General features: G+C 43.1%; 2 protein-coding genes across 2 annotated transcripts in view; both read right to left on the bottom strand.

Moving 5' to 3' along the window:
• Window positions 1-439: 439 nt before the first annotated feature.
• Window positions 440-48,070, bottom strand: UHRF2 (ubiquitin like with PHD and ring finger domains 2). The gene is made up of 16 exons (XM_040988875.1): window positions 47,609-48,070; window positions 41,114-41,344; window positions 36,649-36,908; window positions 24,320-24,538; window positions 21,470-21,579; window positions 18,497-18,683; window positions 15,862-15,985; window positions 15,543-15,650; window positions 14,082-14,186; window positions 10,148-10,254; window positions 6,922-7,084; window positions 6,086-6,226; window positions 3,839-3,935; window positions 3,378-3,535; window positions 1,662-1,760; window positions 440-1,451 (listed from the first exon to the last, which is right to left on the bottom strand). Exons 1-16 carry the CDS (start codon window positions 47,759-47,761, stop codon window positions 1,305-1,307), a joined length of 2,409 nt encoding a protein of 802 aa, XP_040844809.1. The 5' UTR covers window positions 47,762-48,070; the 3' UTR covers window positions 440-1,304.
• Window positions 48,071-71,965: 23,895 nt separating this feature from the next.
• Window positions 71,966-72,089, bottom strand: part of TPD52L3 (TPD52 like 3) — a 648-nt gene continuing 524 nt past the window's right edge. The window contains exon 1 of the mRNA XM_040988753.1: window positions 71,966-72,089. This exon is cut by the window's right edge and continues 524 nt beyond it. Coding sequence (XP_040844687.1) covers window positions 71,966-72,089 — 124 coding nt within the window.

Below are 72,089 nucleotides of genomic sequence, written 5' to 3' on the forward strand. Positions count from 1 at the left end.
TATATGTATGTAAAATATCTGAATCTAGCAGAGAACAGGCTGAGCTATTCACATTAAATTTTTTTTTAATTTTATTTTTTGCAAAGAAAATGCCAGCACCCTAGAGAACAGAACAGCGTTTGAAAACTTTCTTCTCACTTCTGTGATATAAGAAGCAGAATTCATGATGTTAAAAGCAAATATAAGGCAAAGGTGGAAAAAGCAAGTCATTAGGATCTTAATTCAGAAAATGTCCCATTTGGTTGGGCAATATTTTTTCCCCCCGGAAATCAATGACAATGAACTCTGTCCTTGGTATTTACGATTTCCTTTTAGTTCTCATCCCCAAAAATAAGTAATGTCTGTTTCAGCAAAGATGCACAATGAACATATCTGGAAATAATCTTAAAAACACTGGGAAAGTCGCACAAATGTAAAAAAGTAAAGCAAAACGGACAGCTTTTCTGGTCATAAAATATTTATTAAGGTATACTTTAGGGAATATAGTGAATATAAAATTTAGGATCACAATATGAAGCAATTTCAGTCCTCTTAAAAGCACAGCCCTCGATACTCTGTGGATGTAAAAGCACTGGTGAGACTCACTAAAAACAGCTGGACAAATGCGGAAGTGGCTCTTGATGGACATTCACAACTACAGCGTCTGGATACCTCTTGTAAGTGCAAAACCACACCACACGACACTAATGCAGCAACAATGCATTCATATTGTTCTCATTAGTCATTAGTAGTCAACTCGCATAAAACACCAGAAAGGAAAGCACAATGGAGCACAGGTTGAAAAAGTGAACCTGGCCTTGCAAAACACACACCATGATGGAAGAAGGACAGGACAGGAAGTAGGCGTACTACAGAAGCTGCGTTCAGTCCGAGCATCTCACGTGTCACCGTCTCTTCTTTAAAATCAAATTACAAGAATAACCAGGCACAATTAATACTGGGGAGGCAGTGTGTAGCTAAAATTTCATTGGACTAGTTGATGATTTTTTTTTTTTAAGATTCCCCCACACGTCTGTTCTGTCCTGAGGTAGTTGCAAAATAAATCGTCACTTGGATATCAACTAGAGCGGAGGCTTTTGATATTCTACTCATGAACATGAGGTGTTACTGACGGGAACTACCTTTTGATATTTCAAAGACAGTTGAGAAATGGGCCTCTTACTACACAAGATGATGGCTATGTGGGAAAGAGGATTAGCTGCTTCAGAACAGGAGATGGTCCAGGACCGCTCCCACCCTCCACACCCACTCTAGACCGTGTGTGTTCCGCACGCCGGCGGGGACGGCGCGATGGAAGGGACGCATCACCGTCCTTTGCTGTAGCCAGGGAAGAAGAGGTCGAGCAGGGTTTGTAGAATGTCATTTTGAACCATGATGTAATTCGGGCCGAGATCACGCCGGCAAGCAGGGCAGGAGAAAACCTGCGCCTTAAAGGAGCGCTGCAAGCAGGCCTAAGACAAAACACAGGAAACAAGGACACAGACTCAAGGTCAATGACTATTACTATTCAATGAAAAATACACATTTACAATCAAGATGTAAATTCTGTTTAAGTAGCAGCATCGTCTAGGGATTCTGCTCCCTGTTCCATGCTGAAACAGGCCTGGGAGCTGGTCTACCTTCTGGTCTGAGCAGGGAAGGTGGGCGGGACTGCTACTTACTTTACAAACGTTGTGGAAGCACTCGGTTGTCACAGGCTGGTACACTAGCTCCTGGCAGCAGACACACATAAAACACTGCTCTAATTTTTTCAGAAAATTCTAGAATAGCGCCAAAGAGGAAGGAAAAATGGTTAGCAGTTGATCACACACCAATGAAATTCTTCATGATCAGGAAAAAAAAAACAGGAACTCAGTCACATTTTAATATGTCTTTCTAATAACAAAATCAAGGAGTGATTCTAGTGACAGTTTTTAGGCTAACACACACATAACACTTTCTAAAGAGCAAAAATTCCTTTTCTGAATTTTCCATACATGGAAACCTCGTTTTACTAAGGCAACCCCAACATACTGCACACCCAGGGAAAGGAAAGGATGAATCCAACAGAAACCCAAAGACTGGTAAACTCTGCCATCAACATTATATTGGGAAGCTTCTTTCTTAATAATGATGAGGTGCACACCAATGAGCAACACAAAATCTCGAACAGGTCCCTTACGTCTAGTGAGCACACGGAAGGATTCAATCACCCCATTTCAGGCAGAAGAAGTTCTAATTCTCTGTACCAGTGAAACAAAAGGGAACTGAAAGGAAGAAATGACTGAGAGAGGAAAAGATGGAAGGGCAGGAGCACCAGGGCCCACCCACAGCAGCTGCATTCCACAACGCTTAGAGGGAAGGGCAACAGGATGCAAGTATCGTAGACGACAAAGGGCTGCTATAAAACAACAGATTCAAAGTGAGAAGCTAAATTAAAGATGCAAATAAAGCAAGTGAGAAAATCACCTCCAACCTGGGGAATTTGATAAGCTCCATCCATGAAACCTAGTTCCTCCCTACCCTAACCCCATATCCATATGTAAAGTAGTCTTGAGACTCCTATTCAATGCAAGATGTAAGATTTGAGATTAAAATGTGTGACTACCAAAAAAAAAAAATTACTTCCAAAAATATGAATGAGACCAGAGCTGTGGCACAGCAAGTTAGGTTGCTGTTGTTCAGGTCCTTGATGCTCCACTTCTGATTCAGAAGTGCACCTGGGAAACCAGCAAGAAGATGGGCTTGTGCCTAGCCACTCAGGAGGAAGACCAGATGGAGTTCAGGCTGTGGCTTTTGCCTCACCCAGCCCCGGCTGGGAAGCGAATGAGTGAATAAAAGACCTTTTTCACTTGCTGACTTTCCTTCTCTGTCACTCTGCCTTTCAAATAAACAAATTAAAAATCTTTTACAGAAATGTACACGTAAGATTTATATATACAAACACTGTCATATTTTATCCCTGAGTTGAACATACAGGTTTAGAAAGTTGTGTGAAATTGCATGAGAGTTAGGTTCTAGGGACGGGCATCCGGCTGGTTGGTTAAGATGCAACTCTGCCCTCAGTTCTAGCTTCCTGTTAACGTAACCCCTAGCAGGCAGCACCTAACAGATCTGGATTGAATTCCTCGATTTTACCATTTGGGAAGTGAGCCATGGGTGGAAGTTCTGTTTTTCTCTCTGCTTTTCAAATACATAAACAAATTAAGTTTAGAGACAGAACACAGGCCAAAAACCACATAAGAAATCTTTTTTTTTTAAATTTAAGAATATTTAAATATATGACATCTAATTAGTTCTTAGAAACGGGATCAAATTTGGATTGACTTGTGGACATCATACTTCACAATGATGAAATTACTTTTCACCCTATGGTTTTTAAAGAAGTTTTTACATACTGGTCCTTCCACGAGTGATGCCAGCACTTCATCCCACAGTTTCTGATTCTGAGCATCTTCTCTAATCAGACGTTGCTGCTGAGGAGTCAGCTGGAAAGCCTCAACTGCTTCCGTAGAATCACATGCTTTGAACATTTTAGAGGCACTTGGAGACTCATCTGGGTTTATTAAAAAAGACTGATGAATTAGAAGAGGTTCTGTGCAGAACCATGAAACAAGAGCTAAGCCCATCCTTACTTCTACTGTTGAACAGAAAATAACCCACACAGGAGCATGAGGTTTCCGTGGAGAGTAGGATGCTGCGTTTGCTATATTTTAAGTGTCAGAGCCAAAACAACAGCTAACACCCATGCCCCAAATCACCCCACCAAAACCCCTTTGCTCCTTGTTCAATGTGTTCTCTGGCTATCTTCCTTTAATCAAACAGATATCGTCAGGATCTGTGTTGTGCTGTCACCTACCATCTGAAAGGGGCCTTTTTGTGCTTTCATTGGCCTGTTTCTTGGATTGTCCTTTTGTCTTCTTCCCTTCCTTATCTGAAGGGTAACCCGCTGGGTACTGAAACGAGACAATGCAGATTGAAGCATTTAGCACCAGACTGAAGCATCAGAGAAGGGCAGGCACGCTCAGGATCCTGATAAGGAGTGTTAAAAGTCAGAGCGAAGAGAATCTACACTTTCCTTAAACTGAAAGACTTCATGTAAAGAGAAGAATTCAAAGGAACAGAGATTGGTAAGAGTCTAAATTCAGTATAAAACCAGGTAGCTAAAACATTCTATCTTATAATGCAATAAACTTCGTTTCAAATCTATGCCAGGAAAGATAAGTTTTCCTGAGAGTGACTAAGTGGTGTGAAGCTTAAGAGAGGGAGAATTCGGGTATGAAGGTAAGGATCAAATGCAGAGCACAGCCTGCAATTTAATAGCTGGATTACAGTTGACTGAAGTCAGTGTGGAAAAAAATAAGGTTCCAATATCTCCTCTCACAAAATGAGGGGAGGGAGGAGTTTCAGAAGACTAAAGAAACTAAATCATCTGCCGTCTGAAAGTTAACTGTTACAGCACAAATCCTACGTATCACCCTTTACGCATTAACAGCCACTTTTCTTGAGGGGAGTAAGAAAATGCTTCGTGATAACACATATGTTTAAAACTCATTGTTGGGGCGGGCACCGTGGCACAGCTGGTAAAGCCACTACTTGAGACACCCACATCCCACACCGGCACCTGTTCAAGTCCTGCTACTCGGGTTATGATTTCATGGCCTGCTAAGGTGCCTGGGAAGGCAGCTGGCTCTTGGCTTTGGCAGGGCTAAGTTCCAGCTGTTGTGGGCATTTGGGGGTAAACCAGCAAATGGAGGAAATTTTCTCTCTCTTACTCACTCAGTCTTTAAAATAAATCTTTTTTTTTTTTTTTTTAAAGATTTATTTTTATTATTTTTTCATTGGAAAGGCGGATATACAGAGAGGAGAGACAGAGAGGAAGATCTTCCGTCCGATGATTCACTCCCCAAGTGAGCGCGACGGGCCGATACTATGCCGATCCGAAGCCAGGAGCCTCTTCCGGGTCTCCCACGCGGGTGCAGGGTCCCAAAGCTTTGGGCCGTCCTCAACTGCTTTCCCAGGCCACAGGCAGGGAGCTGGAAGGGAAGCGGGGCTGCCGGGATTAGAACCGGCGCCCATATGGGATCCCGGGCGTGCTAGGTGAGGACCTTAACCACTTGCGCCACCGTGCCGGGCCCTTTAAAATAAATCTTAACAAATATTAAACTTCACTGTGTTTCACCCATCACAATAAATAGACTCAAATGCTTCTGCTCAGTTTCAAATGTAACCTCTTTGTAGAACAATGCTCTGATCACTAGAATCATAAGTCATTTGAAAATGGATTTACCAAGGTTTTTTTTAAAATAGTTAAAAAAGAATGATTTTGCTAAGTATTTCACCAGCAATCAATTCTGAATTTAAAAAGAAAACAAAAACAAATACAGACTTGCACTGGAAGACACGCACTTACCTACCTGGGTGGTCAGACACTTGCCCACAGTTCAACCCCTAGACATGCAGTGAGGGCCGTGCCAGGGGAGATCACAAAGCTAGCAGTCCTACGGGAATCATGATGAAGAATGATAGAGGATGAACTCCAGCATGGCCTGAAGTCAGTGTCACGGACACAGCAAGGTATGCAGGCAGGGAGGGGGGGAATGCAACCATCCCAAGTACTGTGCACACAAAATCAACAAGGCCTCTTACGGGCGAACAGGTGAGCATGAGCAAAGGGTAGAAAGCAAAGAACTAAGAGCACGGGTAGGGCATGAAAGCAGCTTTGTGGTGGAAGAGTACAAAGGGGTGAGGAATAGTGAGAAGGGTAGAAAGCAGACCATTCTAACAAGCCACTTCCCCACCCTTCCCCTGCCAGAGGCACATCCCGAGCCCTCGGCAATGGCCATCCTTTCTCTAGGCTTGGCACCTGAATTTTATGAATTTTTCTTTTTCCCTTATACTTAAGATCATTTCCATATCAAATTGGCAACACTTCACTTGACACTGACAAGCCCAAGCTCAACACACGGCCCTAGGAGAGCTCACTAGAATGCTTGCCTTTCCTTCTATATACAATTTTATTCCTCACCCTGACCCATCAGTGGTTGCATCCATTGTTAAGCCACACAGTGCAGTGGTACACATTTTAATGAATATGGAATCTAACCTGTAGACGCAGACATAATCTTCTGGACCGTTCTATCCCTTCTGAGGTCCACGGAGCAGGTTCAACATCATCTCGTCTTAAAAGATAGCGCCAAACCAAGAATCCATGGCTCGATGAAATCTCTGGCCAGTACTTCACCACCTAAGGCACAATATTTCAGGACTAACTTGAAACATTAAGCCCAAATTTATTCATAAAGTCATCATGTTAGTTTAAATAAATTGTCTTGAACTAAGAGCAATTTAAGAAAATAATTGTTTTGCTGTGAGAATACTCGAAAAAGCCAAGAATATTTATTAAAATAGTTTCGATCCTATTTTATTAGTTTCTATAAAACTTGAATATATCAATAAAACAATACTCATTGACAGAATTCTGCACTGTAGGTAGATTAAAATGGTGGCAGTGGACACCCACATTTTATACAAAGAATGCAAATCGGATTTTAACATTACAATGTGTTCTACTTTGAAAATCTATTATGGTCATTAAAATTAAACTTATACAGTGTACTCTGCTTTGAAACTCTTATCACAATCATTACAATTAAATTTATTCTGGAAAGGTATGTAAGATTAGGTCCACAATGGTCAATTTATTTAAAAAATTTTTAACCATAAAAAACATTCTCAGAGAAAAAAAAAATCTTAACCCAAAATATAACCCAGCCCTTAGGAATGTTCAAAATATCATCTGTTACATTCGCAGAAAAAGCAGAAATACCAACAAAGATGGCCTACTGGTTCTTCTAGCCCACCCACAGGAGTTCCCATGAGGCAGCCCTGCCTTGAAAGCCCAGAAGAGCGACCAACAAGATGTCATGCTGGATAGAGCACCTTATAAATGCCATCATATCTGTTGCCTTCTTCGGGAGCATATTTGCTGATCTTCCTCCCTTTAAAACTGCGTATCACTCTGACTGGCTTACCAGCTCTCCAATTCCGAGATTCTGCTCCAATTTTATCATCCAATGGAGCATCACAGTTTAGGGCCAATGCCCTAAAAAACAAAACAAAGTCTTTATACCAAGTAATCCCCCCTCAAGTGCAGAATCGAGTCATTAGCTTAATTAAAAGGTGAATTATGCCTTACCTGATGATTAAGATTCTATGATTCTTTCCATATTATTCCAGATAATAGGATTATGCTTTCCCCCACCAGCAGAGAAGACAAATCAGTTTCCTGATGTCATCCCCAAGCCAGGGGATTGGTTCTCAGAGAGCCTGTAGGGTTCTTCTGAAAGTAATAACATCTGTGCCACGTATAATAGAAAACAACTAGAAATACATGGAATAACGTTCGCTGAATGTTGGAAAACTAAAGCAAGTGATTTTTTTTAATAGTTATTTTGATAAGGGAGTGAGGTAAGTGGCTGGAATAATGTAGAAAGAAATTCAGAAATATAAATGTCATCAAGGTACAAATGACCTTCACGGGCCTCCTTTCCATATTCCAGACAACAGAGGTTTTTAAAGTTTAAATGATACAAGTGCAATATGAGAATATTCTGTAAAGGTCCCCATAAAAGGCAACTTAAAGAAGACTGAAGCAACCCAACGTCTGTGTTCAATCATGGCAATAAAGATTTCTGGCTGTTTGACCTCACTGTGTTTTACTGATGACACAAAGAAAAAGAAGAGGAAGCTGGGGGAAGCCCCTGCCTTAGCCCAAGTGCTTTTTCCTGTGTGTGTGACTAGATAACAGAGCTGCCCTGGGGCACCAAGTCCCACCCAAAACACCTCAACTTGTTTAAACCCTGTGCTTTCTTGGGGGGGGGGAGGACGACAAATTTCCTAACTTGAGTGATAAGAAAAATATTTTCCCAAGGTGAGGTTCCTTTTACGAAAGCTCAAAATAAAAATGTTAACTACAGTCATCTCCTTAAAGTATTTTTGTTTTTTTTTTTAAACAATCTTTATAGCCATGGTCAGAGTTAAAGATTACAAAGTTATCTTTTTAAAAATATATGTACAAAAGGAATATGCATTTAAAAAAAAAACTAAAAGGCAGAAAGCAGAGGACATCCATCAACTCATCAACTTTAGAGCCAGTACTGTATCTCACTGACAGACTCTCTAAGAGACCTCCACGCTTCATCTTAAAGAGGACACATGCTACCTTCCTTTTACTTCACAGAACGCTTTACTGTTCACTGGCCCCTTCAGGCACAATTACTGTCACCACGAATCTGCAGTCATAGCCACACAGGCCACTCAATCATGTGAAGACTCAAAGAGGATGAAACTTGGCCAAAAAAAAAAAAAAAAAAAAAGCAAGAAAATGTTCCCATGAAGTCCATCTCCAGCCCAGCCTCGCAGCTGCCTCCTCGCGCCCTGATAAACGGTGGCCGTACCATCCCGCTGCTGCCTTCAGTTTCTAAAGCGGAAGAGCTAGGAAAGAAACTTCTCAGAAGCAAGAAGACGCTAAACATCTTCTTCACAGAGAGGCAAAAATGACCGGAGCCATACCCCATCCGGGTACACATGCTAGGAGAGAGTATACGCCTATGAATCTGAGCTCATGGGGTCCTTCATTCAGTTTTCATTTCATGTTTGTAAGACAGATACCTCTGCCCCAGAGGTCCTTCCAGCATGAGGCATATTCATAGTTCAATACAGAAAGTCTCTGACTCGATGTCTATGTTAAGTTCATCGCAAACTGTTTCCATACAGCAATTTAACCCCCCCCCCATTATATAAGTATTGCTCATCAGTTCTTTTCTAAATAGAGTTAACAGAAATGGTTAGATTGTTCAAGGCTTGAAGGAATTTATCTACTGTGTATATTGCAAAAGTGGACAGTTAATGAAGTTTCATTCAAGCAAAACAACCTATTATTGATGAGAAATACAATTTTGAGATCTGAAAACTTGAAAAAAAACCCTCTTGCAGCAAATGCAAGACACATTTTCACGGGCCAAACGCGTTATGGCCTTTCTTCATGTTCTCCTGAGACCCTTGCTCCTGAAGAGCTGCTTTCCTGCTATGAGAGGGAGAGTGAGGAAATGGGCTTTCACCAGCAAATCTGACCTGTCTCCTCTGCTGGTTCAGTAAAGTAATCCTACTGTCAGAAATAACACAGAAGACATAAGAACAGAGATTCCTTGGAGCTTGGGATGCAAGAAAATCTTGAAATCATGCTGGCAGAGTCTTGCCTTCATATGATACTCAGAAGTTAAAGGGACACTACACTTAAGCCCAAGTCAGACTCAAAGTGAAAAACACTCGCTTTAACTCAATCCACAAAGTACTCTTATACACCAGATATCAAAATTTTAGCTTTGAGAAATAATCATCAAATTTAAGCATGGCAAATTATAAATCTGAATTTTGGCATCTGATGGTTTGGGTTACCCATTATTAAATGACAGTATTAGCACATATGTATAAATAACGTCTTGAAATTATTGATTTTTTTTATTCCCAAGAGGGCTAGAATATCATTCATAATTTTTACAGAAAAAAGATTACACAGGTGGCTCTTCTGTCATACCTTTAAGGGGATTTAATTACAAAATATAACTTTCATAACTATATAAACATTCCCTTTTAAATCACTTAGAAGACATCTTATTGGAATAAACCCTGAAACTACCTTGAGTGCATATCTGATTAATGACGGTTCATTTGTGTGCAAAAATGTGGCTTCCAAACATAACACTATTGCACATGATTGTGTCACCTCTAAAATGAGGTTTTTAAGAGATAAATCCATGTTGAACAGCACGTGACTTTAGCTTTTATTTATGAAATACTTATTAGACAAGCCACCTCGTCCTCAATTTCATTTAAATTATATAGGCTCTTTTCCTTCAAAGATGTCAACATGTTTTCCAATACATTACCTATGCTATTAGGTAATACTGGAATTAAATTCCATTTTAAAAATCATGGTAGAAGGAAGGTCAGATGCTTGCAACTACATCACCAAGCAATGGAATCCTAATTTTTGATCTTGAATTTCCGGTTTAGGATTCTTCCCTGTATTCTAGGTTACAAAGTACAGTCCTACAATACAATTTTGACACACTATCCAAATTCCAAACAGTCTTTACAGAAGTACCTGTTCATGTTTGTTAATGTTTGATCTGCCGATGGCGCACCAATTCTTTTATTACCAGCAAGATTTTTACCGCCACTTCCAGTGTAAGTGAACTCATCGCCTCGGTCCTGCAGCAGAAGATTTTGTGTGTTCAGATGTATAAACGTGAGTGTAATTCCATCAATTCTTATCTCAGAAGTAAAACATCAACTTATGACATATTCTTACCACACCTACCAAAATCATGTAAAATTTGAATGTAATCTTGTGAGTGCTGTATCTTCAAATTATATCGTGGAACCTAAAAGGTTTACTTATAGTTTCCAATATCTCTAAATCTTAATATTCTCATGCTGTATATGTAATATATAGACTCTTATAGGCCCTTCGGGGCTGGAAACATCAAATTTAATCTAATCATTGATAATTAAGATAAGCTTAATACTAATTACAGATTCTTCCTGGGCAGCATCACTTGCACAAATACTCCACAAATTCCGAACTGTAATCAATATCATACCAAGTCTGCTGCCAAATATACAAATTCTGACATTGACAGTAAACAAATTTTACAATGCAAGCTTACCTTTAAAAAGTTTCTTTTAAAGTCCTAACAGTACAGTAAGCTTCCTACCTTTCACACTATATGGGTTCATCCATATTACTTTCAGGCCACTCAAAATATGCTTGGAAAACAATCTGAAAACTAAAAGGAATATAAAGCACCTACTAAATCTGAAAAGCCCCAAATGCATGCTATGCAAACTAGTTGCACAATTATATCCGTAGTAACAATGAATTGATAGTCTGATTCACTACTAGGTGGGTGTTTGTGTGTATTGCTGGTTCACTCCCCAAATAGCTACAATGGCCAAGGCTGTGCCAGGCCAGAGATAGGAGCTTCCTCCAGGCCTCCCATGTGGCTGCAGAGGCTCAAGCACTTGGGTCCTCCTCCACTGCTTTACCCGGCACATTATCAGGGAGCTGGATCAGAAGTGGAGCAGCCTGTATACAAACTGGCACCCATAGGGGATGCCAGCCTCACAGCAAGCACAGAGACATGCTGTACTACAGTGCTGGTCCTAACCCTAATGCAGTTGATCCTTGAACACCTAAGACAGACGCACACATTCCAACGTACGGTCCCTGGAAGCACAAGGTCCTAACATCACAACCGACAGCATGGGTGAGTGATCAATGACAACTGCTGGCTGGCCTCTGGTCCTGCACTGTGCCAGGCACTGCTCACAGCTGTTGGCTCAGGGGAGGTCAGAGAGAGTCCGTGGCATGGGGCATCGCTAGGCAACAGGACTGCACTCACATTTTCCCTCTGCTCTGGCAGTACTGGTATGTGCCAGCTGCCCATTAGCACTATTAGGTTTGTCACTGTTTTAGCTCATTGGAACGAATATAGGACATTTTTCACCTGCTGAGCAAACTCAGTATCTATAAGGTGAAACACTGATGTCTCAAGCTCTCATGGCCAGTGTTTCCAACACACAGAGGTTCATAGAATCAGGGCTTAAAATGGGAAAGCCCGGGTGGGGTGAAAGAGGTGGGAGCTCCAGGCATTAGGAAGGCTCAACCCCACTGGAGCTCAAAGGCACAGGGTGTAAGAAGCCCAAGGACAGGAACAGAGAAAAGTGTATGTGATTGTGTGTGTGCAAGAGGGCAGGTAGGGGTGGCAATGGTGACATGAAGTACCTCACTGTGATCAGAGATACTTTTTTCAAAAAGCAAAAAAGATTTTATTGATTTATCAGACAGAGTTACAGAGAAAGGGAAAGGTAGGGGGATCTTCCATCAACTGGCTCACTTTCAAAATGGCACCAAAGGAAGGAGCCGGAAGTTTCCCTGGGGTCTTCCCCAGGGGTACAAGGCCTCAAGCACTTGAATGCTCTTCCACTGCTTTTCCAGGCATGTGGCAGGGAGCAGGATCAGAAATGCAGCAGCCAGGACTCACAATGTTTAGATTTCAACAAAAGCTGTGTCAGGGCAGACATTTGTCCTAGCAATCAATACATGCTAATAGGGCACCTAGGATCTAATCCCACGTCTACTCTTGACTCAGATTCTATAGGCTAATGGTTCAACAAATGGTGACAGGGCCAGTGCTACGGTGCAGTACGCTAAGCTGCTGTCTGCAGCAGCAGTATTCCTTCTGGACATCAGTTCAAGTACCGCTGTTCCACTTCCTACCTAGCTGGCTGCTAATACTCTAGGAAAGAAGAGGAACATGGCCCAGGTACTAAAATGGGGGACCAGCCCTGGTCATTTTAACCATTTGGAGAGTAAACCAGCAGATAGAAGAGTGTGTTTCTCTTTTTATATGTAACTCTGCCTTGCAAATAAATAAATCTTAACAAAACAAAAAGTGGTAACATGAACTAATACTCAACAACAACAAAGAATGAACTATTAATTCATGCTACCAGCTCAGAAAATCATGCTGAGTGAAAAAAATCCAGTCCCAAAGCTGAGTATGGTTCTATTTACAAATATTCTTGGGCAGGGAAGGTACTGGGGACAGCAATTAAGATGCTACTTAAGAAACTCATGTCTCATTCCAGAGGGCCTGAGTTCAGGTCTTGGCTCTTAGTTCCTTTCTCCAACTTTCCACCATTGCATGTTCTGGTAAGCAGCTCAAATGTCTGGGTTCCTGCCACACACAGGAGGCAAGGATTGGGCTCTGGGCTCGTGATTTGAGGCCTGGAGCAGCCCTGACTACCATGGGCATTTGGGGAGTAAACTAATGAATGTGTGATCTTCCTGTCTGCCTCTGTTTCTGCCTTTCACAGATAGAGAAGGAGAAGTATTTAAAAAATTCTTACGATGATAAGGTTACAGCAATGTAGAAATGATTTATGCTGTCAGGAGTTAAGGGCTTAGAGGCAGAGAATGAAGGATACAGCTTCAATATGCCGACCTGGGGGTCAGCACTGAGGCGTAGTAGGTAAAGCTGCAGCTTACAGGTGCCAACATCCCAGGTAGAGGCCAGTTCGGGTCCCGGCTGCTCCACTTCCAACAGAGCTCCCTGATAACATCCTTGGGAAGGCAGCATGGCTGGCCTGAGGACGGGGCTTCTGAACTAAGGTGGGACACACAGAAGCTACTGGCTGCTGCTTTAGTCTGGCCAGCCTGGCCACTGCGGCCATTTGGAGAGTGGACCAGGGCTTGGGTGATTTCTCTCCATATCTCTGCTCTTCAAATAAATAAAATAAATCCTTCAAAGGGGTGGGGAAACATGATGAAACAAATATTCTTCATAATGACTTTATCAACACCAATATTCCAGTTGTGATTGTGATACTGGATTATACACAGTGAGGGAAACTGAGCGGAATGCAAGGGACTGTGTATTATTGCTGATGTTACATGTGAATTTAAGTTAGATCAAAATAATATATTTTGGGCCCAGAGCAGTAGCCTAGCTGCCAAGGTCCCATATGGCTGCTAGTTCGTGTCCCGGTGGCCCCGTTTCCCATCCAGCTCCCTGCCTGTGGTTTGAGAAAGCAGTTGAGGACAGCCCAAGGCCTTGGGACCCTGCACCCACATGGGAGCCCCAGAGGAAGCTCCTGGCTCCTGGCTTAGGACCAGCACAGCTCCAGTCATTGTGGCCATTTGAGGAGTAAGTTAGTGGAAGGAAGATCTTCCTCTATGTATACCTGCCTTTCCAATAAAAATAAATCTTTAAAAAAGAATAAGCTTCATGTTTTGAAAAATGAGTCCTACAGAGATTATATTTTCCTTAAAAGTTCCCAAACGTGTAAGTCAAATCAGTAAATGTAAAGATCAGACATTACCAAATGATTTACCTGCTGTCTCGTATAAAGCAATCACTTTAGCAAAGTGTTAAATTACAAAGACACAGCACTGCTTGATGCATCCTAACCAAAGTATCTGCATTTGAAACATAAGCGCAGGTTCTACGGAGCAAGAGCGAGTCACGACTTACTACTTCATCTGCAAATCCACCAGCCAGGACCAGAGAATAAGCCCCATCGTTACTGCGCCCATGAATCCCGCCAACGTGCGGCCTGTGAACACCTGCTTCGCTGACCTATCAAACAAGAGAAAAGAAACTCAAAATGCCTCTGGACAACAAAGTTACAGTTACCAAATCCTGTCCTAAACATTCCCGAACCCTGAAAGCTCAAGAATCATGTCTCATCCGGGGTGCTTTTCTTTTCTTCTCAGTTTAGTTATCTTCAGATAACTTTCACACTGCCTACCAAGTAATCATCATCTCGTATCTATTGTAACATCCAGCAGAAGTCGCTAGAACATTACAGCGCTTCCAATCTCTTTGCTGCCATCACTTCTTGCTTTTGGCTTTCTCCACGGACTCCGCTAGGTAAAAACTGCAGGAGTAATTCAGTCCCACTCCACTCCCTGACTCCTCAAGCCCATCCAGTCACAAGGCCTGCTCCAATTACCTCCTAAATCTCTCAAATCTTTTTTTTTTCCCCCTTACTTCTACTGCTGCACCTTAGTTGAGTCACGAATATTTATGACACGTCCATTTCGTCGGCTGCAGTTTGTTCCTCAAAACCCATTCCATGTATTACAGAATGAGCCTTTTAAGAACAATTCTGCTTTTGACTTCAACCAACATAAGGTATGGCAGAATGAAGTCCAAGTTGAGCATGCAATGTTATCGATCCAGCTGCTGTATCCCTTATCTGCAGCTCCTCCTTCACGGGTGAAAACACCAGGATCAAACCTGCTCAATCCTATCCAAATACGCTCTCCCTAGGGAGTCTTGCAGTGATCCAGATAGCCTCAATTTTGTGTCTTCTTTGGAACTGCAAACTCCAAAAGAAAATGGTTCTTCATTTTTTTTTTTTAAATCAACCAATTTTTGTTAAGACAGTAAAAGAAATTAAAATTCAGGACGTGGGAAAGGAAGATACTTCAGAAATCAATACAAATTGGTAAGAGCAACAGAATCTAAAACAGTTCAAGCTTTGGAAATCCAGAATCTTGAGCAAGGTAGGGTCCCTTGATTTCTCCCACCCCATCAACCCAAATAAAAATCTGTTCTTTCCTTTATTATAAGAAGTAGAGGGCGGATCAAAGCCTTAAGACCTGCACTGAGTGAGAGCCATGTAAGAAGTTCCTGGCTTCAGATGGGCTCAGCTCCAGGTGTGGCCTCTTGGGAGTCTCCCCTTGGAGACTTACCACATGGCATAAAGGAAATATTAATGCTTTACATGAAATTTTTGCAAAGATAATTTCTTCAGTAAGTTTAATAATATTAGCTATACAACTGTAAAAGACAGAAAAATTGTGACATTCATCACAGTAAAAATGATATGATGTACTTCCTCTGTGCTACTGACCCCCGTATATAATCAGTAGATATTAATATTGCTTCAATTTGAGCTATTCCAACTAAGGCAGCTTAAAAACATACCTGAACTCTAAATCTCCAAGTTGATCCAACAGGAATACCAGGAATAGGGCCATAATGATTAGAAGGGACAATAGTGCATTCTTTTGTACGACCAACACAAGCCATTCCCTATAAATCACAAAACAAGGTATTTGAGAAATGTGTTATAAATCTTAAGGAAAACTTTGAATTCTTATGAGATGTATGTAAAATAGAAACCTAAGTATTTATGCAGTTTTCCCTTATTATCACATGTCACTGATTCTGAGGAATAACTACATTGCTGCTACTAGAACATTCACAGTAAGAGTGCTACGAGGGAGGAGGATTTCCTGTTTACCCTGCCCCAGTCTCTCCGGCTCTCAGTGCTGGCGGATGGCATCTTGGCTTTCTTTTTACTCATCTTGAGTCTTTCGCCAGCTTTTACAACCTCGCTGGAATCAGTTTTACAGGAAGGACAATACCTTCAAGGGGGGAAAGGAAAAAAAGAAGAAAAAGAATTTTAACAAAACCACACTAAGACCAGTTACAGAGTTAGTTGCTCTTCTAGGTTACAACTAGTTTTAATACGTATTACTTTATGCCTGTTACACAGCTTCAGCTGGCATTCCCTGTATTAAACTTTCCAAAATATTTATTTGATTACACTATATAAAAAAAGTCTGGTCATTCCTGTAGAGGACTTTAATATTTTAATACTATAAATGCTCAATTTAGTTCAAAGCTCAGCTGAAACTGTGACATTCAAATGATACCATGAACTCTAATCATTAATACTGAGAATACAAGTTATTCATTTAAAGTTCTTATTTAAAAAAGAAAGTAGGATACCTCTAGAGCAAACATTAAATTACGTATTTAAATTTGTTATTAGAATTCCCACAGATAAAAGGCAAAGCTATCTATAATAACGATACAGTACTCCAAGGACGTCTGCCTGCTCTTTAGCTTATTTGTAGCTGTTCATAGGATTCTAACATATATCCCAAACTGACTTAAGTCTTGTTGAAAGAGCGGCAGAATCAGACGGGGCCACAGTGTCACAGCAGGACAAAAGCTTTGGGAATCCTCTGAGATCAGAGTGCTGCAACTCAGTTCACCTTTTCTTCCATGGCAATGACCTATTCCATGTGACTTACAGAGCAAAGAACACACCTTTGCCCATTATTCAGTCTTGACTGCCAATTCACAAGATCATGTTTAACGCTACTGAACAGTGTTAAGCAAGAGAAAAAGTGTTAAGTAACTAATCTTGAGAAACACACACAGAGTAAGCGGCGGAGTAAGGAGCAGGCTTAAACCGATAACCCAGGTTGGTGGAATGAAGTACCCGTGAGCCTGCTATAAGCAGAGATCCTGAAATAGTGGGGAGGAAAATACAGACTGTGATGCTGAGATATGAGCAGAGTAGAGGAAATGGGAACATCAGTGAAATGGTTCTTGAAAACTTGGCCATGAAGAGAGCCGGAAATGAGGTAGACCTCTGGTGGGAAATACAGAATCAAGGGAGGGAGGGAAGGGTGCATGTATCTGTGTTGACTCAAAGGATTCTGGGATATGAATGAGAATGAACCACTTAATGGCTACTTGGGAGATTTAGAAATGAGACTTTCAAAAGGGTAAAAGTACACTGCAACTGTGAGAGGAGGCAAAAGGTTTATGGTTTAGAGAAGCAGGAATATATCATCCATTAAAACAAACACAGTTGCTGGTGATGGCAAAATTCAGATACAAGCACGTGAGGGCACAGAGAGAAGGGAAAGGAGCATGGCTCATTCTCCCCACCCTTACAGCTCTGTTAGAACAAAGCAACCTCCCTCCCGACAGGCCGGGAAGAAACCATTTACAGATACCAGCTGCTCACTTGTGAGCACGAGTTCTGACCATGACTTTCACTGCCTTAAGCTGTCTGGTCAGAACAGTGATATGGTCCAATTTTCTAAAAAAAATGTTCATAATTTGGTACTTTTAGTTCATTTTAACTTTGGGCACATTTTCCCCCATCTTTTCTAAACTCACTTCCTTAGTTTTCTGCAGTTAATACTACTCACAGAAGTATGGATTTTCGCAAGTATGTTTGATCTTGGAGCCTTATTCTTTCTTCGTATCCATTTCACAGGATTAAATGCCAACAATCAATATCAAGCACTAGGTTAGTGTCTCGCGTACACTAATACAAGGACACTTAATACACTGGCACTCAAGCAGTTCAAAGAAAATGTGAGAAAAAAATATTTGAAATCTATGTACATACGTAAAATACATGTTGCCAAAAATGATACATGGATTTCAAAGATTTTTACATCAAAACAAATGTAACTTACTTCCACAAGTTGTCCAAAGTACCTTAGAGTTCCTGCGTTATGTTCCATTATTATTATGGACAGCTAACGCAGGAGTACAGTTAGGGCTAGTCATAAAGGTTGATTAAAGGAATTCTATGTTAGTGAAAAGGTGACAGTGAGAATCATCTAAGCCAAGCACAGGAGGAAATGTGTCCCCTAAGAATCACATGTGTGTGAAAACCTGGGGCAATAAAAAGAACAGGATTAACTGCAGGGATTTAAAGAAATTTAACCTGGAGAAAGTGTAGAGTATTTCAGAATATGGAAAAAGAATGTGGCAAGATAAACTGCTGGAAAAGCAACTAAAATCATGCTAAGTCTTATGGGGCAATATAAAGCCTTTGAAGCAAACAATTAAAACAATCAAACCTGCATTTTAGAAAGAAAGGCTTCCATATTGAAGCAGGGAATGAAGGGATTAAAACTGGAGCTAGAGAGCAGTTCAGAAGTTCCTGCAGGAATCCAACCCAGCTATCAGTGCCAAGTAACCATCACCTGTAACATTTTAGGAACTTCAATATGCTCTGTGTATTGTTAGACTTTTTGGTGGTTCAATAACTGTTCAAATACAGATTTTACATTCCATTCTTAACATAACAAGAACAACAACAACAAGCCTGATAAGCATACCAGTATTCCTCTTCTGGGACCTTCTCCAAAGGCGGGTTCAGGCAGTATATGTGATAGGCCATGTTGCAGTCATCACACAAAAGCTGCATGTTGGGTTCATGTTTCCCACCACATACATGACAGGAGCAGGTGCGGCACTTCTTATCTGGGTCTCCACCACACAGGTCACACTCGGGGTCATTTTTCCCTATTAGGAACAAAATTATAGCAAGCCCTGTCTTTAAAATTATCTACGAATCTCATAAAGCAAAACCCATGGAAACAGCGGATAGCTTTCTTAATGAAAAGGAAAGGAACCACCAAAAGGAATGATCAAGTGTAAGAATAGGAACCAAAGCCTGAGCCTCGGCTGAATGAGTGCATGGGAATTTCAGGGATGCAGCCCAGGCACACGCCACTGATCACGTGAGAATAACGTGTACTTTTGACTTAAAAATAAATTTAAAGACATGTCTGTCGACCCACAGTTCCTCAAAAGTGCATCAAGATAACCTAGGGAGGAGATGGGAGTAAATTCAGCGGGGCATCACAAAATATTTAAAATTTCAAGGGAAATGTAACGTGTCAAAGTTATTTGGGCCCAATTGCCTCAAATGTATTTTTTTTTTTCTCCCATGAAGCTCATGGAAACATTATCAAGATATTAAAGGCTCAAAGAATCACTTCAGGTTAAGAAATTCTGGGAAAGACCCTGCAGAGATGCGCAGCGGCATTCAAAGAGATGTACAAGAACCCTTCGGCCTTTGGCTTCCATTAGACTGGGACAAATAAACGCTCCCTAATGATGAGGACAAGGAGGAACAAGGCACACTGCTGGTGAGAATGAAACAGGTAAATACTCAGAATCACTCCAAGGATTTCTTTTGTTGCAGCCCACTCTGTTTTTCTACTTTGATGTTTTCCAAGAATTTTCTCTATACATTCTCCTTTCTGGAGGTAGAGTGAATCAGCATTTGATGGGATCAACCTATTTTTCAAGGTATCTAATCAAAAGGTTGAAGTAAATGAAGGCTTTGTTGTCACATTCCCTATCAATCCCAATGAGTAGAAAGAATGGCCAAAGCAAATCTACCAATTTTTGCAAATCCAAGTCTTATCCTGTATTGGAAGAACTTGGAGGAAGAGGGCTGCTGGGAGTTTCAGGCCTATTTTGATGCTCCCAAGACTTGCCTTAACCTCCTTATTGATAGCAATTCACTTTTATCCTGCTTGCCCACTGGTTCAGACTTCTGGCAATAGGAAGCACTCTTTTTTGGCCTTATTTAAATCAGACATCTTTTCCAAAGTATCTCCTTAAAAATTTAAACAGGCAAATGTGTGCACAACACTTTTTTATGTTTCATTTATGCAAAAAGTTTCACAGCAACATTACATCTAGTGTTTAATAGTCAAAGGGCAACACTTAGATAAATCTTTCTGAATTAGGTAAATTCACAAGAATGCAAAATTATCCATGCATATTAAATTTGAAAAACAAAATGCAGAAGTATTTTAAAAACAAAACTCACTGATTATATGAAGAAGTATACAAACATAAGGAATCTAGAATGACACATTGTTAAAAGTTTGGCAGTTGAAATTATGGTTTCATATTTTAAATTCCTTACAAATATACAGAAGATTTATGAGGAAATAGAGCCTTTAAGAGAGAATATGCATGGACAAGTATTTCCTTCTTAATAAATGATTATTTATTCTCCCTAGTTATTATGATGTGGTTCCCCTTCCATCAAGATAGCCGTAACATGCAGAGAATAAACATAAAACAGACCCAAAATGCAAAAGGCACATTTAGATTTTTGGTTTGGAAACTGATCTAACCAGTGACAGTTTGGCCCTGAAATGATTTCTTTACACCCCGGTTCAAAGGTGTGGTGCATCACGACCACCATCAGGCAGAGAGGGGAGTATCTATACGTGTGGATTGAGGGTGAAAGAGAGCAAAAGAAAGACATCAGTAAAGCTCAGCTTAGTTTTTCATTGCATTTTATTCTAATTCGAGTCTAGATATATTAGTATTACAATTTCAAAAAATAAGAATGGCCTAGACTGCTAACCATGGAAAGTTAGTCATTGATGTGTTAAAAAAGTTTCTGCCTTACTGTATTCACATCAAAATTGTGGTAAGAAGAGATTGGTGTGCACCCTTTAGTCTTAAGCATTTCCTTTGCAGCCTGAACACTGACAAACAGCATAAAGGCAATGGACTGCTTGCCTGAAAAAAATCAGGAGGGTACGAGGCACTGGGCTATAGTCATGTGAACATGGTAAGTTTTTATTTAGGATGCTCAGTACCTGCAACAGAGGTACCTGAGGATTCTATCACCAGGTGATTTACAGCCACCCAGTATGTGTGTAGGTACATCTGACGCTTGCACAGCAAAGAAACCACCAGTGACACATCTCTCAAGCATATATCCTCATCATTAAGTGGCATGACTGTTTAGAACGTCTGAACTATGAATGAGGAATATCTACAATCTAACCCTATTCCTGACATCAACTGTGTAATAGCAAACTAGAATCTATCATTTGAAGAGGTAGAGTTGAATCCTAATATTCTAATGACTTTATAAACTTCATGTATTACCTTCCAGAAATTCAAGGGTCAATCAGCACTACTATTCTCAGGCTTCACTAGAATAAAAGCAAGTTTTGTGTTAAAAAAAAATCATTGTGATGAATCCAAAGTTACTGAAATGAGCTTTTGATTCAGACAGACTGTTCTAGAGGAAACTAGCATGAAAGTGTTAATGAAATGCTAAAATCAAAATGTATTTCTTAAAAACAAAATGTTATCACTTGAGAGATATCTACTAAACCAAAATGGAACTTAAGATCAAACCTATTGTCTTGAAAATAAACCATGCCATCTACAGTTTAACACATCCTTACAGGTTACTTGGGTCAATTAAAAGCTATTCCAGTTATGCACAATACATGTCGTCTAAACTCAAAAAGAAGAATTCATACTTAAAAACTTTCCATCAGCAAAGGAGAGAGGATGGGCTCCAGGCTTCTCGATCTTGAAGACTTCATCTACAAATACAACCTTGCAGTCATTCAGTGTTCCTTCTGAACCCCTGTTAAAAACAGGAAGAAAGGCTAACTTCTGGCAGCGAAATTCAAAATCACAGCTCAGTGAAAATTAAAACTCAAGGTGGAAAGTCACTAAATTTTATTTATTTATGAATTGAGGTAATAAATACCTCATTCATTCCAAACTATCATTTTCAACTGTATGAAAAGCTCAACAGTGATTAACATTCAAAATTAACTACAACTTCGAGACAGTATCAGGAAAAAAATATTCAATGATCTTATTACTTACCATGCTTCAATACTTAGGTTATAGGGTATGAACGACTATCTTGTAAGTTTAAAGACTAGGTAAAAATGAAAGATTAAAGCATTACCAATAACCACAGTAAACTGGGCAAAAGACGACCCCTTAAAAGGACAAGACTTTCAAATGCTAAGCATATCATCAGATCTGTATCATCAACTCATCAGATTGCATTTTCACCTGTCTGCAAAGGATCCTACCACAGCTGTGGTTACATCCATTCCTCCTGGTAATCTCTCAGCTTGAGCTTTGTGTTTTTGAAACTATTTAACTGGGTTTATGTAGGCTTAAGAAATGTAAGTCCTTTTGTAAAATGTGTCAACTTCTAGTAATGCGTCCTGCACCCACAGCCTTTACCGTAAAACATAAAAATACAGACAACTGCCTAAATGGATAGCTCAGCCAGTGACAAAGGGCGCACCCTTGCCAATCCCCAGAAGGTGGCAAAGCCAGCCTCCTATGAAGCTTTTGATATGTGCCCTCCCAATGCCAACTTCTGTATCGCCTCCCAGGAGTTGGGTTACCTCAGCTTTCTTCACTTTTGTAACCTCCCTGAGGATATGGTGGCTCTGCCTGTGTTTTAAAGTTTCTAATTTGTACATCCTACACTTTTCTCTTCTATGCAATTTGTGAAAGAATTCTAATGCAATACAGTTTCTCAGAGTTGACTTTTCTATCCACAAAAACATAAAAAAATATATATATCCAGAGTTGACTTTTGCATCCACAAAATGTAAAAAACATGTATCTTTTTTGTCATCTGTATCTCTCATACGTTGGTGGCTAGATCCACAGTAGAGCTAAAAAAAAAAAACTCTTGACTCAATAACTGGTTTTGTAAATAAACATTTTTTTGGAACCTGTTAGGTTCTATCATATTAACAACATCTAGTGCTCAAGACTTGGCTTTATTAAGAAACTGAAGTCAAAGAGGAGCAGAAGAGGATCTGAAGGGGTCTCAAAGGATGCGACATGGCTGCTTATACAGATGGAGGAAACAGGGAGCAGGTGACATGGAAGACATTTAACAGCTGGGGAAAACGGCAGGCAGAACCGTCCCAAGAGGCTCCATATAAGAACATACCTCTGCTGATAACTCCTGGTTTTAGTCCAGTGAGATTCAAACTCACTTTTTACTTCTTAGATCTACAGAACTAAAAAAAAATGTTTTACGGTTTAAGCCACTAATTTTTGGTAGTTAACAGCAATCAGAAAAATGCAAGTAGATTGAGAGAAATTAAAGCCTAGAAAGCACATACTGTGAAGGAAAGAGAAAATCAAAAAGTAAAGGTGAGTTCAGGTAACTTGGCCTGGTATCTGAATGTGTGGTTTTACACATGGTAATCAAGAAAGGTCACTCTGGGTCCAGCGTGATAGCTCATTGGCTAAATCATTGCCTTATACTTGCCAGGATCCCAAACAAGTGCCAGTTCATGTCCCAGCTGTTTCAATTCCCATCTAGCAACCTGCTTGTGGCCTGGGAAGCCTTAAGACTCTGCACCCACAAGGGAGACCCAGAAAAAGCTCCTGGCTTTGGACAGTTCAGCTCCAGCCATTGCAGCCACTTGGGGAGTGAATCGGTGGACACAAGATCTTTCTCTGCCTCTCTTTCTCTTTGTACATCTGACTTTCCAATAAAAAATATATCTCAAAAGAAAAAAAAAAGAAAGAAAGAAAGAAAAAGGAACAGCCAATGTGAAGGGACAGTGGAGCAAAGAAGTGGAACACACTGAGCCAGGTGATGTCTGTGGCTCCAGGCGGAGGGGACACCAAGACTGCTGGCATAGAGGCAAGGGTATATTTGCATGATGAAGCAACACTAGCAGGTCACTGTGGTTGAACACAGTGAACTCTGAGGTCCGACATGCTATGGACATCTGATATGCACTGTGTGAGAAGAGTGGTGTTTTCAGGAATAAGGACATAACAAAGTATTTCATGATCAATACGTATGAAACAATTTGGAAAATCAATGAAATCCTATTACAGTGACATTATAAAACAAACACACAGTTTTAGTAAGGTTAAATTCTCCTGCTATAAAATTAAAAAAAAATTTTTTTTTTTTGCAGACAGAGAAGTTTATTTGTGAAGGGACCAGGTGAGCAGAGAAGGAAGAGTGAAGGAGAAAGCTCCTCTGGAGAGAAAATCAACAAAGACCCCTAACCGTTGCTAATAAAATGCCCCAGTCTGATACTTCGGCCCATGAGAATTTTTGTAAGTAACAATTTCTCTAAAAATATACTCAGTTACTTCCAAGATTCTTTGAAATGTCTCCAAATGTGAGTAAAGAATTAAGCTATTCTTACTTTTTAAACATTCCCAAGAATTTATAAAAATATTCTATTGTATGGTGATTTCACCTTTCCTAAAAGCCATCTTTATTTTTTTTTAATGATAACATGACATGTGCCCAATGCCAGAAACCCACATTCCTTGACTTATTGATTCAATGGCATCAGCGAGGAGAGCCTTACCCCAAGAAAATTTTCACACGAAGTTCTTTTTTGGTCCTTGAGATTGTCTTCAATGTTGTAATTTCTGCATCAAACCAAAAACCTCTTATTCCTGGATTTTCTACATTATAATTAACCATTACCACATCACCAACATTTAGTTCACTCCACTTTAAAATGGTTCTAGCGCGTGGTCGAAGATCCTTTACATTCATTTCTAGGATACCACTTTCTGGATATCTGAGGAGAGAGAAAGAACCACAGGATACAGCTTATTATCATCAAGACAACTTAAATGCAGTGTATAGGTAAACCCTAACGTTCTCCTTAATTGTCAGGTTTCAACATCATCACACAGAGATGTAACAAGGACTTCCTCTTGGCCTCTCACTGGTACTCTGTAACTGGAGCATGCGCACTCCCTCCACCCCACCGGGCTTGGCGATGCACTCTTCTGCATGTCTTGCCCCACGTAGGGCAAATGTTCACCTCGTGTTGGGGAGCGCCATCGCCAAGGGAGCTAGAGGTTACTTCTCTGGAACTCAGTATATGTCACATACCTATTCAGGCTGCTATTACTACTGTAATCCGGACACTCAGCATAAAAGACTGTATATTCTGCTTGGTGACACTGGATGATACACATGCATGATTTTATTTCCCAAACTAAAACAATTCTTGGTAATGTTATTCACCGCTAAGTTTGAAGGGGTAGAAAATAGAAGAGTAGAAACATAAACTTTTGCCCCACATTTTTCTTAAATCCAAGATTAAGAGCCATCTTCAGGGGAATGGACGTTACCTTCTCCGTGACCTTGTAACAAATGTATTAGACTCTGCCACTTGCTTTATGCACAATAAGAACATGAAACCACCATGTTCCAATGTCCTTCATTTTCCCAGAAAGAGAAAGATTTTACTTTTTACACAGCCAGCTACCTAGCAACATGAAACAAACCCCAAGTTTTGTATTTATCAGAAGACAGATTCATGTAAGAAAATTCTAGCAGAACCTTGGTTTTTCCAAAGATTTAGGTTCAGTTCAAGTTTAGATCTGAACAAATCTAAAGAAAATAAATCTAACTTCTGGGTGATCAGGCGAAACATTAACAATTTAACAGTCCACACTGGCTCTCACTACATTCACAACTGCCACCTTTACAGTCTGTTGTTGTCGCTGTCTTGTTTTGGTTTTGTAGTAGAGGGACAAAGGATTAAAAAACATCTGGTTCCTGCTCTTAACACTTACTCTGGGAGAGGTGTTGCAGCATGTGGGTTAAGCTGATTCCTGCCTCCCGTAATAGGCAGAGCGCCTAGGTTTGAGCCCCACCCCATTTGGAGCCTGATGCGGGGTGCAGTTATTGAGCACCCTGAGAGGCAGCAGATGATGGGCTCAACTCAGTCCCTGCGTCTCATGGGAGAGGCCAGGCTGGAGTTCCTGGCTCCTGGCTTCTTCTGGATCGGTCCCCACAACAACAAAAACACCCCAGTATACACTGAGATAGGCCAGACGACTGAGCAATGATTCGGGAAGAGTGGTCCCCTAACCATCATGCTGGGATTTGCCAGAAATCTGTTCTGGTCACTCTGTTCCACATCCGGAGTCAGTGATTCTTGAAATGAGGTCCAGCAGTCCATCTTAACAAATCTTCTTAGTAATTCTAATGCACATTCCAGTTTGAGGACATACCATGTAATAGGAATATAAAAATAAATAACTGGGGCCTGGTGTGATAGTCTAAAGTCCTCACCTTGCATGCTGGGATCTCATATGGACGCTGGTTCTAATCCTGCTGGCCCCACTTCCCATCCAGCTCCCTGCCTGTGGCCTGGGAAAGCAGTCGAGGACGGCCCAAGGCCTTAGGATCCTGCACCATGTGGGAGACCTGGAAGAAGCTCCTAGCTCCTGGTTTCAGCTTGGCTCAGCTCTGGCCATTGCAACCACTTGGAGATTGAAGCAGCAGATGAAAGATCTTTCTCTTTGTCTCTCCTTCTCTCTGTAAAACTGCCTTTCCAATTAAAAATAAATAAATAAATAAATTTTTAAAAAAGAAAAGAATTAACTGTGAAAAGACAGAAAATAAGGGAAGAAGAAACTTCTAATCCTTGGACAACTAAGAATGATTTAGTCAAAATGAAAATGAAAAGTTGGAAGCAGCTCCAGTGGGTAGTTGTTTTTGTTTGAATTAAGCAGAACTATACAAGCTTAGAACTTTCAAAACATAGCTAATTCACTTAGAATAAACAGATCTTAAATTCTTTTTTAAGTGAGTTATACAGAGGAGAGGGAGAGAGGAAGATCTCCTGTGTGCTGATTCATATCCCAAGTGTCAGCAATGGCCAGAGCTGAGCTGATATGAAGCCAGGAGCCTCTTCAGGGTCTCCCACAGGGGTCCAGGGTCCCAAGGCCTTGGGCTGCCTTTGACTGCTTTCTCAGGCCACAAGCAGGGAGCTGGGTGGGAAGCGGGGCTGCCGGGTTTAGAACTAATAATATGGGATCCTGGCACATGCAAGGGGAGGCCTTTAGCCACTAGGCTACCGTGCCAGACCCAGAATGAACAGATCTTAATTCTATGTGGGCTCTCTAGTTAAGCACCCATCTTAACCAAGTCCTAGTTGACTGGAGGGAAAAATCCCCAGGCTGGCAAGGGCGTCAGAGTCTCTGGTACATTTACAATCTCAATACCGTAATTCACTTCAGCCAGCTTTCCAAACAACCAACCCGCCTCTGCCAGTCAGTGAGGGCAGGTCTGGTCTGAGCCGTCACTCTCTTATATACAGTTCTAAAATGGGAAAGGAAAAGTACACAACGCTAGATCAAAAGTTAGCTTTGGGAACCCATGCTACGCCTTAGTTTCATGAAGAAATATATACTCTCACTACAACATATAACACAGCATTCGAAAAATACTGCCCTCAATCATATTCTCTTCTGAAAAAAAAAAAACTCTTTTATTTTATCCATTCATGTGTGTTTGAAGGGAACTGAATCACTCCCCAAGTGGCCCCATTAGCTGCGGCTGTGCCAGGCCAAAGACAGGAACCCAGACCCCAGCCAGATCTCCCCACCGGCTGGCAGGGGCTCGAGTGTCTGAGCCAGCCCCCGCTGCCTTCCCAGATGAGCTGACTGAAAGTCGTGCAATGGGACTCTAACCAGCACTTGGACACATCACAGCAGCAGCTTAATCCACTATACCACACCGGCCCCATCGAAAACTTTTTTTTCCCTAAGATCTTTTATTTTATTCTATTGGATTTCACTCTGTTTGAAGAGCAGTTACAGATAGAAAAGAAGAAAATGAGAGAGAACTTCCGTTCATTGATTCATTCCCTAAATAATTACAACAGCTGGAGCTGGCCCAGTCCAAAGATAGGAGCCAGGAGCCTCCTCCGGGTCTCCCACATGGGTACGGGACTTGCTGGCTGGGAGCAGCCAGGGCTCTAACAGGCACCCATGTGGGATGCCAGTGTCACAAGCAGAGACTTAACCTACTACACCAAGGTGCCAGCCCAACCAAAAGCATCTTCTTCAACTCATGTGACAAGGCTTGAATCTCTTTCATTGCATTGGTGTCTATTTTTAGCCTTCCTAGGTTTAGACCCCCAAGGTAGCTTCTTTCTAATATGTATAATAGAGATATAATATACAAATACTGTATATCATATACAAAAACTGGCAGTTACTAAACCTCTGGCTATTCCTCAACTGTAAAATACAAGTATAAATGAACCTTATACTTTAATTTTGAAAACTAAAACTAGAAAACCTTTAAAGTGTTTAAACAAGTACATGATGAAGTAAGTGAATCTTTGTAGTTAATATTTTGTTATTACTACAGAGAAATCAAACCAAAGAAGGACCCTGGGAAATCCCAAGTCATGTCCACAATCCCATTCTTTCCCTTCTGTTTCACTTGCATTTTTAATGATCAAAACTAAATTCAGAAGTCTCCAATCCACCGCTGGGTAAGATTTGGTCAGAAGAACAACGTGCATGTTTCTAAACCTATGAGAACGTGATAAGGTCAGCACCGTCGTTGAACAATCCTTGCCTGTTAGCACCAGCATTTCAAATGGCTGCTGGTTTGAGCCCCAGCTGCTCCAATTCTCACCCAGCTCCCTGCTTACAAACTGGGAGAGCAGTGGCTCGTGTCCTCGGGCGCCTGTGCCCACACTGGAGACTCAGAGGGAGCTCCTGGCTCCTGGCTTCGGATTGGTCCAGCTCTCGCTATTGTGGCCATTTAGGCAGTGAAAGATGAAAGCTCTTCAGGCAGAGATCAAAGTTCTCTCTCTTTGTCTCTCCTCTCTGCAAATCTGCTTTTCAAAAAAGGACAAATAAATCTTTTTTCTTTAAAATGGGAACATTAACTAGGTCTTTCAGAGCTTTTCTGATTCTAAAGTTGTAAATTCATTTTTTACGTCAATATTCATAGGGGGATATAAGACAGAAAACTTATTTTAGATGAGATTCTTTTCTGTAAAATGAGTTTGGTACCATCATTCTGCATGATACCAAAATCATATATTAAAAACATTTCAATACTAAGAACTTCTCTATTTTCCTGTGTTTAGCAAAGTTAGATATCCAGATGAACTTGTTTTTAAGAAACAGAATACCTGCAAAAATTTTTAAAATTGCATATTATAATATGTTTATACAGGTTAGGCAAAATAAATCATTTCCTATATCAGAACAACAGATTTTAAAACAGTGTATGTACCAGAACTAAAATGGTACAACTTCCGAATAGAATTATGTAGATTCTATGTATGTATTCTCTCTGTGCACACATAAGTAAGTAGTAACTCCGAACAGGAAGTCATGAAAGCGAGATACGCAAGTTCCAACTCTAGACAGAGAGATGTTAAGTCAATTGCAATACTGATACAGAAGTGCTATCTTACAATGACTCAAAGTCCAGACCACGTCAAGGGCCCAGCTATTCTCTAGTATTATTCCTTTCCCGGGCATCTCTGACTACCCGTATCTCCTCACCTATATAGTGATGCTGTAAACACTCCACTCCCAGCCTAACTTTCCAGATTCACGAAATTCAACTGCACTCCAAAGAAGTCAAAACTGAATTCCTCCATCTGCTGGCACTCAGCATTGACTGGAAGAGAACTTTGATTCTCTCAGACTTCAATGAGCTAACCCCGGTTCCTCTCTTTAAGCTTTCATTCACTCTAAGTCCTCTTTAAAATATTCTGTTAACACCTTTTTTTTGGTTCCATTTCTCTTCTGTTGTGTTAATACCTCTTTAATATAATTCTATCCACTTAGTTAAGATCTCAATTTCTAAGTTTATGCCAAAGCCCCACACATCTTCAGCATCATACTTTAGCATATTATGTCAAAGTGAAGATATTAAAATATTGACCTCCTTAAAATATTTCATGAAGCTGACAGGCTAGGGAAAACAGGTGCTCTCAGGCACTGCAGACAGGAATATGTAAACAGGGATGGCTCTCTCCCAGGAGGGCATCTGGCAGTAAGCAGTGTATATATCTAATTACTTCATGATTCAGTTTCACAGGCTCTGGGATTTCCCTTCCGCCCTCCCCAAACCTCTTCTCCGTCCACCGCCCCAATCCCTCCGATATTGTTACAGTCGTATAGTCCTTCATAAACAGTCCTAAGCCGTCATTCTGCTATTCAAGTGTATCCTGACATTGTAGGATCGCTTCTACACATTCCTTTAGACTCGGAAAATTTACTCCCAGTCATCCATCCCAAACATGACACATTACTTCTAAAAGATGCATTATTTGTAGTGCAAGGACCAGAAACACTCAAATGTTCACAATAGGAAACCATTTAAGATAACATGCTAACATCATATAATGGAATATTATAGTCATACTTAAAAAAAAAGCAGTAGGGAATATACGCTATGGAATGACCTCTGGGACATATCGACTCCAAAGAACAAAGCACACACAAAATGTGTGCTATCTTATTTTCTATCAAGTATATTGTGTTTGTGTAAATACAAATTTTACTAGGACAGGAGCTCGTAGTGTTCCTGGATTTAGAAATTCAACCACGGAACTGTATGACATTTAATTTTATTGTCTGGCTTTAAAACAGATTTATTTTATTTATTTGAAAGGCAGAACACACCATAAAAACCCAAGTGATGTATTCCCCAAGAATACACTTTTTTTTAAAAGCTTCGGTAACCACATTGCTTATAATAATATTAGTAGTTAGTCTGACAACTACCATATGAGGAGGGTAAAGCAATCAATGATAATACTTTCAAGAACCATGACTTCCAGCATATAATAAGATCAAGGAGATTAAAGAATAATCCTTTAAATTTAAACCTCAAGACGTGTTTAAGTGTTTCTTAGCTCTGCCCAATGAATAGACCAAGAAACACAAAAGAAATAACCATGAGAATCTCCAACTAAGCACCACAAATACTACTGCTGAGTAACAGTGACGCGGGCTCCCTCGAGGCAGTGTCTGAAGCCAGGACGGGCTCATCCTGCAGAACGTAACACAGAGAAACACTCAAAAATGACGGGGCCATAAATTAGACACGGGTAAATCTGGGAACCAGAAAAGCTGACTGAGCCGGATTACAACAAGTGTTAATACTCATTGTAAGTTCTTACTACTTAAGTAAAAATCTCACTGTTCAACCTCTGAGGGTGTTAGGAAACTCTGAAAACGAAAACTGTGGCACAGCCTGCTAATCCTCCACTCTCTATGTTGGCATCCCATGGGGACACTGCTCCGTGTCCAGGCTGCTCTGCTTCTTATTGGCCTCTCTGCTTACAGCCAGGGGAAGCAGTACAGGATGGCTCAGATCCTTGGGACCCTGCACCCATGTAGGAGACCTAGGGGAAACTCCTGACTCCTGGCTTTGGATAGGCTTAGCTCTGGCCCAGTGGACAGAAGACTTTCTCTACTCTTTCTGGAAAAATCTGCCTTTCAGGGCCTGGCACGGTAGCCTAGTGGCTCAAGTCCTCGCCTTGAATGCGCTGGGATCCCATATGGACTCCAGTTCTTACTCCAGCATCCCTGCTTCTCATCTAGCTTCTTGCGTATGGCCTGGGAAAGCAGTCAAGGATGTCCTAAAGCCTTGGGACCCTGCACCTGCGTGGCAAACCCGGAAGAGGCTCCTGGCTCCTGATTGGCTCAGCTCTAGCCTTTGTGCCACTTGGTGAGTGAATCAGTGATGGGAAGATCTTCCTCTCTGTCTCTGCCCCTCCTCCTCTCTGTATATCTAACTTTGCAATAGAAATAAATAATTTTTTAAAATATGCCTTTCAAGTAAAACAAGTAAGTCTTCAAAAAATAAAAAAGTTAAAATAGCTGAAGAATCAGATTACCTTGTATTTTGTATTAGTTATACAAAAATTACATCTAAAAATGAAGAAATATGAGAATGAGGGAATCACCATGTTTATGACACGTAATAAAATAATGTATCTCACCATGGCTTAAAACCACCATAAACTGGTACTAAGTTTTAGTATATATGGTTCAGGCTGACAACACCAAGTTATCATAAAGAAAACAAAACACAGAAGACGAGCTATGTCTCCTGATACTTTGCAAAAGACTCCCGAGCAGTCTTTTCTTAAAAAAACAAAAATCAGAATTTGAACCCGACAAAAACCTCTATTAGGCCCCTCATCCTTGGACCAGCGAGATTGACAACATTTCAGAACTATCGAAACCACCTGGGCAGAACCCTGGGAGCACGGGCCACACTGGAACTAGAGGATGGCCCAAAGTCTTGGGACTCTTACCCACACGGGGGACCCAGAAGAAGCTCCTGCTCCTGGCTTCAGATTGGCTCAGCTCCAGCTGTTGTGGTCACAAGGGAGTGAACCAGTAGACAGAAAATCTTTCTTTTCTGTAAATTGGCCTTTTCAATATAAATAAATAAATCTTTTTAAAAAGAAGTGGGAACATAATTGGGTTTAAAAATACCCATGCCAAAGAACAGCACCTGTAAGTACTGTTTAAAAGTATTCATCCAAATCATCTGGATTACTAATTATTCATTAGTAAAGAAAAAACAGAAAGTTTGACTTGATTATTCTATTATTCCTGGGTAATATTCAATGTTCTTAGAAAAGAGAACATATATTAAGTGGATATTTACAGATGAGTAAATTAAAGCTGAAAGATATAAAACAGAACAGGAAAATTTACCAATAAGCCAAAGACCTGGAATTGAAACCAAATTCTGAGTTTAGTATTTAGACTGCAGCGCTGCTGAGTGAATCACTGCTCTGTAGACGGGACAGGCTCCTGCGGTATGTTTTTTGGGGAAAAATGCCAGATTCCCGGGTCCTGTTCAAAGCAATCTACAGCAGGGTGGAGACGGGATCGCACCAGGAATCTGCATGGAAAACACCTTAGACCTGGGAGGATCCGCAAGCTCCCTGACATGTCTGAGAAGCGCTAACGGAAAGGGGTAACGCATGATGTTGGAAGGGCCAAACCAACCGATACCTGTAGAGCCATTTTTCTAAGTGCTAGCTGATCTCACATGGAGGGGTAATGATGAAGTCACACGCACGTCTAACTCCTACGCTCCTTTGATTACCATCTGTTCAAGATCCTGTAAGTCACACCATATTCCAGAAAATTCTCTAGACTTGGTCTCTAGCCCTTCAAATTCCAGATGTTACAGTATTTCACACTGCTCAAGCCTTTTTTGTGCCCTCTTTAGAAAACTGACAACTATTTCAATAACTTCCAGAGAATCAGTTTTGCTACTTTTTCATCTAAGATTACCATTTGATTTTACTCAGAATTAGCTCATTGATTTCTATGTGCAGGAGACATAATTAAGGTTACTCAATAGCATGCAACACAGGCCGAGGATACATCCAGAAACCACAGGGAACGCTGGGAGTGAAGGCAGCATTATGTTACAATGTTTTCCAGATGAGTTTTTAAATACAGCTCAGCATAAAGTGTCCTCAAAGTCCTGAGTGACATGCTGACACTTCTATTCCAGCCTTTCAACGGCACTAACGGCCTCGATGCTGCCTTAAAAGCGGTGCTTTAACTTACTCGATTTGAAAAACAGCACTCACTAGTTGTAGATCCTTCACACAGAAAGCCGCACATAGGCATGTATGTGCAAGTGACACAGCTGTGGTCTAGAGCAGCTATTATGCAAAATCTTGACAGCTAGAAATGATCACTCCTTTAACTTACATAAACAACTGCATGCTCTTTGTGTACACAGTATCTTACAATAACTTTTATAAGCATGCCTCTTCTCAAATGAGGAGCAATATGCCAGAGTGTCCCTTTTTGAAACTATCAAGTGTCTTGCAGCTTGATTTTCTCCTTAAAGCCATCAGTTAAGCTTTACAAATCAACATCTCCCAATGAGACACCAAAAAGCAGCTCACTGAATAACAATGTTACTTATATTTTCTAATGCCCCACAAGAATAACTAAAGGTACATATTAAATCCTTGGCAGTAAGAAGATACAAATAAGTGGTTGCTTGGTAACCTATGGCCTTAAAAACTAAAGCCCAGGGCCCAGCGCAATGACTCAACTGGATAATCTTCCCCCACTTCAGGCACTGGGATCCCATATGAGAGCTGGTTCATGCCCCAGTTGCCCTGCTTCCCACCCAGCTCCTTGCTTGTGACCTGGCAAAGCAGCAGAGGGTGGTCCAACTCGTTGGGACTCTGTACTCGCGTGGGACACCCAGAAGAGGCCCCTGGCTTCAGATGGGCTCAGCTCCAGTCATTGTGGCCAGTTGGGGAGTGAACCAGCAGATAAAAGATCTTTCTACCTGTCCTCTCTGTAAATCTGCCTTTAAAAAAAAGAAAAAAACTTGGCCAAGCAAAATAGCCTAGTGACTAAAGTCTTTACCTTGCACACACGGGATCCCATATGGACACCAGTTTGTGTCCCAGCAGTCCCATTTCCCTTCCAGCTCCATGCTTGTGGCCTGAGAAAGCAGGTGTGGACAGCCCAAAGCCTTGGGACCTTGCACCAGCATGAAAGACCTGAAAGAGGCTCCTGGCTTCAGATTGGCTCAGCACTGGCTGCTGTGGCCACTTGGGGAATGAACCAGCAGATGAAAAATCTTTCTCTCTGTCTCTCCTTTCCATAAATCTGATCTCCTTTTCTAATAACAATAATTAATAACCCTCTGAAAAAATAGAAGTAAATAAGTGCTAAAAGTGCCATGTTTCATGCTCTGGTACACCAAACTCGGGCTCTGGGCCTATGCACTGATGCTCCCACTCCAAACTTTAAGAGCTCCTAAAATTATAAAATTTAATAATCCTTAGTTCACTGTGTGTTTAAAACTTCTTATCCTCTTTATTATTTTTTTTTTGAAAGGCAGAATTATAAAGGAAGAGGGAGGGAAGGAGGAGAGGAAGGGAAGAAACAAAGAGAATGAGTGAGCAAGCTTGATCCTTCCTCTGCTGGTTCACTTACTAGATGCTTGCAACAGCCAAAACTATGCCAGGCCGAAGCCGAGCGCTAGAAGCTTCTTCCAGCTTCCCTGTGTGCTTGCAGGGAGCCAAGCAGCCATTCGTCTTTCACTGTTTCCCAGCAGCCTTAGCAGTGAGCAGTCAGGACTTGAACTGGTGCTCATAAGGGATGCTGGCATCACAGAAGTGGCTTTACCCTTTATACCACAATGCTGGCCCGATCTTATCCTATCCCTGCCCCATATTTTTCATCAAACGTTACTCTGTAATTGGTCAGAATCATGCCCTAGAGATGAGTTTTTCTCACTGTTTTCCCATTTATGAGTGATAAAATTCAATCAAGATTTTGAACACTGCACGTGTTGACAGCAGATGACACATGGATAAAGTCACTCAACTACTGCAGCAACTTGTCTTGACAAAGCCTTTATCTGAGGCTACTTAGTAACAGTCCATAACTCCGCCTTCTTGGGGGCTAGATTTTTGGAAGGCAAAGTTATGGAGAGAGAAAGGGAGGGACAGAGACGGAGAGAGAGATCCTCCATGTGCTGGTATTCTCTCCCCAAATGACCAGGGCTGCACCAGGCCAAGATGAGAAGCTTCTCCTGGGTCTCTCACATGGGTATAGGAGATCAAGCAACTGGACCCTCTCCTGTTGCTTCTCCAGGCACATTAGCAGGGATCTGGATTAGAAGTAAAAAGCCAGGACTGGAACCCAGACCCTTATGAGATGCTGGTGCTGCAGGTAGTGGCTTAACCCACTATGCCACAAAGCCTGCCTCCGACTTTATTTCTACCCTAGCTCAAACTGATCAATATTGTTAGTCTTGGCCAACACCAGATGCTGATAACCATCCCTGCCGTTGATTCAGTCATTCTCTCCTTCAAATGACAGGATGCCTCACTTGTAATAAGCATTGTTAGAATATTTGCCACAACCGCCAGAAATACCAAGAAAAGATATAGAAGTCTACTACTGTTTTTCCCCTTGGAGGAAAGCTTTATTTAGTAAAGGTGACAGTGGGAAGACAGAGTCCCCCAAAAACAACCACCTTTACAAGGAATCTACTACTGGACTATTCCTAAGAACCTTGGAAATCTGACCCGACACTGAAGTCTTTTTGAATTATTTTGCAGAAGAAAAAGAAAAAAAAAAATCCAGGATGTTTGGGTTCTTTACTCGAGCCTCTGCACCCATGAGGGACACCGGAAGAAGCCCCCGGCTCCTGGATCTGGCATGGTCTAGCCTCCTGGAGCTGGCATGGTCTAGCCTCCTGGAGCTGGCATGCAGCCACTTCAGGAGGAAGCCAGCAGATTCCCCTCTCTCTGTAAATTTTGCCTTTCAAGTAAATAAAAAAACAAAATATTAAAAATCAAAATTTTGTTAAGAGAAGACGGTTAAAAAGAGACTAGTATTGGGTATGACATTTTTTTCTGGGAGATAAAAATGTTCTAAAATTAGCCTGTGATAATGCACAAACCTGTGAATATGTTACAAAAACACACTGAACAGTAATCAAATGAGTAAGGTGTGTATATCTCAAGAAAGTTGTTAAAAATATTTCCACCTCATTCTAATGGCTTTTGCACTGCATGTTATAAAATACCTTCTAAAAAAGCCTTTAAAATAAAAAAAAAAAAAAACCAGAATACAATAGAGAAAGAGACAAACAGCAAACCTGGGCATCCTAAACTAAGAGAGGTATGGGACACTGAAAACAAACTATTTCAGAACCAAAGCGACCCCAAGTTCAAGGGCCCACAGTTCAGTAGATTAGGGCCACGGCCGGCAAACCAAACAATAATGTAATGGTTTACACAAGATCTTCAGAAACACGGATCCGGAAGAGGAAGGCTTTGCGTCTAGGAACAAACACGTGAACGCAGTCCTCCGGGGCAGGAGCACTTACTCATCGTACTGGATGTGGTAGGTAACCCCTTCAGCAGCTGCAGCAGAGTCTGAGGCAGACGTGGACGGGGCACTGTCCGACTTATTCGTGTTCTCTTTGGAATGATGGTTTACGCTTCCATTAGTCCTTTTACAAGAGCTGCCATTCTTCAGGGGAGTTTTGCCCCGCGAATGTCTATCAGAAGCCCTAGTAACACTATGGATATGTGCTTCAAACCAGGCGCCCAGGCCGACATCTCGGGCGTCCACCAGTTCATTCACCTGGAAAAGTTTAAAACGAGTTAATAAACAGGTACATCAAGGAATTGAGAGTTAAGAAATGGAAGCAGGTAGAAAAAAAATCTGAGGACATTAGTCTGAAAGGTCAAGGCCCTTTGAGGACAACAACCAAGAGACGCATAGTCAGCCTTTAAAAAAAACAACACCTTAAAAAAGAAAAAAAAAATAACACACCAATACAAGTTCACCCCATCAAGAGACTTCGTCCTTGAAGGTATGAAAGGCCACTTCAAGTGTCAGTTACAGTTCTGCCAGATGGTATACACGGAGGTGAAGCTTATTTCCTTGCCAGATTACAAAGTAGCTACTTGATAGACACGACAAGAAAGGAAAACAAGAACATCAAAGGAAAGCAATGAGCCGAAAAACAAGTTGCTAAAAAGACACAGAAACAGGATTTCAAACCACCAAACTGACATAGCAGACAGATGCAGTATAGACAAAACTTAAAGGTATTAGGTCACTGCTCAAACAAGGTAACAACATTTGCCCACAGAGTGGCATATACACAGGAAGAAGGCAGCCAATGGGCATTACCAGGTACAAAGGAATACTGAGTTTGAGAGCAGGTGTTTGGCCTAGCTAAGACGTCACATCCTGCACTGAAGTAAACGGGGTCCCATTTCAGCTCCTGAGTCCAACTTCCCTGCAAAGCAGACCCAAGAAGACAGCAAGACAGCTCAAATAAGGGGCTTCCTGACACCCACAAGAGACATCAGTTGAGTTCCTCATCCCTGGTTCCAGCACCGACCCAGCTCCTGCTTTCTGTCTCTGCCAAAACAGAACTTTAAAGTTAGAAAATACTAAATTTGCCTAGCAAGCTAACAGATATCTAATATCTGGAAACCTCGACAGTGGCAACACAATTAAGAGATACCTAAATCAACCTGAATACATTACCACTGCTTAACCATCACACACAGAGAATTTACTGGTTCACAGTGTACGGTACTCTGGGTAAACCAAGACCATTGCTGGAAACAAGAACGACTCCTCTTGGCAGGTGTGTGGCACATGAGTTAAGCTGCCAGTTGTGGTGCTGCCAGCCCACGTGGATAGGTTGAAATGTTGTCTGCTCCAAGTCTGATTCAGCTCCCAGCCAGTGTGCCTGGGAATGCAGTGGTTACAGCCTGCTTGGGCCCCAATATCCATATGGGAGACCTGGAGGAATCTCCAACTCCTGGATTTGACCTAGCCCAGCCCCACCATTACAGCCATTTGGGCAGTAAACCAGCAGATAAAAGACCTCTTTTTCTCTCTCTCCTCCTCCCTCTCTTTCTCTTCCTGCCTCCCCCCATCTGTGATTCTGCTTGTCAAGTAAATAAAATACATCTTTTAAAAAAATAAAATAGCAATTTTTATTATCTATCCCTGTAACTCAGTGAATCCACTCAAAATGATACACAAAATGAGACAAAAATGCTCCTACCTTGAAAGATTTTGCGCATTACACAGAAATGCAAAACGAGGCCATATTAAATGAGTTAAACCTAGTGCCAGAAATTCAGTCTCTTCTGTAAAGCCTAGGTTTTGACGGCAGGTCAGAAGAAAAATACTTAACACCTGTATAATTAGCATAAAACCGAGGACATTGCCATGGCATCCTAAGTAACCTAGTGGAAACAGAAGAACTGAAGTAACCAGTGAAAAGGTTAGAGGCTAATGCGCAGAGACAAGAAAGAGGAAAAATAATTTATGCAGGGTGTCTCAACTGTATCTCCGAGCTCTTCCATTTATCAAAGTAACTGAATAACAACATTGGAAGGTGAATGCCACTGAACGAAACAACATTTCCTAGGAGAAAGTCCCCCGGAACTATGGCAGAGGATTGATTCGGCGTTCCAGGGTTAAATAAGGCAAGTATGATTGGAGCATGTGGGTTCACAGTTGGCCGCTTTCCGTATAAAAAGCAATCTACACATAAGAACTGATAAGGCCACGGAGAACATTCTTCCTCATCCAATTATTTGATTAAAAAAAAAAATGAATCGTGGTGGGCAAGAAAGAACAATTTTAAGATAAAATAGTAACAGCAAATATTTGGGGATCTAACACTTCCTGGATGTATTTCTAAACACTTATTTGCTCTGTAGACAAACATTCCAGCTCTGTATATCAAAGCTAAGGTCAAGTCCTTTCACACATTAGGTATCGCCTTGAAAAAAGTCAATTTCACTTGTCCCAGAAGTGCATGCAAGTAAAATCCATACAATCCAAAACATACAAAACATATTTTATCCAAAACTTTTTCCACTCATCTAAAGGAGCAGTCTTAATTACACAAAGCACTACATTTATTAGAAGAAAATCTTAATAAGAGCAAAAGTGATATAGACAAGAATTCTAGATAAAGGCAAAAATTACCCTCTATGGCCTAAGGGGTAAGATATTCCTGTCCATACCACAGTACCCCGGTTTCAATTCCAGCTTTGCTTTCAAAGCCAGTCCTGGGAGACACGGACCATGGCTCAGTAACGGAGTTCCTAGTTCAGTTCCTAGGACTGAATGCCTGGTTCCAGGCCTCAGCCTGGCCTAGCCCTGGCCAACCCCTGCCCATTGCAAGCATTCAAAGAGTGAACCAAGAAATGGGAGATCTGTAATCTCCTCTCTACGCTTAAGTCAATATTTAAAGGAAAAAAACTTCCAAAGTTCTAAGTTACTCAGAAACAATTTAGTTAGATTTTGATGTATTAATTACTCAGACGTAAAATACAGAAAACAAAAATCTAAAGCTAATTTAAAACAAAGAGTAGCAGCTTTGAAATGATTTCCAGTCTAGCTACGAAGTTATTACCTAATAAAAGTTGCACAAAAGCAGGGAAAGCATTGTTTGTTTAGCCTTCAACTCATAATATAAATATATGCTAGGTATCCAAATATTCATGGAATGATAACAACAGAACAAGAACTAAAACATACATTCCAAACAGGGATGAAATCAACATACAGACAGAACAGCAAGTTGGGCTTCCAGGGCCAAAACTTAGGTCTGAGTTGTGGGCACTACCCAGGGCACTGCTTTAACTTGAACGTCTTCATTTACTTACAGATTCTACCTTTTGTTATTGCGATTTTTTTTTCTCTTCTACATGTAAAAAAAAAAAATCTCTTAATATCTCTTAATATCTCAGTATTATCTTTGAAACTCCGACACTTCATGTCCTGCAGCATTTTCTCAGTGCGCACTTTATTTTACTCGCCTGCCTACATTTCCAGAAAGACGTAAAATCACAGCAGTATCTTACTGGATTTTCTTGTGTGATTCCGTCTTTATTAAGAAAGTTTCTGGCTTGTCCCCACCGGTCCCAAGACGCCAACTGAGTCCTCACCTATTCCAGCTGTTTTCTTTTTGTTAATTACGGCTGGACTCGAACTTCTAGGGAGATGCAGAAAAATCTCAAATTCGGGATTTCTTTTTTTTTTTTTTTTTTTTACTTTTTAATACTATGAATTCTGACAAAGCATTTCACAATTATGAATCATCCACACTTCCTGAAAACACATGGCGATCAAGTTATTATGTCAACATTCAGTCATCATTCTGCTTGTAAATCTGAGGCCTACTTCAGTGTTGGTGACACATATTTTGCCCTGCTTCAGGAAGTGTTCAACTGGGTTTCTAAATCAGTAGGAAGCTTTCCTTCCTTCTTCATACTGTGAGTCAAGTGAAGTAACAGCGTAGCTATTCTTCACAGGTTCAAAACAATTCATCAGTTAGCTACCCAAGTCAGGGATTTTGTTTTTGTTTTTTGAACAGAGTTCTTTATCAATCTTCTTAATCTTTCCACATATGTGGATCTGTTTCATTTGCCCACAGATTCAAAACCCATTTGCATCTTCGCAAATAATCTACTGAATGATGGCACAGGTCCACCACAGCAGGGAAGGTCTCGGTCGAGCAGGAGCCGTGTTCTGGAAGGAGGGCTCAGGAGGCTTGCAGAAGGTCGCCGGTCACAACTTCGCCTTGCTGGAATCACACAGGTCTCGGCTTTATTGTTTTTCTAACTGTACATGCATGTTTCCGTTCTTGTGCCTATTTCACAGCAAGTTCTAAATGACCACTTAAAAGTCAAAATGGTAACAGCCCTTCCCTTCAAATGCCAATCAATGCTTCTTTATTCACAACATCCTGAACAGAACAGAAATCTAGATTCGCATAACTAACAAGCATGAAGAAGCCAACGTACCTTGTAAAGCCCAATGCCAGGATCGATGAGACAGACACGGGCTGAGGTGGACGGCTGACTGGAAGATGCCACTCTTTGAATTTTCTTGGTTTTGGGTGGAGTTGTACAGGGCTTGACCTGCACATCAGTCTGTTTGGAAGTGCTGGGAAGATCAGACACTGGACGAACGAGCAGCTGAATAATATCATTCAGTCCAACATCATAGTCAAACAAAGTGTATCCATTCTCCAACTAGGGAAAAAGAGAAAGATACTTCTGTCACTTTTCTTATTACATCTTCAGTTGTCCAAGCTAGAAGCCAAGCTATCAAAGTAAAATTCATAGCCTTGTCATTTAGTGATCTTGAAACCACTGTTGTTTCATGGTTTCTGGCATTAGCATCTTCTCTGGACCCCGATGAATTCCTAACACCATTCCATATCAGTTACAGGGAACACCACCAGCCGTGTGTGTGTGTGTGTGTGTGTGTGTGTGTGTGTGTGTGTGTGTGGTAACTGTTGTGAACTCATGACCCAGAAGCATAAAGACTTTAAACTAGACGTAATTTCTCAACAAGTTGTTTATCTTAATGAACAGAGGATATGTAAAGCAAGCTGGACTTTGTTTTATTAAGTCTAACACTTTCTTTTAAGCTTTGTTGCTAATTTATTTATGTTTTTTAGTTTTTTTTTTATAGAAAAGGCAGATTTGCAGAGAGAAGGAGAAAGAGAAAGATCTTCTGTCCACTGATTCACTCCCCAAGTGGCCACAATGGCCAGAGCTAAGCCCATCCGAAGCCAGGGGCCAGGAGCTTCTTCTGGGCCTCCCACTGGGGTGCAGGGTGCCAAGGCCTCGGGCCGTCCTCAACTGCTTTCCCAGGACACAAACAGGCAGCTGGATGGGAAGTGGGGCCATCAAGACAGGAATCAGTGCCCATATGGGTTCCCGGCACCATATGCATGGTGAGAACCGCCACTAGGCCATCACACTGGGCCCATTAATTTATTTTTTAAATCACATGAAGGATGGGGAAGGTAGGAATACGTTGCTATTCACACTATCCCATTTGGCTAAAATTCTCAACATTATCTGTCTATAATTACTATCAAACTATACCATGAAATATCCCGGGATTAATACAGAATTACCCTACAACTCACCCACATTTTGAGATAGTACATAGAACTGTAATTATACATACACACACGCCAAAAGATACATTAAAATTATAATGCAGAGCACCTCAGAATAAAACCTTATTTTTGTAAGCACAATCTTCAGGGAGGTAATGAAGAAATACATTTAACTAACCAAGTGCAAACTTGAGTTGTTACCAGCTGGATGTCCAATGAATGACCAACCCAAGGTTGTTGGTTTAAATCCTAACTCCCAGGCCTTCAAAATGTGACTCTGAAGATGGGGGGCAGGGGTCTCTAATGAGATAATTAAGCTAAAATGAAGTCATTCAGATGAACCTCAAGCCAGTGTTGTATATCCCCTCAAGACTGGCAGAGAAGGATGTCTAGCCTCAGTGGCCATATGACTGCGGTGATTCTAACAGCCATGAAACAGGATTTCCAGCAAATACAGAAGGAAAAGGGAATTCTCCCCAGACTCTCTCACCCCACTCCCACCCTGCCCGAAGCTACCAGAGTATGGGTCTGCTGAATTCTAGCCTCTGGAATTGTGAGCCAATACCTGTGTTATTTTAAGCCACCCAGGGCTTTGATAAACTTTGCTACAGCAGGCCCTAGGAAACTGTTTCCATTTGTTTCTTTATGTAACTTAGCTGGCTACTTGATGTGATACAGTGAAACAGGAAAACGCAACACCTTCAAGATCACAACAGCGATTTACCCAGAAGCGTGACTGACTTAAACAGCACTTTCTCCTTAAAAAAAAAAAAATTCTCCCACACGGGTGCAGGTTCCCAAAGCTTTGGGCTGTCCTCGACTGCTTTCCCGGGCCACAGGCAGGGCGGCATAGTATCGGCCCGTTGCGCTCACTTGGGGAGTGAGTCATCAGATGGAAGATCTTCCTCTCTGTCTCTCCTCTCTGTATATCCGCCTTTCTAATAAAAAAATAATAAAAATAAATCTTTAAAAAAAATTTTTTTTATTTAACAATGCAGATGTACAGAGAGGAGGAGAGACACACGAGAGATCTTCCAACCATTGGTTCATTCCCCAAGTGGCCACAACAGCAGAGCTGAGCCAATCCAAAGCCAGGAGCCTGGAGTTTCTTCTGGGCTTCCCCCATGTGTGCAGAGACCCCAGGAATCAGGCCATCCCCCACAGCCTTCCCATAAGTAGGGAGCTGGATTAGAATTGGAGCTGCCAGGACATGAACCAATGTCCTTATGGGATGCCAGCACCTACATAGAGGATTATTAACCTGTTGAGCCATAGCACGGCCCCTGCTTCTATCCTATTTATAACAAGTGTCATTGTTCACGGTTCTTTGACACAGCAAAATCATATTTGAGAAACCAACCAAAGGGAAACACAAGTCTATCCTTCAAAAATCAATGTACTCAGTCAGTGTGTTTATTCTGGTGGTCCAAAGAACATACCTAGCGCAGTCCCACCTGTTACAGGTATTCACATTTGTTAAAGATGGAGAACTTCACACTAAATTAGATGCCACCTGATAGGTAAGTTAGCATGTTTAGTCTAAACAGGCCCAAGAAGTGTAAGTCAGTAAGCAGATATGCTCTTATATAAATAGGGCTATTATTAGGGCTGCTTATTTTTATTAGAAGTCATCTGTTATTCAAATGACGCTGGGAGAAGGATGGGTCAGCTAGAAATCGTAAACAGCTACGAATTTCAGGTGTGAACTACAAGCCATCAATGTTTCAAACGTGAATGAGAAACGCCACACAAGAAGAGGGGGATGCAGTATTTCCTTGTTTAGCCAGAAAGCACTGCTGGCTTTTCACTAGGTTCAAAGAAGACACCCCAGGTCACGAAGCAAGGCAACAGCCCTGCAAGAGAAAAGCAGAAAGCGAATACCAAATGCCTGCAGGCAGAGAGTGGGCAAGACACCCCCAAAGGACTGCTGACAAGGGATGTGAGCTGCATGGCAACAGTCAATAGCATGCCTTCCACGTCACAAATAAACCTATAGACACACAAGCCTTATTAGGCATATGCACCGCTGTAATTCCAGGGGAAAAACAATACATATTAGCACAAAAGGCACCTACTGATTTCCTTTAGCTGCCATTCACACCTCACATCCACAATCTATTTTAGCAGCATCCCTGTGCTGATACAAAGAATCGGCGGGGGGTGAGGGGAAGGGAGAATCCTTTCAAAATAATGCATGCTCTAGATTCTCAAAGGATGTACAGATCCACCGAAACCATTCTTCCTTTAAAAGACGGTGCAATCGCTTCTCAGCCTTCTGGCTAAGATCAAGTGTAAGAAGGAGGTGCTTGATTTCAGTTTTCCCCATAGCAATGTCCAAATGAGATTACCCTACCATAACCAGAACTCACAGTCCTGAACTATCTCCATGATGGACCTGGCAGAGTTGATCACACTGTTTCTCAAATTTAATTTGTGAGGTTGGTGCTATGGCTCACCAGGCGAGGCGTTGGTTTGTGTACCGGCTGCTCCACTTCTGATCCAGCTCCCTGCTGGTGGCCCGGGAAAGCAGTGGAGGATGGGTCAAGCCCTTGGGCCCCTGCACCCACATGGGAGACCCAAAAGAGGCTCCTGGCTTCAGATTGGCTCAAATCTAGCCATTGGGGCCACTGGGGGAATGAGCCAGTGAATGGTAAACCTTCTCTGTCTGTCTCTCTCTCTCTCCTCTGTCTATAAAATATGACTTTCCAATAGAAATAAATAAATCTTTTTTAAAATTTAATTTGCATACAGGTCACCAAGGGCTTTTGATATAAGTACAGGCTTTACTTCAGCAGGCCTCAGGTGAGGCTACCAGCAAAAAGCAACTGATTGGTGCCCAGTGCAATAGCCTAGTGGCTAAAGTCCTTGCCTTGCACACACAGGGATCCCATATGGATGCCAGTTCGTATCCCAGCAGCCGCACTTCCCATCCAGCTCCCTGCTTGTGGCCTGGGAGAGCAGTCGAAGACGGTCCAAAGCTTTGGGACCCTGCACCCGCAAGAGAGACCTGGAAAAGGCTCTGAGCTCCTGGCTTTGCATCAGCTCAGCTCTGGCTGTTGCAGCCTCTTGGGGAGTGAATCATCATATGGAAGATCTTCCTCTCTGTCTTTCCTCCTCTGTGTATATCTGACTTTGCAATAAAAATAAATAAATCTTTTTTAAAAAAAAAAAGCTAATGCTCAAATCCCACCCATCCAGGGACTACGAACAACAAGAGACTACAAACCATCTTTCAACATGTATTTTCAAAACTGATGTCCATTAGCTCTGCTGTGGGTTAAACTCCAACTACGCATGTGCAATTGTGCGGTGAGGTGAAGCTCTATAACAAATATCCACAAATGATACGGATACACACCAAACATTAAAGGCAGAGATCATAAAAACAGTAAGTGGGGGAAGGGTAGTGCCACCGCAGCTGCCAGGTGCCCTGCAGATCTGGTTGTATGGATGACGTGTGTCACTACGTGGTAGCAAAGCATCCCGAGGACTCGGTCCCTTTCTGTAACGGCATAAAGGCATTTCACCTGTGAAGAGGCAGCCCCGTGACGCTGCGTGGGCGCCACAGCCCTCCAGGAAGTGAAGCCAGCTAGTGACACTCCTCCTTTGCCGTCTCCATGCTGGAGGCACGTACCGCGGATCTATTCCTTTTCCCTTTTGCTCTGATCATGGAGCTGAAGAAACCAAACCGGTGAGCTACTCTGACCCTCGTGGGGGAAGGGTACAAGGGTTATGATTCTCAAGCGTTTCCCCAGGATTCTGGGACAAGCTTCCTGGTTTACTGGAAGTCGGCATTGTTGCCCTTGATTTAACTCAACTCCATTTCCTGATGAGCCAGGGACATTTTAATAGTTATAATTCGAATTTCACAGGTATTTTCAGAGGCTTTAGAGGATTTGCATCCGTTATTTTTATCTCTGGTGCTAAAGTTAAGTGAGGGTCCTAGAAGCTCCCGGAGATTAAGATTTCAGGCTCCTCACCTGGGGCCTAAAGCAAAAAGTGATCAGCCAGCCGCCTGAGCCATGCCAAGAAGCAGGTTCCTGGTGTTTAACCAGCAGGTTTCCAAAGCTTACAGCTAAATTGACCACCTGTTTTTACAAGTCGCCGACACACAAAGGCAACAGTAGAAAACCGGTTGCAAACAGATCAAAGGGATTACGACATTTCTTGAAGAGCAAATTCCTGGCCAGGGTGTAGGTTGGCATTCTGACTTTTCTGGACAGTGGTGGAGGGGTAGGCTTTGCCGCAGTAGCCTGCCTGGAGAGAATCTAAGCGAATCACGCCGAATGCAAAACACAGGACGGGGGGATGGCAAGTTCTTCCTGAGTGAACAACCACCATAACCAAGACAAAGGCAAAACAGTCTGCCGGTTCTGTGTGCGCGGGTCCAGCCTAAGAAACCTGTGGGGCAGGCCGGCCTAGCCCAGGGCTACCAACCACGCAGCTAATCAGAGCCATCCACAAATACCCCAAGGCCCAAATCCCTTTGAACCTTCCAAGTTACTGCCGGCTATGCTGCAGTGCCTGGTCAAAAGCTCAAAAGCTCGCTTGGAGGGCACGGACAGCAAGCCCCCCTTTCCAGCTCTATACTACCCTGGGCAAGTTCTCAAACCAGGTTACCATCAAAGAGCCCCCCGTTGGGCTCAGGGCTCTAACCTCAGCAAGAACTTTGCAGATGTGGTAGAGGGAGAGAGAAGGACCAAACATGATTCTGGAAGCCCTTGGAATCGTCGCTGTGTGCAAATCCGTCCACAGTGAGGAGGCGGGGGCTAACGGGTTTGGTGCCTGGAAGAGCTACCAATGAGTTCTCCACCTCCTACTTAGGGAGTTAGGGACGCGGCAGAGCGCGCGGAAATGCGAGGCCCTGGCCGTGTCAGCGCTGGCCAGGTGCTGGGTGGAGGTAAAGGAGAAAACGCTGGGGGGTGTTAACTCATCCCTCCCGCGCGGTGGCATGGCCGCCGAAGCAGGCCGCCCTCCCCACCCATCCACCCTCGTGGGGGAGGTGGGGTGCCCAAGCAGCTCTGCCGAACGGAGCGCGGGAAGCGAGGAACCTAGAGACCTGGAGAGGCTGCGCCTGCATCCCGCTGCTCCACAACAAACACCTCGGACGAGGTGCGCCCTCGCACCCTCCGACCCAGCCAGGCTGGCCTGTACCTGCCATCCGGTGGGCAGGGGGCTTGGGAGAGGGCAGGTGCACCCTGCAAGGATCGCACACCAAACCCCCGACCCGCCCAAGCACCTGGGCCCCTCACTCCGTGGGGAGCAGCAGCGGGGAGGCCGGCGAGGGACAGTGGGGAGCAGTATAGGGGTGGGGGAGGAGGAGTCGGGGCGCTCCCTCCACCGCCACCCCCGGGTGGGGGGCTCCCCGGGGGGCGCGCCTCACCTGCTTGCCCCGGTAGAAGAGGCGCTGACACTCGGGCCGCACGTCGAAGAGCGCCCACACCCGCTCGCGCAGCTCCTCGATCGTGGCTTTACGAGACACGTCCTCGATGGTGCGTGTCTGGGAGCCGTCGATGGTGCGAACCTGGATCCACATCTCGGCCCCGGGAGAGAAGGGGGGTGCGTGTTTGCAAAAGGCGGAGTGGGGGGTCCCCTTTGTCTCCCCACCCTGTGACCGGCCCGGAGCCGCTTGCCCGGTGGGCGGCTCGGGATCTCCGCTGCAGGAGAGCGAGCGAGCGAGCGAGCGAGAACGACTTCAAGAAGCCCAGGCCCGGACCGGCGTCCGCTGCAACAGCCCCGTGGAACCCGGCCCCGCAGCGCGGAGGAGGGAGGGAGGGAAACGGAACCAGCCCCGAGGCGCTAGCGCAGCCTCCGCCTCACAAATCGGAAGCAGCCATAGCTGCGCCGCGCCGACTGTTTACTTAGAGAGCTGTGGCTCCCACATGGAGGTCACGGCGCCAAGCTGGATCTCGCGAGATTCCTGCCGGGCGGCCCCGCCTCGTTAGAGGAAGCGGCTGCGGGTGATGGTTACCGACGCCGCCGCCGGGGCGTGTGGAGGAGCGGGGCGGCAGGGCGGGGCTGGCCGGAGCCGTTATTTGCCACCAGGCCGCCGGCGCCTGGGCCCGCAGCCTCTGCCCGCCTCCTCTTTCCCCTTCGGGGGCTTGGGGGCGGTGCCCATGGCCGCCCACGCGGGGTGCCCTTTTGTAATGAAGTCCGGAGGCTTTTGAGGGGGGGACGGCCTTAGCGGACCTGGCGGATATGGTTCTCGAAAGCGTACCCCAAAGAGGCCACCCTGACATGTACACTCATGGAAAGAGACGGGCGCGGGCGGGCTGCGGCCTATATATGTTTCCGAGAAAGTACGCAGAAGGAAATGGGAGCAGCCCAGCGCTGGACAGCGCGTGCCCGGCAGCCTGGCTGGCCAGTAGCTAGCGGACAGCAGGACGGGCGGAAGGGAGACATGGCTGCTTCGTGGACTGACGTTTCCCGCCCGCCTTCCCGCGGAAACCAGCTTCCGGGGTTTTCCCGCCGCTGGGCTGAGGAGATGGAGGCCCTGGCCCCATGCCTGACCCCGGGGTTCCTGCTGGGCCCGGCCCCTGGGCGGACATCCCTTCCACTAGAAAAAAGATGCTTTCTTTGCCTTTACAGAGCTTCTGCACGTTAGGTGTGCCTGGGGCTACAGGATGGCAGAGTTGGACACATCTCGGAACCTCCCAAGAAAGACACCAAACAAGGCCCAGTGAGGGCGGCGGGACTGAAAAAGGGGCTTCTCACAAATGAAAATGTGGATTCTAAAGAAAGAAAAGAGGGCGCACACACACACACACGCACACACAAAGCAGCTTTAGCCCTGTAGTTTCCAAAACCAGTGAATTTAAATATTCAGACAGGTGCCAATTAGTTCCTTAAAGATGGAGCAGCATTTTTGGAGCACCGTTATGGTCCAGATTTTATTAGATTCTTGTTTTTTTACTCAAAAAGCAGGCACCAACACGGCATAAGCATGTGGTAAAGTTTATTCAGAAGGCAAAAGACAGAAACAAACTATGATTGATACATTGCATCCTAAGGGGAAAAGACATTGCTAACTTTTCCCGAGTAGGCCCAAAGGATGGACGCCGTGGGAGAGGGACAAGGCCGATCCAGGAAGCTGTGCCCACAGCAAAGGACCAAAGAGCCAAGCCGCTCATCACTTGGGCTTTTATAGGTAGGATTTGAGAGGCGAGTGGCCAATCACAGTGCAGCCTTGCCCGAGTCCCAGGTGATGATGGGTAAGTACTAACTGACAAATGGATGCATTAGTGGGTGAAAAATATTGTACAGGCGGGGGAGGTATGGCATCCAGACTCCTGACCGAGTTAGACCATATCAAACAGTTCATAATATAGTTGCAATAATAGGGATGGAAGTTGAGTCTAAAAATTTGCCCAGGTTCTAATGCTGGTTTTGGTTTTAATTGTGCCTCCTGGCATCCTGAGAAGCCATCTGGATTATTCAAATATTTGAGTCCCTGCCACCCTGTGAGCTACCCAACCCGAAGATGGAGCTTCCTGTTTGGAGGGTGGGCCTGTGCCAACTCAGGCTGTTGGAGGCATTTGGGGAGTGAAGTAATTGGAATGGGAAATCATTCTCTCTAATGATTTATTTTTATTGTAAAAGCAGATCAGATTTACAGAGAGGAGAGACAAAGATCTGCCATCCACTGGAACACTCCCAGATGGCCACAACAGCCAGAGCTGAGCTGATCTGAAACCAGGAGCCAGGAGCTTCTTCCGGTCTCTCACGTAGGTGCAGGGTCCCAAGGCTTTCGCAGGCCATAAGCAGGGAGCTGGATGGGAAGTGGAGCAGCTGGCATCCAGATGGGATCCTGGTACTTGCAAGATGAGGATTTAGCCATCACACCAAGTTCCTTCGTGTTCTCTCTCTTTCTTTCAATTCTAGTTTTATCTAAATTTATCTTGGACTGAAGACCCACTTCAGCTTTCTCACTGCAACCTATGTTAATGTGCTTCCTCTTTGGCAGTAAACAGTACATTATCATTAGGAAGAGGATTTAGATAAGCAGAGAAAACCCAAAGAGAAAGATGCTTAAGGACAATAGAAGCTTTTTCACACATTAGAAGAGCTAAGATTTGGGAAAGGTTGGCTGAATAAAGGAGGAAAAGTGTTACCCTTCAACCTTCAAAGCACTCGATTTTTGTAAGCCCCAGGGAAAAACTAAGGTTTGCGAGGCTTGCATTGATATGGTTATGCACGTATTTAGAAAGACTGAAGAATGTGCAGGGTGCCTCAGGGGTCAAAAAAGGGGCAAGGAGATGAGGTGGGGGGACACTATCTCAGAGATTAGTGAAGTGGCAACTGTGCCAGTTTTGGTGGAAATTAGTGGCAGTGACCATTCCAGGTTTTTTTGGTGACAATCTTTACATAGTTAATTAGGGCACAAAGGGTCAAGGGCTACAGGAAAGTGGGTAAGACTATTATTTCCACATTCTTTTTTCTGTATCTGGGGTAAAGTGGGAGATAAAAGGAGAAGCCCCACCCAGCTTCCCACCCACCCCAGGTCCCCGATGTGGCGCATGCTCCGAGGGTCTTGCTCAAGTGGTTTTGATAGTTCGACAGTTAGGACTTGGCTGCCAGTCCTGCCATTCCAAGCACAATGAAGTCACTGCAGAATCCACTGATTGACATAGTCCACTTCAAGTCTCCGTTTGCTCAGTTTTTCACTGCCAACATATGGCTGGGGTAGTTGATTGATTTGTTCTGTCCTCTGTTGTGGTGCCAGGTGTCCTCTGCAGGTTCCAACGGACTGCCATAGCCTCCATGTGCAGCTGGTTATGCTCTCCACTGCTCCGTCTGAGCCTCTGAGGAGGCTCGGCGCTGGCACTTGCACTCCATGGCAGACCATGGAACCTGCACTTCTCATGGTTATGGTTTTGAGTTCGGCAGTTCGATTGGGGAGATTCTCATAGAAACTTTGTCTGAAGTGATCACAGACTAGATTCTTGTGTGTGCTTGCAAGTACAGGGCTCGGCACAGTCTATCGCCCCGGTCAGCTCGTGGTTGCAACTGCTGGGTCAGTTCTGTTTCCAGCCCTGTATTCCACTTGGAACAAATGTTTGTTGCAGTCCAGACTGGTTCTGCCCAGCATTCCAGATTATTCTAACACATAGAGTTTACAAAACTTGTAGGATGTATGGATATAGAGGATGAGGACAATGGAATGTTGAAGAATAATTCCCAAGTGTCTGGGGCACTTAAATGTATGGGTTTGATAAATGATTAGAAAAAGAAACAAATTAGAGAAATTGCTTTAATCTTAATTAGAAAAAAGAAGCAAATTAAAGAAAAACAATGGGTCCCATTCAAAATGTGTTGCATTTGAAATGAACCCAGAATATACCTAGATGGAAATATCTGAGATTGGGGTATCAATGAGAGGCGTTGACAAAACAGCAGGCAGGTAAATTTTGAGGAAGGGATTAGCCACGACCTGTACTCCCATGAGGAGATTGGTCATTTTTCATCTGCGAGGCTTTTGATGGAGAGAACCCGGTGGGGGGAAGAACTGGGTAGCTACCAAGACTGTCCAGCAGTCCTGTTAATCCCCAAAAGATTTGCAAGACAGAGTGCAGAGATGGAACACCTAGCAATAGCACATTTATCCTGTGTGGAGCAAATGAATTACAGTTAGAAACATAAGCCTGTGGCTGCAGAGAATTGCTTAGAGTAGATAAATAATTACAAGATTCTATACGTGGCAACATGCATCCTTCATATGTTTTCCACATAGTACTGAGTACTATAATTCATGTTTTTTTTTCTTTTCTCTCTTTCTCTGCAATGCTGTTGTGGCCTGCTTGGGCATCTCTGTAGCTGTAAAATCAACATGAAAGTTCTCTGAGAAAAATCACAAATGTCAGTTTCCGACAAAAAAAAAAATCTCTTAACCTGCAACATCAGTCCGTTCTGACATGTTCATGTCTTATTAAACATGTAGCTGAAATCATTTGACCATGAATAGGGAAAGAAAAGAGGACTTACTGGACAAAAAAATAAATAAATAAATACTAAGGTTTATACCATGAATCGTGATCAAGTATTTATTCAAGTCAAAAGCTACAAAATGAGTGTGCATTCATGGTACAGTGGGTTAAGCGATCGCTTAAGATTTTGCACATCTTGTATCAGAGTGCCCCGGGACCTAGATGCTTCGAGAGAGATCCAGCTTCCTTCCAGCACTTTGGAAGCGTCAGAGGATGGCTCAGATACTTGAGTTCCCGCCACCCATGTGGGAGAGCTGGATGGAGTTCCAGCATCTAGCCTCGGCCTGGCCCGCCCTAAACGGCGACAGGCACACAGGGAGGGAATCATCAGATTTCATTCCTTTTGTCTCTTTACTCCTGTTTTCTTACCTCTTTCTCTCACTATACCTTTCAAAGATTAGTATCTCTCTTCTACTCTCCTCTCCGCTCATGTTCTTTTGCATTTGATACATTAAGAATTCTTATATTATCATGGTAATGAGGATTTTGAGCAGGAATTGAGTTTATGTGAGTTATTTCTCATGTGTATTACGATTCTTTTCCCTCTGCTATTGAACACTGAGCAGGTCATATTAAATCCAATGAATATGAGGCGACTGACTCTTGCTTTTGCTAACTTAATTCAATCTTGATGCCCACTGTACTGCCACTTACAGCGGTACTTTTTTTCCCCCATTTTCCATTGACCAGTATAAGTGAATTATACACAAAATTCAACCATATCTAAATATTGTCCAAAGTGTATTCTGCATGCCAAAATTAGTGACCCTGAACTGCTCAGCAGATAGGCAAGGGTTTTAGGTCTTCAGCCAAAATGTATTTCAGAGAATGCGGGCAGGAACTGCCATGCCCCTCTTGTTGGTATTTATTTTCTTTCCTTTCTAAGTTGCAATATGATCCTGAGTAGCTCCTGGAACTCCACTATATGTACATCTCAGAGTCTTCTGGCAGAGCACTTCTGAATAATGCAGTTGCTCTGCAATGACACTTGGAGGGAAGATAACGCTCCCCTCTCCCACCTGAACTGTGATCCGTAAAATGGAAAGAGCAACCTGAATCGGCTCTGCCACTGAAGGTCGTCAACATCCTAGGGCAAATCCTGTGATTCTGAACCCGTGATTGAGTAGAACAGAATAAGGATTCAGGATGGTAAAATACCCAATAACTCTTAATGAAAAGACCCCCATGTTTTCCCAGTTACCATTCAACAAAAACTTTTTAAAAAATCTGTTTCATGGGAGCAGAAATTGTGACACAGCCATTTGAGCATGCCTGCATCCCACATCAGAGTGCCAGTTTGTGTTCCAGCTACTTCACTTCTAATCCAGCTACCTGCTAATGTGCCTGGGAGGCAGCAGATACTGGTCCAAGCACTCAACTCCTTGCCCCACACATGTGAGAGTAGGATGGAGTTCCTGGCTCCCAGCTTTGCCTGGCCCAGCCCCCACTGCTGCAACCATTTGGAGAGTCAACGAGCAAAGGATAAATTGTCAGTTTGCCTTACAAATATACTCTTTTATTTAAAAAAATGCAATATAATGAATTTGTATTCACTACTTTGGTTAAGAAGTAAGCATTTTATAAACATGCATTATTTACTGTGTTAGTTTCAGGACCTCTCCCAGAGCAGGGCTGCGGTCACAGCCTGTGGGGAAAAGTTCCTCCTGCACATGTGGTTGTTGGCAGGACTAGGTTCCTTGCAGGCTCTTGGATGGCAAGTAGAGTTTCTCAACTGGCTGTTAACTGGAGGCCACCCTCAGTTTCTTGCCATCTGGGTCTTTCCAACATGGCAGCGCACATCAGAGTGGGCAAGCTGAGAGGACCACACAGAGAAGAGTCTAAAACATTAGAAACCGTAGGCTTTTGTAACCTAATTATGGAAGTGACATCCCATTACTTTTGCCATTTGTTAATAGCCTGGTCACCAGGGCCAAGGCAGCAGTCCAGGGAAAGGAGTTATATAGAGATATGACTACCAGAAGTTGTGGAGTCTTGACACCCATCACTAAATTGACTCCCACAGACACCTTTCAAGTTATTTTTAATTTTGTTGTTCCCTAAAATCATCTGGTATAAGAAGGGATAAACAGATAATATTCATGGTAGTATTGAAAGACAATTTAAAACATAACAAATATTTTTCTATTTAATGTCTGGTTTCATAAAATTATTGGAGTTAATAATATTGTATTCTTTCAAGATGAAACCCATAAAATCATCACACCTGAAGTTTAACCCTTCTCATTCTTGCTCAAAATCATCAACGGTATTTTTATAATAAAAGAGAAAATAAAAACAAATATACTACAGATGTTATTTATGACACTCCAAAGAACTTGAACTATCTTTTTTTTTAAGATTTATTTTTATTGCAATATCAAATATACAAAGAGGAGGATCTTCCATCTGATGATTCACTCCCCAAGTGGCTGCCGTGGCTGGAGCTGAGCCAGTCCAAAGCCAGGAGCCAGGATCTTCCTCCAGGTCTCCCACATGGGTGCAGGATCCCAAGGCTCTGGGCCATCCAGGACTGTTCTCTCAGGCCACAAGCAGGGAGCTGGATAGGAAGTGGGGCTGCTGGGATTAGAACCGATGCCTATATGGGATCCCCACGTGTTCAAGGCGAGGACTTTGGCCACTAAGCTATCACACCGGGCCCTATCTTATGTTTTCTAAGAGCTGACATGGGTCATAGCTCTTCGCTACCCTATTATTACGTTCCTTCGTCTTCTCCCTGCTGACAGGCTCCCTGCCCCTCACATCTTCCACTTGAAAGCAAGTGCTGATTTGCATGAACAAGACATGGCATAAAGCTAGTCTATGTCCACTTAGTTTATTCCAGATTTAACAGATTTAACAGTGGAACAATTCCATGTCCTGAAGAAGAGCAGAATTCGAATCTGGGATCTGTCAATTACCAAAACTAGCATAAGGCAAGGTTTTGTTGTCTGAACCTTGGTTTCTGTGTCTAAAACGGGAACAATATTCTGCCACAGAAGCAATGAAGACAGTAAGGTCTGAGAACTGTTGCAGGGTCCCTTCCACAGATCTTACTAGCCAGAGCCAGACACAAGGCCATCCCAAGTTCAAAGAGAGGGAAAACCGACTCTTCCTCATGACGAGAATATGGATATGGGGAAGAAAGTAATTATGGAATATTTTATTATTAATCTAAAACACCTGGACAGGCATTTTACACAGCAATTAAGCTGTAGCTTGGGACACATTTCATAGTGGAGGACCTGGGTTTGAATCCTTGCTCTGCTTTTAGCTTTCTGCCAAGGCATACCCCGGGAAACAGCAGATGACGGTCAAGTCCCCGGATCCCTGCCACCTGTATGGGAGACACAGATGGAGGTCATGAGATCTGGCTTCAGTCTGGCCTGGCCCAATTGTTGCAGTCATTTGGGGAATGAATCAACAAATGGAAGATTCTCTCTCTCTCAATCTCTGCCTTTCCGATAAAATAAGTAAATAGAAAATTTTAAAAATTAGTAAAGTACCATCTCTGACTTGCCTTAAGTGTAAAGGATTATCTATTGAAAGTCTTTATACAGCTTTTGTAGCAAGCTTGGCCCTGCTTAACATAATGCTTCATCCTCTGTCTACTATAGACTATTGTTATTGTAAATATGCTTTATGAATTTGCTGGTTCAGGCTGAAATTTTTTGATGCTGATGACCAGCTAATGCTGTCCAACTTTAACTTACGTCAACCTAACTCATCATTTTATGTAATTCTAGCCAAGGCAAAATTATATCTTTTCTTGGATGACCACTCAAAATATATCATGGCGGGCCGGCGTAATAGTGTAGCAGTTAAAGTCCTCGCCTTGAACACCCCGGGATCCCATATGGGTGCCAGTTCTAATCCTGGCAGCCCCACTTCCCATCCACTTCCTTGCTTGTGGCCTGGAAAAACAGTCGAGGATGGCCCAAAGCCTTGGGACCCTGCACCCGTGTGGGAGGTCTGGAAGAAGCTCAGGGTTTCTGGCTTTGAATCAGCTCAGCACTGGCCATTGTGGCCACTTGGGGAGTGAATCATTGGATTGAAGATCTTCCTCTCTGTCTTTCCTCCTCTCTGTATATCTGCCTTTCCAATAAAAATAAAATAAATCATTAAAAAACTACGCATGAATAACAACCTAATTAAAAATAGGCACAAAAAGAGGATGTTAAACTAGCATATGCTTTTGAAAAACTCCTACATATCACTATTTGTCAGGGAAATATACATCCCACTATCATGATTTAAGAGGTGATAATATTGAGTGTTAGCAATACTAGAGAGCATCTGCGACATCCATATATTGTTTATAGGTGTATAAATTTCTTCTGCCAAGCTGAAAACCTTCTGGGAAGTTTCTATATACCTGCATTAGGAACAATTTCACTTGCGAGCAATAGTAATTTGTGCATACATCCAACAAATCATGCAAAAGAGTGATGATAGTAGTTTAGTTGTAACAGTTCCAAACTGGAAACCACCTAAACGTCTGTAAGAGACTAGATGAGTATCTTTCAGCATGGTCACAGAAGGGGATATGACATCACAGGCAAAAAAACCAAAAAGTCAACTACTCTCATATGTCACAACATGAATGAATCTGTAAATCATGACATCGAATGAACCAAGACGTGACACACACAGAAACCACATACTGTGTTATTAGCTATAATAGAGTCAAGAAGGTGTAAACTTGATTCATAGTGTAGACAATTAAAAACAGTAGGGAGTAGGGTAATAGACAGTATTGACTGGGAAGGACAGAAGGGAACCTCTGGGTGATGGCAGTGCTTGATATGGTAACTGGATAGTGGTCCTCAGAGGGTTTATATAAGCAAAAAGTTACAGAATTACACACTTCAATTTGTTCAATTCATTGAATATTACATGTCTGTACTCACACATAATTATGTATTTGTTCTTAGAAAAAGCGAATTTTAAGTTCCTATCCGTTGATGTAAAAGTGAAAACATAAATATTACTGCTGACCTCAGGGTTGGTCTATACAGCCAAATTGAAAAGAAAGTCTTTTCTGTTGCTCTTCCTCCTTTTCCAGAGGCCCATTAGGAAGAAAACCCACAGTAAATTATGAGCCTGTGCAAGTTGTGCAGTTGAGAATATCAGTGAGAGGTTGGTTGTTCCATCTTTAGGAAGCTCTGATGTGTTTGCGTGTTGGAAAGTGTGTGTGCTGAATACAGACACGCTGGTAAATGTATATGCAGGTACAAACACATGGGCACTGTGTGTGTGAGTGATGTATGGCTTTGTACTGGATCCACCAGAGGGAGACAGTTTCATGAAGAGGTTGAATTCCAGCTTCTGAACTACTGTGATAAAACTCGCATGAACTATTCTAGCCATAACTATGAATGTTCAACCTCAGATGAACTGCCCCTAGGTGGAGGTAGAATCCAAAACCCTGTTTAAAATATGATTGAAATCAGTACGTGTCTTAAGTATCTAAAGTAATTTTCTCCAGTATCTGAAAATGTACCTGATAACTTAATTTTCAAAAAGCATGTAACTCTTACCTTAGGAAACAGGATGTTTCCAAAGTGACAGGGTATAGAATCTCAGTGTGGGGGGTGAACACGGGATTCTGTCTGGCAGAATGAATCTTGAAGGGGGTGGGGAAGGTTAGAATACATCCAGGAACTGCGGTGCTCACCCAAGGCTAACCTTTGGAAAATCTCATTATTTTCCCTTGGACCCAGACCTCTGAGTGCTATGCTTTTAAATTTTCTCATTGTAATCATCTCAAGAATTTCCCTCATTTTTCAGAAGTATAGTACCCAACCTGTAGCCTGACGGGTGCAATTTTAAATGAAATGAAGATGAGGTTACGGCAAAATGGCTCAATTGGCTTAATCCTCCCACTGGAAGTGTCAGGATCCCATATGGGTACCAGTTTGTGTCCCAGCTGCTCCACTTCCCATCAGCTCTCTGTGGCCTGGAAAAGCAATAAAGGATGGCCCAAAGCCTTGGGAGCCTGCACCTGTGTGCAGACCTGGATGAAGCTCCTGGTTCCTGGCTTCAGATCAGCTCAGTTCTGACCATTGTGGTCACTTGGAGAGTGAACCATCAAATGGAAGATCTTCCTCTCTGTCTCTCCTCTCTGTAAATCTTTCCACTAAAAATAAATAAAATCTGAAATAAATAGATAAATAAAAGAACGAATTAATAAAACATTTTTATAAGACCCCCTGGAACTAATTGAAGAGTTAAAATTTACTTCATCCAGGTAAAACCTCAGATTACTAATAATAGAATAAATTATAAGCACTTGTTGGCTATTCAGACAACTCAGTGACCTAGAGTAGGAATAAAATCATTGGAAAATAAGTAACTGAAAAAGCCACAAATTAAAAGGAAATCTGGATTTTTTTCAGAGGTTTTTTTTTTTTCCTTTTAATGATTCACACTAAATTCTAAAATAGACAAAAATGCTGCTTCCAAAACTGCATAGTTAAGATCCTTTGCCCGAAGAAGAAACTCGACCATTCAAACTCAGAAGGTTTTAAGTATCCCTAGTGAGAAGAGAGAGGCTTCCCTCCTGTGATTGGAACAGATAGGAACCCTGGGTAGTTTTTGTCTCAAGAGCAGGAAGAAAACGAAGAAAAACCAAACTGGGAAGATGATTGTTGTTGTCATTTGGTTCTTCTTTTTAAATAATGCACAGCGGGGAGCCAAGACCAGAGCCTTGTGGTTGCCCCCTTGGTTTGTCTGCAAATCTGGGTACCCCTTTGCAAGCTGGCAACTTTGAGTCTGTTCTCCAAAAAAATTCTCCCTCTTTGAAAAGTCCAAACCCTTCATTAGGGTTTCAAAATATGATATTATGATCACTGCAAGGAATAGATTTCACAGGCATTCGCAATTTGCTTTTCAAAATTCAAGTTAGAAGAATTTGCAACGTAATTTCTTTTACGCTTGGCAACCATAACCACACATTGCAGCTACTTTAAGTATCTTCATTTTCTTTGAAAAATCCAGATAAGGCATTTTGGTTATTATTATTCTACTGAAAATGTTCTTATGATGTTTTCTGAAAGAAAAGACTTCTACATGTGTATGCCCCAATTTAGTGTTTTCTAGAATGGAGAGTGAAAAAGAACAGACAAAATCATCCCCCACCTGCCCTTCTCTCGCCTACTTATGTACTGGTAAATACATGTGCTTTGGAAACCTATAAGGCACGAGGAAAACCTATTGCAATATCCACAAAAGCACCAGCAATGATGAGAATTTGCATTCTAACAACACGGATATATACCTCATTTTGTCTGAGTAAATTTAGAGAACAATGTGGTAATTCCCACTGAGTTCAGGTGATGTAAGTAGTTAAATAATTAGATTCAATTCATTTTTTAAAAGATTTGTTTGATTTTATTGTAAAGTCAGATACGTAGAGAGGAGAGACAGAGAGGAAAATCTTCCATCCGATGATTCACTGTACAAGTGGTCTTAATGGCCGGTGCTGTGCCGATCCAAAGCCAGAAGCCTGGAACCTCCTCCGGGGTCCCCCATGCAGATGCAGGGTCCCAAGGCTTTGGGCTGTCCTCGACTGCTTTCCCAGGCCACAGGAAGGGAGCTGGATGGGAAGCTGGGCTGCCAGGATTAGAATTGGAGCCCATATGGGATACAGGTGTGTGCAAGGCAAGGACCTCAGCAGCTAGGCTGCTGCGCCAGGCCCTGGCATCAATTAATTTTAAAACCTCAAACATTTTTGTTTGGTGGCAATTTGGGCTATAAAAACCCCTTTTCAGTGAGATCACATGCAATGAAGCTTGCGCCTGTGGTTAATTGGGAGGAAATGCAAGGCAAAAAAACACATTGGGATGTCAATCACAGAAAGTGATAATGACAAGGTTTGTGACATGGGTGACTGCTTTGAGTAACTGGGCCATGGTACCTAATTCCAACTTAAGGAATCCTCTGATCATCAGAAAACTCAATGATGGTCTGACCTCAGAGTAGAATGCATTGAAAATTAGATTCATATTCTAACTACAACGATAATAGAGGTAAAGAAAGTTATATTTGTAGCTCCAAAGAAGAAACCAAACTAAAGCCAGGGCCCAGGGGCATTATGTATTAAGCCTTTGGCTGCAATGCCTGCCTCCCCTGTGGGTGCCAATTTGTGTCTCTGCCGCTCTACTTCCCATCCGGCTCCCTGTTACTGTGCTGGAAAATGAGCAAAGAATGGCCATGTAGTCGGGCCCCGGAACCCACGTAGGACTCAGCCCTGGTCATGCTGCCATCTGGGGAGTGAACTAGCTGATAGAAGCTCTCTCTCCCTCTCTGTCTTTGCCTGTCTCTGTAACTCTGCCTTTCAAATTCATACATAAATCAATTTTTAGCAAAACAAGAATGAAGCCAGGGTCCACACGGTAAAGAGGGCACAAAAGACTTTAGATGAGGTTGTTTGAAAGACAAACCTACAAATCCCAAGCTGAAGATTCCCCAGAATGCTTCTGTGCCATTGTGGACTCCACCTGCTCCCCGCCAAGGAACAGCTGCCCATTGCCTAGAGCTTGTGCGACAACCTGAACGAGATGATATTTGCCCTCCAAAGCCTCCTCTATCACACCTGATTGTTTCAGTCCAGTAAGTAACCAGGATTGTGTTTCAGCACAGCTTGAAAGGCTGAGTTCAGAGGAAATACAGATGATAGAATCAGGCCGTTACATACCAACAGAAAGTAAAGGAACTTGAATAAGAGTGGAATTTTTTTTCATGTTGCATGCATTTCATTCACTTAAAAGACAGAGAGATAGAAACAAAGAAAGGAACCTGCTAGTTCGCTTCCCAAAAGCTCTAACAACCTGGGTGGGGCCACCAGGTCAAAAGCAGGCGCTTCAGTCTAAATTTCCTACATCGGTGTCAGGAACCCAACTTCATAAGCCAAAGCCTGTTGCCTCCCAGAGTATGGGCTAGCAGGGAGCTGGATTCAGGAGCAGAGTGGGGACTCAAACCCAGACATTCTCATATAGGATGCAGGCATCCTAGTGGCAGCTTCATGGCTATGCCAGACATCCTGGGGGAAAGAGTACAAGGCCTGATAGAGGGGAATTCACTGGGATGGGATATTCTCTCTTCCTCGGGGATTCAGTGTTCTGATACCTAGAGTTGATCTAAACACACTATCAGGGTCTGACATGGTGGCAAAGCCACTTAACCCACTAATTGAACACCAACATTCCGCATGAGTGTTGGTTCAAATCCGGGTTGCTCACTTCCCGTGCAGCTCCCTGCTAAGGTGCCTGGGAAAACAGCAGAGGACGGCCCAGACTCTTGTACCTCTGACACCCGCAGAGTTCCAGGCTCTGGCATCAGCGGAGTCTAGCTAGCCCTGAGTGCTTCCACCGCTGGGGGAGTGGACCGATAGACTAGAGTTTTAGTTCTAAAAATCAAAACAAAGCAAAAAACCAAAAAATACTTTTCACTGTAAACACGTTTTCAGGTTGGTCCCCTGAAGCTTGCATGTGACGATGGCCTGGAGTTTGTGAAATAAATTGTCTAGGCTTCTTGGCTTTATGTTGATCAAAGGAGATCTGAATCAGAGAAGTAGGAGTGTTTGCATGAATGTATCTGAGAACTTGCTTCAGAAGCCCGAAGTCCAATAGGATTCATCCAGAACGTTTATTAAATTCCAGCAAAAACCACCCTAAAATCTTGTTAGGAGAGACTGACAGCAGTGAGTCATTGCAAGCCATTCCGCTTGACTGGAGTACATGATGTTTGCTGGTCCAGGGAAAACAGGCCTAACTGGTTTTGATCCAAACAGCTGGGCCTGTTCCCTGCTATCCTACAAACCGCAGCTGAATAAGGGTCACATTGGTCTCCCCCCACCCCCGCAGATTGAAATGTTTACCTTCAGAGGCCACAGGGCAGGGTTAGGAGGCCTAACCCAAGTGCCATCTCAGGGCATCAGGCACTCTCTTTTAATGGGAGAAGGACAGCATAAACGGCCTTCCCCAGAGCAGGAGACAGAGGCCATTGCTACCTCGAAATAACAGGAAAGAAATGAGCACTATTTCCTTAGGCAGCTTGGTGGTCCTGCCTCTGGCTTTTGCTTGCAAATGTGGCCATGGAATTAGACTGTCTGATGTGGAGGACGATGATGGAAACTCAGAATGACAGAGTTTATTCTTAGGAGTAAGATGGATGTTGCTTTTATCACGGGCATTAAAGTTAGGGTGGCAGTTAGCGTGTTTTGACCTACATGGTTCTGTAAGGATATGAGGTAAGAGAGGATGAGCTGACCAGGACCACTAACTGTGCCAGGAGAAATGGGGGGTACCCAGCTGAGCCAGCACCGAACTTAGAAGAGCCAAAACGACCATCTGCCCCCCGCTCCAGTAGAATGAGAGTTATGGTAGCCATATACCAAATGGGCTTTTAATCCACATTCAATTTACAGTAGGACTGGTGAGTCAGCCTTAACATGTCCTATACTTATTTCCTTAGTATTCGAATATATGATGCGGGCATCTTAACAAATGTGCCCAATATGAATTTCCAGCACAGTGTGAATTAAAGATCATTATTTTCAGAGAGGGCCAGTGAAAGTGCCAGAAGCTGACCTCCCCCACATTCTCAGCCAGGAATGGAACCTGAATACCCCACCTCACCTCGGGAAGAACGAGCCGTGTTTCCATGTTTGAAGATGCCTGCGTGTCGCGTGGGGGCAGGTGGCTGTTCCACTGTGTTCCCTGTGAGCTCACCTCTCTGCTTCTGTCAAAGCTTAGCTGATGATGGCAGATGATGTTGGTGAGCTTGCTTTCAGCCTCCCCAGCCAATGTGACCACTCACAGAGTGAACCAATCAGCACCTTCTCTCGCCAAATACTCTGCTGGTGATAGCCCCAGTTAGAGCTGGCACATAACGTGCGCTGGAAGCATTTATCTTCTAGCATTTGCCATGCAGAATCAGTATAGTGCATCTTTTTTTTTTCTCCAGTCCCCATCAGTAGGGAAAATCAGAATGAATTTGTCCTTATAAGACAGAAGCAACATAGAGTAGTTAATGCCACCAGCGACCAATTTTACTCATGGGAAGGAAGAAACTGAAAAAAAGCTAACAGATTCATGCTTGGCCTATAAAGCTTCCAAGAAGCATAATTCCAAACATCCTCTAAAATAGCCCACATTATCAAGAAACTTGTTGGGTTTCTTTAAAGATACGGCTAGTTGAGTTAAATACATAACCTTCTCCTTCCTTGCCTTGAGTGCCCGTTCTCTTCACTCTCTCCTCCTTGGAACTGTATCTCCAATGAAGAATTAACGCAAACTTTGTTTCATGTCTTCTTTCCTAAGAAGTCTAAACAAAGAAAATGACCCTCACACTCTCCTTGCTCATAGTTACTGGAAAATGTAGGTAACCGGAAGCGTGTTTTAAAAGAGCTTCTCTCCACTACTTATTTGAAAATTGAGAGGATGAAGAAGCAAAAATCGAAAAGATAGCTTTTAAAAGTCAGCCACAGTAGTATTTAAAAGCATTTGTACAACAGAAATAGACATTATTTTCCACTGTAATAACTATCTAGTTGTCTTAGCCTGGACATTAACCTTTTTTTTTTTTTTTGATAACTTACTATTCCAAAATCAAGAATGTTCTGCTCATAAACAGTTAAAATGATGTCTACCAAGATCAAGAAAAAGAAGAATAAGGATAATAAAAAGTTAAAGTTCCATGCTGCAGTTACTTTGGATGTGGGAGCTGTCTGAGAGTTCTCTGCAAGCTATCGGAGCAGGAGGAACTTCTGCAGTGTGTTCCGGCAGAGGCCAAAGCAGGAAGATGTAGCTGCACGGTCCCCGGAAAGAAGTGTTTCTGCAATGTGGTCAACAGATGCACACTGCTGGGGCTCGAACTGAAAGCAGGATTCGTCCCAACTAACCCAAGAACGAGGCCAGAGGTAGAAGGCTACACACTTCACTCTGAGGCTGTGAAATCTGACCACATGTTCTTTCTATGATTCATAGTTGACACGCTTTAGTCAAAAACACCCGGAGGCTTCTTACCTCAGTGCCTCTTGGATCTTTTCATTTGCCCCCAACCCTGTTAAAAATCGAATCCCAGTTTGCCTAATTCTTGAGTGCCAGTTCTTTAATCTCAACCTCTGGACTTTGGGTTGCGTATGAATATTGGCTATTGGTCTTGTAGCTTTCAAATATAAGCTTTCCCTAAACGGTTCTGACTGAGTTGGGTTATCCGATTCCCTGATGTAGGCGAATATGTTCCAGTTCTAACCACTTGGACTCTAACATCTACCCCTCCAGCTAGAACAACCTCTGTCTCCCGGCCAGGAGACAGTGAGCATTTTGTTATGAGCCACTGGGTTCAGAGCTATCTGCTTCGTTGCCCTGGCAACAAGACAATAGTTCTGCTTTTCTTTAGGCCTATGGAATGCGATGTTGCAGAGGGAAGATGCAGAGTCCTCAAGACAGGTTCTGGCCGAATCGACCCAGTCAGCTGAAGTTGAGATGGAAATACAGACTCCTTGCTAAACAGGATCCTGGGGCTAGCAGCTGCTATGGGAAAGTCAGTCTATTCCTATTCACTCGTCCAGAGTAATGTCGAAGCTCTGCAAGCTCGTTCATCAAGATTCTTTAGCACCCAGAGCCTTGTCTGGCAATGAGAAGGGAGGAGCTGACAGATTAAGGACGAATCGCCTTCCTAACATTGTACATCGTAAGGGACATGGAGAATAATGGCTTTGTTTCAGATGCTCGCTGGCCATCTTTAGAAAGGGGATATTGAAGGCCCTCCTGCAGGAGCTGATGGACATAGCTCATCTGCCAGGAAGAAGGGTGCCCCCAGCAAAGCTTCACCGTCTATCCTGGGGGACAAGGGAGACAGTGAGAACTCAGCACCCTCACCGCCACAGCCTCGGCCCCCAGGGAAGATCGTGAGCCAGCTGGTTGAGCTGGCTGAGCTGTACAAGGCTGGAGGTGGGGTTAGCACACGACTCTATATTACTCATACTCAACTTCTAGAAGATGCTTGCTTAGAAGAGTCTATTGTACAATAAGTGTATATTATTCTAATACTAAGGATTTTTTTAAAGCTGGTAATAATGTTCAAGAATGCCCTCCTCCAGAAAGTGCTCTTCTGCAGACAGGGGAAAAAATTCTTTGAAAGCATTTTTCTGTACGGTTGTAACTATGAAGATGTCCCTGGATCCTTGCTGATAGTGGCAAATGTGACAGTGGCAACAGGACTTCTACTTTTTGGGAGTCAACAGCGTAGCTCAGAGCTGGACTCAGGCTGACCTGAATTCAGATATGCTGTCATTTGCAAGCTGGTAAGACTTGAGGGCAAGTTCCTGCCTTAGTTTGTTCTTCTGTAAAATGGGACTATATTCTTTCTTCAAAGGACTTCAATAAAGAAGCTGGTATGTGTAATGTGGTTGGCAGGTTGCAAGTGCTCAAATGGACTTCACTGGATTTTGTCACTATTCTCACACTTCTGAATTATCTTTAAATACTTTCAGGACTTTTACAAGTAATACTTCCCATTACTAAAGCTCCATATGAAACAGCTTATTTCATTCTTGCTACTTTTAAAAAAGATTTATTTATTTTTATTGGAAAGGCAGAGCTACAGAGAGAAGGAGAGACAGAGAGGAAGATCTTCCATCTGCTGGTTCACTTCCCAAGTGGCCACAACAGCCGAAGCTGAGCCAATCGGAGACCAGGAGCAAGGAGTATTTTCTGGGTCTCCCAAGTGGGTGCAGGGTCCCAAGGCTTTGGGCCATCCTCTGCTGCTTTCTCAGGCCACAAGCAGGGAGCTGGATGGGAAGTGGAGCAGCTGGGACATGAACCAGCTCACAAACAGGATCCTGGCAAATGCAAGGCAAGGAGTTTAGCCCCTAGGATACTGTGCCAGGCCTGTTCTTGCTACTTTAAAAAATATATATTTATTTATTTGGAAGGTAGAGTGACAGAAATAAAAGGAAGAAGAATTTTCCATTCGCTTGTTCATTTTCCCAATGACTGCAACAGCCAGGGTGGATCAGGTGGAAGTCAGGAGCCAGAAATTCCATGTGCATCTCTCAGATGGGTGTCAGTGGCCCAAGCACTTGTGCTGTCAACCACGGCCTTTAACAGGTAGCTAGCTGGTAGCTGGCTTGAAAGTAGAGCAGCCAGCACTTGACTGGGTGGTGCTGGTGTCACAAGTGGTGGTTTAACCTGCTGGACTATGACAGCTGAACCTCTTGCTATGTTCAAAGCGTTGTGTGTAGGTATGTGTGTGTTTTCAGAAAAATAAAAATTTGCAGTGCAGAAATACTTCCACAAACTACAAGTGAACTGTTATTTTGCTAAAAGACCTCGCTCTGCTCCTTATGATCCGTAGGATTCGGTGGCTAGCTTGCAGATGAACAAGGAGCTAGCGTTCACTTAGCACTGGCGTCTTTTCTGCTCTAGCTGGACTTTCAGATTCGCTGAGCTTGCACGCGTCACTTTCTCTCAAGCGCACACTCAGTGGTGCAGCAGTGGCTACAATGCATTTAATCTGAACATAGATTCCGTTAACTCTCTGAACTTTGGAGCGAGTGTACTTTCATCAGATGTGCTCTATTAGCTTTCATGATCCAAAAAGCCCAGAGAAGCTAGAATTAAACTTCCTTCCAAGTTTGACCATTCCTTTGCATTTCTAAGCAACTGAGACACAAAACCTTTTTTCCTTTAAGATTTTATGTTATTTGAAGGGCAGAGTTAGGGAAAGACAAAGAGAGATCTCCCGTTTAATGGTTTACTCCTCAAGTGCAAAAGCCAGAGCTGGACTGGTCTGAACCCAGGGGCTTCTTCTGGGTGTATCATGTGGGTACCAGGGCCCAAGGACTTGGGCCACCCTCTGCACCTTTCCCAGACACACTAGCAGGGAGCTGGGTTGGAGGTGGAGCAGCCGAGACTCAGTCTGGTGCCCACATGGGATGTCGGCGACATAGGCGGCAGCTTCACCTGCTGTGTTACAGCTCCAGCCCAGATGCAAAACCTTTTGATTGATTTACAGCCATCGATGGATTTGCTAGTCAGTGGGCTCAGGGTCCTTTAAAGACCCGGCCCAGAGGAAAGGAGGACATATTTTTTGATCTGCAGAGTGACCAAGGGGCAACATGAGGATGTTCTCCAGCAAACAAGACACGCGATCTTTCCTTGTCCTGTGAACCAAACATTCCCGAAAGACATCAGTGTAACTTGAGCAATTCCCACGTTGGAATGGAAGAATTCCAGTGTTTCATTTGCTGAAGCGAGCTCCTTGGAACTCAGGATGCATTCTCCATGGCAAGCAGATCATGCATGCTAGCTGACTGTGTTTAAACCCTAGTGCTCTAAAGTAGAGTTTCTTTTTTGTTTATTTTTTTAAGATTTTTTTTTTTTATTGGAAAGTCAGATTTACAGAGAGAGGAGAAACAGAGAGAAAGATCCTCTGTCTGCTGGCTCACTCCCCAAGTGGCTGTAATGGCAGAAACTGAGCCAGTCTGAAACCAGGAGCCAGGAGCTTCTTCTGGATCTTCCACATGGGGGCAGTGTCCCAAGGCGTTGGGCCATCCTTGACTGCTTTCCCAGGTCACAAGCGGGGAGCTGGATGGGAAGTGGAGCAGTTAGGATTAGAACTAGGGCTAACATGGGATCCTGGCACATGTAAGGTGAGGACTTTAGCCACTAGGCTATCGCACCCAGCCCTGACATAGAGTTTCAGCAGGGCTATGGACTTGGCTACCAGATGAATGTTGTTTACCTAGGAAGGTGTGTGTTCAGGAGTCAGCTAAAGTGCTGGGATGGGGGATTCTTCAACCCCTCCCACCGTCCAGCTCTGTCCCCAGGGCAGAGCCCTGCCTCTTTGCCTACAGATGTTACTGGGAGGACTTGGGGAGTTTTGGGGTCTGGGAGGCATAACCCTGGGAGAAGCTGGGGGTCCTCCTTGTTCAGCTGCAGTAGCTCCCGGCTCGCTTGCCTTTCTTTTCATCCTCAGATCCGGAAGGCTGATTCTCTCCCTTGACTCTTCACTGTCTCAATCTTTTTCAGAGAGAAGCATCTTGGTTTTTACAATGAGGATTCCCCTCTACTGGCCTGGTTTTGAAGAGAAAAAAATGTACTTTATTCCAAACTCGATGGAATTTAAAAAGCTGACTTACCCCGAATCATCTTCTTTTCTACTGTATGTATATTCTACGGAGGAAGGCCTAAGCCTTAGGGAATGATGAATGTGTGTGTGTGTGTGTGTGTTTTCTATGGGAAGCTTGTGTGAGACTTTTCCACACGTTAGGAGGAATTCTACACTTGGGCTTTCAGAAACATTTCCTCAGCAGTTACGGCTGATGGAGTTTTGGACGGAAGGGTGTGAAGGTGGGGATCCTCTGACTGAGGGTAAAATAAGGACGTGGGGACGGGTAACCACTAGCACCCCCTAGTGTCGAAAAGCAGCCATGTTGAGTGGAGGAGTTGGCTTGGAGCATTTTTGTTTTGTCTTAAATCACTTTATGCCTGACGGTAATCCTTGGTGCTGGGTCAGACTGCTCAGACTTTTTTTTTTTTAAAGATTTATTTATTTCTATTGAAAAGTCAGATTTACAGAGAGAAAGACAGAGTGAAAGATCTTCCATCTGCTGGTTCACTCCCCAAGCGGCTGCAACGACTCAAAACTGAGCTGATCCAAAGCCAGGAGCCAGGAGCTTCTTCTGGGTCTCCCCATGCAGGTACAGGGTCCCAAGGCCTTTTGGGCTATCCTTTACTGCTATCCCAAGTCACAAACAGTGAACTGGATGGGGAGTGGAACAGCTGGGACACTAACCAGCACATATATGGGATCCGAGCGCACGCAAAGGTGAGGACTTTAGCCACTAGGTTACCGCACTGAGCCCTGTTCAGAGACTTCTTTATTTTAAGATTTTATTTTTATTGCAAAGTTAGATATACAAAGAGTAGGAGACACAGAGAGGAGGAAGATCTTCTGTCCGATGATTCACTCCCCAGGTGAACGCAACGGCCCAGTGCTGTGCCAATCCGGAGCCAGGAGCCAGGAACTTCCTCCTCCGGGTCTCCCACATAGATGCAGGGTCCCAAGGCTTTGGGCCGTCCTTGACTACCTTCCCAGGTCACAAGCAAGGAGCTGGATGGGAAGTCGAGCTGCTGGGATCAGAACCGGCGCCCATATGGGATCCTGGCACATTAAAGGCAAGGACTTCAGGCACTAGACCACCGTGCAGGGCCTCCTGCTCAGAGACTTTTGAATACTGAAGTGCTTCAAGTAATTCAGAGAAAGCAGCCAGGAATGAAAACACTAAGATGCCATCAAAAGGCACTGAAGGTAGAGAGGCAAAATCTAAAATGCTGGTGTCGTGGCACAGTGGATAAGGTGGTTGCCTGCAGTGCTGGCATCCCATACAGGTGCTGGTTCGTGTCCCAGCTGCTCCACTTCTGATCCAGCTCCCTGCTATACCTGGGAGTGAAAGATGGTCCAAATCCTTGGGCTTCTGCGCACATGTGGGAGACCCACAAGAAGCCCCTAATCCACGTTGTTGATAATCTTGGATCCATGATTTGTGTCTGAAGGATGTGGTGTTAATTTTAATACTGATTCAACAAGTATTTATTCAATATCTACCCTAAGCCAGGCAAAGGAATACAATGATTAGTTAATACTGTATGTGCTTTGCTATTCTCACGGAGTTGAAAATGACTGAAGAAAGCATTACTATGTTCATATATTTACTGTGTTTAAAACTTACTTTTTACTTGAAAGGCTGAGATATATCTTTATTAATTTTTTAAAAGATTTATTTATGTATTTAGAAAGCCATAATTACATAGAAGAGAGAGAAGCTTCCATCTGCTGGTTATCTCCCCAGATGGCCAGTGTTGGACTGGGCCGAAGCCAGGTTGAAGCCAGGAGTTTCGTCTGGGTCTCCGAGATACTCGGGCCTTCTCCTGCTGCTTTTTCCAGTTCATTAACAGGGCGGTGGCTCGCAGAGTAGAGCAACCAGAACTCCAGGCATTCCGATACAGGTTAATGGTACCCCAGGTGGTGACTTAGCTGCTGCACTAAATGCCCACCCTCACTTCTTGGAATTATTAAATAAAACCTATTTTGGATTTGGTCAATTATGTCAGTGTGGAATTGGCCTTAACGTAACAGCACATTCGGAAATGCAAGTTTAAAGCTTTTTCCTGCTGGAACTACTTTCATTTCAGACACACTGCGCACCTCTCTCTGGTTCTGCAGTGTAGAAAAGCATGTTGGCTGATAAACACATTGATTTCAGAAACACACGTGCGAAATAGTTGGAAGGCTTATTTTAATACAGGCAAAACATTGTCTTCAGAATTTTGTGGCGATCGGAAAGAGTGACTTCACAGTTTACCAAGAGCTTCGGAATTTATCGTGGGGATTTTGCAATGCTTGTAGGAAAACCCAAGGACTGTGGGGGAAGGGCATTCAAGGATCAACAAAAGCAGGATCACTTTTTCTAAGCTGAAGGAATCACTTTTATGCCCTGAGAGGCCATTAATGTCCCCCAAAAAATAAAGGCCTTAGCCTCTGCTAAGAGCCCATAAGATACGAACTTTTACCTCAGGTAGCATAATTAGGGCTTGGAAAACCATGGGAAAGTAAACAAACAAAAACCAAGAAACATTACAACTGCTCCTGTGACAATCAGCTAACAGAAGTTCCAACAAACTCCAATCAAGTACCCATCGTTTCTGGGTCCTGAATCTCTTGGGGGCTGGGTTTTGTCTTCTTCTCACTGGGGTTAGGCAAGGAGACTGGAGTCAGGAAGATGGGTGAGTTTGGGTCAAGCAAAGGCCCACAGCTAGCATTACAGGAGATGGGAACTCCTTCGCAAATGTTCTCTAGGACAGGGGCCTGTGGTTCTTGAAGTTAGCTGTGCTGTGGCGTGGCCCTCACCTGGAGATGGCTGTGACAATTGTTGCAAAACAGGGACGCAATTATTTTTCTTTCAATTTCTTTCTTTCCGCCCTTCCTTTCCCTTCCCCTCCCCTCTCCTTTCCTCTTGTTGTGACAAGATCTGCCACAGGGGTTAAACTTTTACAATCCTCATTTTGATTAGGCAATTATAAAGTGCAAGACAAAGTAAAGTTCTACTGTCAGCTGCAGTTCAAAGTATTAGTGTTTAAGTTGAAGTTAAATTGTTTTGGGAGGAGAACTTTGAAAAAAAAAACAGCCTTATGAAATTTATAGTGTAAACTTAACAATTAATATACTAATACTTCTCCCCCACCCCCCGAGCATCAGATGGGCATTTTTCTTTACCATCACTTGAAATTAAAAATTACAGATCAGGTGAAGCTTTCAAGAAAAAAAAAATAGGGAAGGAACAAAACTCAAGATTATTCAATAGTTTTTACCAATCCTGGACAGAAATCTGCTTTTTGCTTTCTAAAAAGGCAGTTTGCCAAAAGAGAATGAATTCCTTTCACTGGAGCCATTGCCCTATCCTTCACATGAGAGCCAGGAAAACTAACGTAGGGGTACATTTTATCTACAAACTAGAGTGTAAAGTAACCAAATATAAAACAGTGGGGGTGCTGTATACCATCCAACAGCAGCAAATAGGTACAGATGGACATTATGATTTTGTTTCCCCTTAAAAGCCACACCCTGTCCATTTCCTGAGTTCACTTGGCCATGGCATTGGCTTGGCTTGTTCTTGTAGGGGAGTTGGCAGATGCGAGGAGGGAGGCATGGGGTTGGTTCGGTGGCCAGGGTCAGGTTAACCGAAGGGTTCATTCTGGCTCCAGAATGGGAAGTTGATCATCCTGACTTCCCCGGACCGGGAGGGGGTCATCCCCACTCCTGGGCGAAGCAGGCAGGCTGTCACTGCCCAGCGCTCTGCCACCTGCGACTCTA

The sequence above is a fragment of the Ochotona curzoniae genome, unplaced genomic scaffold, assembly GCF_017591425.1.
Source record: "Ochotona curzoniae isolate NIBS_2020 unplaced genomic scaffold, NIBS_Ocur_1.0 contig_50, whole genome shotgun sequence".
Taxonomy (NCBI): Eukaryota; Metazoa; Chordata; class Mammalia; order Lagomorpha; family Ochotonidae; genus Ochotona; species Ochotona curzoniae.

Excerpts from the sequence above, each read along its gene's own strand:
- UHRF2 (XM_040988875.1), bottom strand. The coding sequence starts at position 47,761 with ATGTGGATCCAGGTTCGCACCATCGACGGCTCCCAGACACGCACCATC. Across the intron at positions 6,227-6,921 it reads GATATGATGGCATTTATAAG|GTGGTGAAGTACTGGCCAGA; the intron begins GTGCTCTATCCA and ends ATTGTGCCTTAG. Across the intron at positions 1,452-1,661 it reads GCTTCCACAACGTTTGTAAA|GCCTGCTTGCAGCGCTCCTT; the intron begins GTAAGTAGCAGT and ends GTTTTGTCTTAG.